Raw genomic sequence first — 72,089 nt, forward strand, 5'->3', positions numbered from 1 at the left:
TCTAGCATACGGCTGCGAGGCAATGTTGCCCATCGAAGTTGAAATCCCAACGATCCGAACTCAGACCTACGACCAAAGTTCAAACCATACTCAGCTCGAGGAAACCCTAGACTTGATCGAAGAAAAAAGAGAAGAGGCTCAGCTGAGAAATGCTGCTTACCAGCAACGCACTATCAGATATTTCAACAAGAGGGTTCGAGATCGAAAGTTCGGAATGGGAGATCTGGTGTTGAGACGCGTATTCTTAGCAACCCGAGATCCAGCAGCTGGAGTGCTCGGGCCGAACTGGGAAGGACCATACCAGATAGAGTCATTCATCCGACCTGGTGTATACAAACTCGCGAGATTGGACGGGAGCCTAGTACCGCGAGCATGGAATGGCGAACACCTTAGACCTTACTATCAGTAGTGTAGGAAAAGTGTTGCCTATAACCATGAGTTTCTATTTGTATTAGCTTATTTGTTTTTGAATGTTATCAAATAAAAGATCCATTTCGTTCAAATATGTTATTTCTTTTCATTTTTGCAATCTCTCTTAATTTAATAACCTATGGTCACACTCATAGGATATTAAGGGGGCATCATTGGTACATACACCATCAGCTTAAAAAATAAAATAACATACAAAAAAAATATATATAAAGTATTTGGATGTAACCAAATACGCGAGCCTAGATAGTTCGGATATAACCGAATCATCAAAAACATATAAAGTATTTGGATGTAACCCGATACGCGAGCTTAGATAGTTCGGACATAACCGAACTATCAAGAACCGAAAACGTTTGGAGTTAACCAGATGTGCAAACTTAGCAGGTTTGGAACAAACCAGCCAAAAAAACTAATCGATGATAAGTAGGAACCTAAACCTATTTCGAAACAAGTCGAGATCGAGGCTGGAATATCTTAAAAGAAAAATAGTTTCAAACTCTTAACCTCTGAGCAAAAATTGAGGATGAGGAAAAGTGACTAAACAAAAAAGATATAACCAAATCATATACGTTACATACCATATAAGTACTTCCGGGTTCATGGTTAAAGTAATATCCGACCTTGATAAATAACGAGGTCGAAAGCGGATAATTCGAACAAACTATGCATGAATGCATCGAGTTTCGAGCCTAAAATCCAAACTATGTTTGTATGAATAAATAAACATAACTGATTCATCAACATAAAATGTGCAAAATATTTCGAGCCAAGAAATGTAAAGCATGTAAAAGAATAGTTAAAGAAATTGTATCAGCCCCGTGGGCATAAATTAAAAATAATTACAAAATAGGGGGACGCAGCCCCAATAAATGATTTCCCCGAGATCAAATTTAAGGAAGAGGACTATCCTTGGCCTTCTCAGCATCAGTATCACCAGACCCTCCAGGAAGAATAGCATGGCTATCCTTCTGAGCCGCCTCTCGAGCAGCTTCACTTGCCTCAAGACGGGCATTCCACCGCTCAACATGTGTGGCCTCGAGAGGGCCCAGGAAGCTGGTATCGAGGTCGGCATTATCAGCCCAAAGTTTGTACATGGCTTGGTCGACCGCTTTCTCCTTCTGCTCCTTATACTCGTCCAGGAGGCGGGCCTTCTCGCTCTCCATGAAGTCAAAGGTGACAGATTTCTCCTCTTCGAGCTTGGCATTGGCCTTCTCGAGACAAGTCTTAGCCTGCTCCAGCTCGGCATTCGATTTCTCCAGCTCCTCGAGACGGGTCTTCATTTTTTCAAGTTCAGACTTCGAATCTTTGAGCTCGTTAGCCATCTTAAGCTCGAGATCCTTCGACTTCTGGGCCAGGGACATGCTCGTTTGCACCTCGTTGGTCAGTTTATAGTTGAGCTGTGCTGAAACGACAAGGGCCTGAAACACAAAGAACGAATCAGAATTGCGAACTGAGGCATAAATACTTAAAATAGAGTTGCGAAGGCTACCGCGGCGGTGAGTTCGATACTCTTATCATAAAGAGTATTGCAGTCTGAGGCCTTGTGCATGAGATCCCAGTGGTCGGCACCGAAGCCAGAAAAGCTCTGACCCACTCGAGAAAGGACATCTGAGCTGAGCACAGCCCCTTCTGTCCCAGCGGCGCCATCAAGCACGTACTCCTCAATATGAGTTCGGGCCGTTGGCAGCTGAACCTTGGAGGTAGAAGGTTTCTTCGGAGGCCGAACAACTGCTATTTGGGTTTCGGTGGGAGGCAGCGAGATGGGCGCGGTCGAGCCAGACGCATCAACCTGGACAGTCGGTTCCTTGGCTGTGCTCGCATTAGTCTGGGCCGTGGGGGTCGTCTCGTGGCGTCTGGGTACCTTGGATGGTCGGTCGGACCTCCGTGGTATTCTCGGACGTTTGCTCTTCTGGGCGCCAGCTCCCCCATCGCTAAAGAGCACAGCGTCGAGGTCGGGATTCATGGCACCTACACAGTTCCAATAAGTTAGACAATGATAACAAGTTTGCAAAGAGAGGGAAACCAGGTAAAGAAAAAACCTAGCTGGAACTCTCCCCCGAGCTCGAACTTGGGGACCAGGAAATTCCCCCGTCTTCGAAGGAGGCGGGGGGAGTGCCTTCTCTATATGTGGGCGATAACCTCGAAAGGTCCCTATAATCGTTGGTCCCATACTGAACGGCTATCCCGTTCCACATCTCGTTCGAGGTATACACGGTGTCGTATTTCCCGAGTCCACTATCAAACCTATGGACGCAATCATCTACCCAACTCCATATGTAGAAGTGGTATCTATCCTATGGACACGAGACTAACCTATTGGGCCTGTGTTTTAGTAAGGTCGGGGACCACATTCTCGAGGTAGGAAGGACTTTACCTTCATTCGAATCCGAGCTCGAGGCTTCATCATTAGCCTCATTCTCAGACAGCGGGCTCCTTGGGCGAACTGGAAGAGGTGGCCTCGTTTCTCTCCTCTGAGGAAGGGCGCCTGTGGGCAGGGGCACCTGCTCCCATTGTTCATATTTTACATTGGACCAGTCAAAGGTGGACTGGCCCTCCTCCAAAAGTTCGCACTTTCGGAGTTTGTCCTCGTGTAAAAGGTATAGGAGAAACCTCCTGCCACGGGGGAGTTGGAGCAGGGACTCTCTGTGCTCCTTCATTGTATCGTTAGGAGTGGGACGTTGAAAATTGGCTGAAAGACAACATATTTCTATTAAGTATGGATCTAAGAGCTAAGGTCACGAGCACAGAAATAAAGATAACAAGAATACTTACGAATCCGCCTGAACGAATAGCGTCGAGACGGGGACAGACCATCTGTCCAGAAGAAGGCCCTTTTGAAATCGGGCGGATGATTGGGAAGATCTTCAAAGACCTTCTTCTCCTTGGGATAGCTCGAGAGGTAATAAAAGCCATCCCCTCCCCGAGCTCGGGAGGGGTTACTTTTCAGACAAAAGAGATACAAGATCTCTTGAGGCGAAGGTCCTATCCACCCCATCTCGTGGTACAAGGACCTCAGGGCAGACAGTACCCTGTAAGAGTTGGTGTTGAGTTGGAACGGAGCCAACCCAACGAAATCCGTGAAGTCCTTGAAAAAAGACTTCAAGGGCAACAGAGCTCCTGCCCTCATATGTTCCTGGCTCCAGGCCGCGTATTTCACACTGGCGTCACGGCCCCCAGGGGCGAAGCAGCTTCGTTCATGGTTGGCCGGAGGTCGACACTTTAGCGAGCCTGACAGGCTAAGGCCATGGAAAGCCAGGATGTTACTTATCTGGTTAGTTGTGGTGACCGAGCTCCAGTAGTGCTCGGCCTCAAACATTTCTCTCCCCGGCTGCGAGGAGGAAGGTTCCCCCATTAGTGAAAATTTGAGCTCTCCGGGGTGGTATGCGACAGTAACCTTTAAAGCAGGATCGAGAGGAATCGGCCTAGGACCTTAATTGAATTCCGGATAGATGGCCTCCCAAAGAACTCTCCTCTTCCCCTCTATGACTTCGTCTATCTGACAGCGGTAGTGAGCTCGAATGTCCTCTTGCTCGCGTGCAAGCTCGTATTCTCTTATCCGACGTTGATTCCGGGCAAACAGTGATTCTGGGCTCGGAGATTTTGGCTCGTAAGGGATTGCCAGCAATGACCCCCACCGTCTTTCCAGATTCTGTGACATCTAGCGAGAAAGAAAAAATGGTGAGGGCCATGCATGCAAGAGTTCCGAGCTCGAAGTTGCGAGCTCGGGGGTTTAGGAGCGAAATAAGCCAAGTATTAAGACCCTTATTAAAGAGTCAGGGTGTGCGTTCCACGAAAAAGTAAGGAGCGCGGATAATTTTGAAAATCCCAAAAATCAAGGGAAAGGAGAATGGCGGTTAACCAGGAAAGGCAGGCTTGGGTTTCGTGCATTTATCAAGGACAAGGGTTTTTACCCGAAAACTTAGTGTACAAGAAACGTCGCCTAAATTTTTTTTCAAAACCCAGAAAATAAGAACCTCATTCAAACATCAAAACTGGGTATGAACCAGAGATGTAAATCCAGGATGGAAGTCTAAAAAAGTATAAGAGCTTATTTGATCAAAACCTCCTATCGTATTATGCTAAGGACGTAAACCAGTATATACACGTACACAGCAAGAACAGCGTGAATAAAAACTGACAAAATGGAAAACAAAAATTGCGTACTTACACAGTAACGGCGATTGCAGAGAGATTGTCGATTGAAGAAGAGGTTGCAAATAAGAACTCACTGACTCGAACAGACCAGGATTTCTTTGTTTCTTTGGCCGAGAAAACATGCGCGAGACATAAGCTTTTTAGGGAGGTCTCTGGTTTTCTTTTTTCTTCTTTTCTTGCTTATGGTGAACAAAGGTAAAAGTGAAGGTGAAGAGTGGAGTCTTGTATATATAGGTGGGAAAAAGGAGTTAATCTGGAACGTTGAACAAAATCCTTGCAAAATCCAATGGTCAGGGATCAATGACAAGATAGCGCCGAAAAGGTGTCAGGCGGACGATCGTGGGCGCGTTTCCAAGGTACTCAAGTACCAAAAAATGAGCAATACCCAGCTGACGCGTGTCCATTTTCAAAAGTGTGACGGTACAGTTCTCAAAGAAAGTAGTTCAAAAGTTTCCTTCTCTTAGGATTCGAACAAATACTTTTTGAGGGGGCAAGATGTTACACCCAGATTTCGAGCTGTGTTAAATATGACCTCGAAAGTTGGATTCATAAATGAGTGGACTCATAAGGTTGGAAACATGCTCCCGGATCGAATGTCGAGCCTGCAGGACATGAACGACCTCGAGTATGGTGACCTTGAAGTATTCATGATCTCGAAAGATAGCTCCGGGGAAGCATTCATCTCCAGGGATGACCTCGGGTCAGGGGTCCCGAGCTCAACGCACATACGATCTCGAAAGTCATGTGACCTCGGAAGATGTCTCCAGCTCGAAAGGTGACGGGAAACCTGGGAGGCTAAAGCCTTAGAGATACGTGATAACCACCTTGAATATCTACAAGTGTTACAAATACGAGATGTAATCCTCATTTGTTATTGTAAATCTCCTAGAATCGTGGGATATTATTTGGTCAGTTATACGTCTCCTGGTCTTCAGGGGACGTTTCCTTTTATATCTGATTATAGGCATTTAAAGCCATTTATTTTATTTATACAAAAAGGGTAACTACCCAAAATATGTGGGATAGTATTCTGCAGCCTTCTCTATAAGTAGAGAAGGCATGCACCATTGTAAAGGACCGAAATTTTGATCCTTAAGAGAAAACTCTGGAGAATTCATTCTTGAAGAATTCCTAGAGATAATCTTGAGTTTAATAACAAAGACTCGTGGACTAGGCAGATTTAACTGCTGAATCACGTAAAAATCGTGTGTTTATATTGTTTTATTTCAATTGGCCATTTTCAGTTATTGTTTACGTGCTCTTCTTTCACTGTTTGACGAAAAACGACGTCAACAAAGGGCTTTTATGAAAATATCTGCAATTTGTTTGTCAATCTCAATATATTCTAAGACCAAAGTTTTATTTTCAACAAGTTCCCTGATAAAATGATGACGAATGTCAATGTGTTTAGTGCGAGAGTGCTAAACATGATTTTTTGAGATATTAATTGCACTAGTATTATCACAAAAAATAGTCAAAGTGTCAAGATCAAACCCATAACCTGTCATCATTTGTTTCATCCACAACAATTGAGTACAATAGCTTCTTGCAGCTATGTACTCAGCCTCGGCAACTGACAAGGAGATTGAATTTTTTTTCTTGCTATGCCAGAAAACCAGATTGTTCCCTAGATAGAAGTATCCACCACTTGTACTTTTTTGTCGTCTACATTGATTGCCCAATCAGCATCACTAAAACAAACAAGGTTAAAATTAGTTTCTTTAGAATACCACATTCCACATTCAAGAGTACCATTAACATAGCGAATGATTCTCTTCACAACTGTCACATGGGATTCCATAAGATTCCCTTGATACCGAGCACACACCCCAACATTGTACCTAATGTCTATTCGACTAGTCGTGAGATACAAAAGACTTCCAATCATGCTTCTGTATAGTGTTGGATCTACCTTTACACTATTTTCATCCTTAGTCAGTTTGGCTGTGGTCTCCATTGGTGTTTTGGAATGTTTAGTAGACTCCATACCAAATTTATCGACCAAATTTTTGGCATACTTACTTTGAGAGATGAAGGTTCCATCTTTTGATTGTTTGACCTGCAATCCTAGGAAGTAGTTTAACTCCCCTACCGTGCTCATCTCAAACTCAGCTTTCATTTTCTTGACAAATTCATGCACTTGAAAGTTAGAAATGGAACCAAAAACAATATCATCGACATAAATTTGAGCAATAACAATGTCATAATCAACATTTTTAATGAGAAATGTTTTATCAACTCCACCTCTTCTACAACCAATTAAAACAAGAAATGGAGTTAACCTTTCATACCAAGCTCTGGGAGCTTGTTTCAAACCATAGAGAACCTTTTTTAGTTGAAAAATATGATTAGGAAAATGGGGATCTTTGAATCCCTTAGGTTGTTCAACAAATGCCTCTTCATTCAAGATACCATTCAAAACGCAGATTTGACATCCATTTGGTACAATTGAAACCCAACAATGCAAGCCACAATTAGCAATAGCCTAATAGATTCAGGCCTAGCAACAGGGGCAATAGTTGTTAGGATAAAGGCCCTAAAAGTATGTAAAGACATTTTATTGAATTAAATAAAAGAACAATTTTATTATATTTTAATATTATAATTATTGTTTGAATTAATTATATGATAATATCAAGAAAATTCCATTTTCATTCATGAGATTATGATCTTGTATTAGTACGAGAGAATTAAGATCATATATAATGAATAAAATAGTCAATAACATATTAAAGTATGGAATCTTTAATGAATGGTTACTATTGTGGTTTACTAAGCATACTGTATGCAAGTGATCTAGAATTGGATTACTAATGTGGATAGACATCTTAGTAAAGGTGTTGTATATAATAGAGATTATATATGACAGGAGCGATAAGAATTAATTATTTTTATAAACTTTTCGTTTGACATAGATTTGATTCTTATCATAATAGATGATCATTAGTAGATCAGTCTAAATCCTAAGTATTCATGAACTCCTGTTTGTGTTTATTGGATCTTTTGATCCCTTAAGAGTTAATTCTGGAACTGAATACTTATCAAGCTCAAATCTATAATTTAATTATAGATTAATTATTCTCTAGAGAATTAATGGTACTTAAGGATCAAGAAGTAAATAGAAGGGTAAAACGGTAATCTTGACTAGTACTAATTAACGAACCAATAAATGGAGGACAGAACTACAATTATTGATTATATCAATAAACTATAAGAGAAAACTCTATAATTATAATTCTTTAAATACTTAGAGTGCAATTCCATATTTATAGTGGAGTAATCATGGAATTAATAAAAAAGATTATTGGATTAAAAAGTTTAATTAATAATCCAGTTTATTGGAGCTTCGTATTATAGGTCCATGGTCCCCATATCATCTCTGTCCTACACCATCAAGGGTGAGAATGTCAAAAGAAAGATTTGTAGAGAGGATGACTTAATTGCAAAGGTTATTAATTTTTCAGGCCAATGAAATAATTATGTGATAATTATAGGCAATTTATTAATTATGAATTAATTAATTATTTAACTATATAGTTTTTATTTTGAAAAATTATAGGTTAAAATAAATATAAATCTTATTTGGATTAATATATAAGGAGATATTAATAATTATCTTATTTACAATAAAATATATATTTATTTATTTAAAACTTATATTTTAAGATAAAGATAATTTTGAATTTACTGATATCTATATTGGGATAAATATGTTGTCTTAAAAGTCGATTAAAAAAATAAATTATAAAATTAGGAAAAATCCTAATATGTGGGGTGACACACTCACTGTGCAATGAGTGTGGTGCCACACACAGGGATTCCCCAATCCCAAGGATTTAAATTTTGAATTTCAAATTATTTGTTTAATCAATTATTTAATTATTCATTTTAAATATGATTTAAATTAAACAATTAAATAGTAATAACAGATTAGTTTTAATTTGAATACTATTTTTATTAAAATAAGGATTAATATCTTTATAAAAAGTGATAGAGCGATATTTTTTCATGTGATTAAAAAATACTCTCTCTCTGAGACAGAAGTGACAGTTTTCTTAAACCTAAAAACTGTTCAATTCTTCTTCTCTCAATCGAAACATCTCTAAATCTCATGTGTTGAGTACATCTAGAGAGTCATAAATCAACCTTTTGAATCCTACGTACCCACACACGTCCTTGTGTGTTTGAAGATAGGTATGGAAGATCAAGGTGTGAGCTTCAGCTTGGATAGAAAGATTGTTGATTTTATACAAAAAGATCTGTGGACACTTGATAGGCTACAAGACGTAATCTCTAATGTGATTGGATGTGATTTAATATATGTGTGTGTGTGTGTGTGATCTTGGCTGGTATTAATAATTATTGAAAATGACTTATTCTCCGCTGCGTATCTTTGATTAGCTCTTTTAATACCAATAATTTGTACCAGAGCAGTCTACATATATGTATATATATACATATATTAAATGTTGTGTGGGTTTCTCACATTTGTTATATGTATGTTGATATGTATATTGAATGGATGGATATGTTTTTTGAATGTATGATTGAATGATGAATCGTTAATTATATGGTGCTATTGGGTTAGGAATTTTAATTGTTTAGATCTTGTGTAAGCCAGAAAGGGCATAGGTTTTTTGTAATTTTTATTTCTTGAAATTCAAATTTTAAAAATCTATACACAAAGAGAAGAGAAATGAGGTGGATCTGAGCCCTAGCCGCATGCACCTAGGCACATGGCCACCTGCGCATTAGGCCCCTGCCTGTGCCAAGCACACGACCACCAGCGCCCAGGCTCGCACGCATGCGCACCCACACCACACACCAGCCCCGCGGCCCCCTGCGCACCTGAGTCCTCTCGACTGTCGCTCCATGCGGCCTGACCTACCCTCCCTGTGCACCTACGTCCTACGTGCCAGCCATCACCCCAGCCGTCGGCCCTAGTGTTTCTACGACACCACTCTTGGTGCCCAAACACTATATCATATTTTTGTGCATTATTATCTTTTATTAAATTAATTTTAAATTGTTTAAATTTAAAAGATTAATTATCTTATTTTATTTTATTATAAAATAAAATATTTTAAAGTTAGTTAAGATTTTATCTTAATTTTAAATAATTATTTGAATTTGATTCTTTAATTATTTAAATTCAACTAAATTAAAAAGATGACAAAAATAGTTATTTAATTAAAAGATAGTTTTAATTAAATAAATTAGTTAGAAAGTTAGTTTCTAACTAATTGTTGGGCATAACTAAATTCCTAAAGATTAGCAAGAAAGCCTAAAAGAGAGGATATGCATTCTTGGAGTCTTGCAAACTACATCAAATGCTATTTGTAATTTTATTTCTATTTTTCCAAGGGTTGTAAATTTAGAAATACTCAATAGTACCCGGTTCATTATTTATTGTTTATTTATTGTATTTATTTAAATAAATATTAATTAATGTTTGATTGATAACATGATCATGCATCAGTCAATTACATGACATTCATGAAACCCCACACAGTTTTCATTAATCATGCATATTTTAAAAACATGATTATTTATGATTATCTTAACTGTTTATATGAATTGTTTTTGAGAAATCAATTACATGTTAACTACTTAGTATTAAATTAGTTAAAACTTGATAACTCACACCATAATAAAGGCAATAATTTTTATTGGCCTTTAAGATAACCAACTTTATTTTTTTTAAAAATGTGTTTTAGTAAAGTTAGATGAATGTAATGGGTAATTATTTAGATCACATTAATTATAGAAACAATCTCTTTTATAATTATAATTAATTACATTCATATGGTTGTTAATAAACTAGTAATTAATTGAGAATTTATTGATTAGTTTAATAAAACACATTTTTCTTAAAATAGTAAGTGGGAGAAGGTGAACATCTTAATGTGACCTATGATCTCCATTATTAGTACAACACTGTGAGATATGAATAGGGCTTCAAGGCGGCTTTGTTTCCGTCCCCCTAAGGAAGGTTTCTAGACATAGTAATACCAAGGTTGGCTTCTTACGAAGATAAGAAGGAGTGATGTATTTTAGGCTTGACCGACCCTAAGGCGGCACTCTCTAAGTTAAGTCATGAATTCTGAAAGAATGGGTTACACTTACAAAGATGCAATTAAGATTTTGTAGTGGATAATTGCATGTTGACCAAACCAACAGTATTTTATTTTTAAAAGAGAAAATAAAGAGTTATTTTGAGTTTTAAATTATAAAGATAAGATTATCTTATAGGTTATCTGAATTTAACTTGACCGACCCTAAGGCAACACTTTATTTGTTGGGTAGTTTTATCATGGAATAGTAAATGTTTATTTATGTGTTTTAATTGTTGCATTCATGCATCATATTTACTTTCAGAATAATTGATATTTTTCAAATAGTAATATTATTGTATTTTATTTCTTTCAGTAATGTCGAACGGTGGCAATCCTATAACTGATTTACTTTCACTTGAAAAACTTAATGGTGATAATTTTATAAGATGGAAATCAAACCTGAATCTTATGTTAATCTGTTAGAACCATAAATTTGTCCTAACTGGGGAATGTCCTGAAGAACACGCTGCCACTGCCCTTGAAGAATGTTCGGGACAAGTATGATGCCTGGATTCAATCCAACAACAAAGAAAAGTGTTACATGCTTGTGAGCATGAATGATCTTATGAGAACAAAGCATGAACCCATGGAAACTGCGTTTGAGATAATGGATTCTCTGCAAGCCATGTTTGGGCAGCAATCACATCAAAGTAGACATAAGGCTACTAGAACCTACATGACTTCTAATATGAAGAAAGGTGTTTCTTTACGCGAACTTGTCTTAAGCATGTACAACATGATGCATGAAGCAGAAGTACATGGGGCTATTGTTGATGAGCATACACAAGTAAGCGTCATACTTGAATTGCTCACTCCTGCCTTTTCTGCGTTCACCGCCAACTATATTATGAATAAGTTGGAATTCAACATGACCCAACTATTGAATGAACTGCAGGCATTTGAGCCTCTTAACAATTCATTACAAAATAGGCTAAGGAAAATGTGGTAGAGGAGAAACATTCAACCTCTGAGGATAATTCCAAGAAGAGGAAGAAGAATAATGATAAGGACAAAGGAAAAAGCAAGAAGTCCAAGAAAAGCAAGAAGGCACCAAAATCCAAGGAGAACAAGAATGATAATAACTCCAAGAAGAAAGAACCCAAAGGAAAATGTTTCCACTGTAGAGTTGAAGGTCACTGTAATGTCTCAAATTCCCTAATATGGCTTAGTGCCTGGATTAGGGGGTCAAGAGGGCCATAATTGATTTAATGCGTTATTATGTGATTATATGCATGATTATGTGGGTTGTATTATTATATGGATATATTCGTATATTTATGTGCATGTATGTGATATATGGGTAAGAACACATTATTATGTGGATATATTTGAGCTATTCGACATGAGACGATCCTAGGAAGCAAGTTAGCGGTTTAGTCATAATGGGGTTAATTACCAGGCTCGGGGTGAGCCTAGGGGTAATTTGGTGCTTAGTACATTACCGGGAATGAATGGTTGATGGGAAATGATTTGTTAAATATTTGAGGATATTGGGAATAACGGGAATTGAGAGATGTTAATTATGATTAACGAGGTAGGTGGTAATGACAAAATCGCCCTTGGGTGGCTTTGAGGGATTAGGTTGGCCCTAGGGGCATTTTAGTCATTTAAGGCTATTAGATAGATTTCACCAAGGAGGGAAAGGTGTGGATTAAACCAGGAAACAGGGCTTTCTCTCTCTCCCTCAGTTTGATTTTTGAAGCTACGCTAAAGGATTCAAGCTTGGAGTTCTAGAGCTTGAGGTTTAGGGTTTAATTGCTATAGCTAGGAGGTGTTGATCATAGCTGAGGTGAGGCTTTCAATTCTATTTTTGACTGGTTTTTCGTATGGTTTTAGTTGTTTTTGAGTTTGGAAGTTTGATCTTGGAATTGGGTATTTGGTAGTGTTTTAAGTGTTATGGGTTTTACTGCTGGATTGGTGGTTATGTTTTGTTGAGGTTTGGTATTGATTTCAGGATTATTTGGTAGATTTTTTGGTTGAGTTTGGATTGAAGAAAAAGCAGGGGTGCTGGGTTCACAGGGGGGCGTCGCGGCCGTGTTCTCGGGCTTCGCGGCTCGTGCGAACCCCAGGGGCTTTGTAATGCCCTGGTTACCTCAGAACAGTTACGGTGAACCGAAAATTTGACCCGATACCCGAGTCCTTTGGTTAAAAACGTGCATCTAAGTGTTATTAACAGGCTAAGGTGAAAAACCAATAAAAAGGAAATGATATATTTTATTAAATACATAAAACTTTTCATGGGCCCACAAAATCTTTTACAAGTTATTTACAATTCAAAAAGGTCATTACTGTTTCAAAATTACAAACCCGCCGACCTAAGCGGCAAAAATAGGGTAAACCCCCTAGTTCCTCTGAGAACTCCTTGGCCGTGGTGGTCAAGCGGCCGCATATGTACACATCACCACCTAAGCTCTCCACTCAAAGCTGGGTGAGCTTTTCTTTCCCTATACCTGCACCACATAGCACCCATGAGCCAAGGCCCAGCAAGAAAACACAGTATTGCATATAAACATTATCAATTGATTATCATTATAATCACACAGAGCTTATAGCTCTTAAACAGAAGGATGAATATCACTTGAGGTTTTGGTAAACCATAATGAGTGACTGCTGGGTAAGTCACTAGCTTAAACAGATGAGTGACTGCTAGGTAAGTTACTAGCTTAAACAGATGAGAGAATGATGGGTAAGTCTCTAACTTAATAGATGAGTGACTGATGGGTAAGTCACACAAGCGCTTTTAGTTTTCATCGAACTTGAGGTCGGTTCTGCATTAACGCTCTTCTGAGTCATTTAATGCAGATGTCGATTAGATCTAATCTTTATTGGTTTGCGTTAAACATGCTAAGTCCGTTCTGACTTATAAGTCAGAACCGTGTGACCAGTGCCCAGTACCACTGCCGAACTTGACTAATAAGTCTCAGCTTCACAGTTGATATTGACACATTTGCCAAATCTGACTAATTAGTCAGTACCATGCACAAATGAGCAAGATTTGCTAAGCATTCTATAATCAATTCATGTCCACATTTACACAATCAACATGCCTCAAGAATAACCATGCATGTCACATATGGGGTGCAGTTTTCTTACCTCTGATTCGAGCGAGAATGAATAAAAGAACGACCCTTGAGATCGATCTGACTTTTAGCCCTTTAGCGGTCACCTAGTCATAACCAAATATGGGACACCATCAATAAAAATGATCAACATAGGTTTCCAAACCAATATCTAGCCTCCGGGACATCAATCCAAACTAATCTAAGTAGTAGGAACAATCCCGAGGCCTAAAACTATGTTCCCAGGGTCAAAACACACAAATGGGCTCAAACCTGCCCAAGGGTTGCGGCCCTGGCACCTTGTGCCGCGGCCCCCAGCCATTCCTGAAGCAAGGGTCGCGGCACCCTATACATAGGGTTGTGGTACCCAGCAGGCATAGACTCAGCCACCTGCTTCTTCGAGCTAGGGTCGCGGCACTCCAAGAACAAGGTCGCGGCCCCCAACCCAAAGCCATCCCCAAACACATTTTTCATCATTCCAAACCCTCCAAAAACATGCCTAAACATTCTCAAATCATTAAATCAAAGTTCCCAAGCTTCCCAATGGTCCAAAACAATCAAAACCCAAGGTTCAAACAAACCAAAAACTCAACAATTCACAAAATCCAATTCAAAGCTTAGAAACTCTAAAAGCTCAAAACTTAAAACTTAGATTACCTTTTATTGGGTTGTTTCTCGTCAAATTCCTTCAGTCAAGAAGCTTCTAATCTTTCCTAGGATCGATATGCCTCGATCCTCTCTTGATTCCGACTCCTAGAACTCGAGATATCTTCGAAAACGCTTCGAACGGTAAAAATGAACTAACGGGAAAGAACGAGAGGTTTTCTAACATACGATCTATTTGACAAGCTACTTAAAGCTTAAGTAACCTCAAATAAAACCTACTGCTCGGGTTCCCAGAAACACCCCCGGGGACATTATTGTCAAAACTCCCAGAATTTCCTCCTGATCTCAATAACTCCCAATTTATCATCAAACAACATTCTCATAACTCAATATCCCAATAAGAGACCCCCGTTATGACAAAACCGCTAATCCATAATATAAGACCGTCTCATGCCGAATAGCTCGAATATATCTCCATAATAATGGAATCTCATTCACAAATCACAATATGCACCCAAATTCACAAATATGCCCTTAATGGGCCAAATTATCAAAACATCATAATATTTAAATGTGGACCCACATGCATGCATATAACATCATATTATAATATAATTCACATAAACATGCCCATAATCATTTAATGGAATAATTAAACAGTTATGGCCCTCCCGGCCTACTAATCCAGCCATTAAACCGCATTAGGGATTTCGGGGCATTACAAGCTTGATGGGGCTCTGTCTGCTTAGCGTGTCGCAGCCCACCCCTGGCACCCAAACAGGGGGCTTGCTATCTGGGAGGTGTGTCACAGCCCTTGGGGTAGGTCGCGACCCGCCTGGTTCTTTTGAGCCAGTGATTGGTTTTAAGAGCGGGTTTTCAAACCTTAAGGCTCTGAATGGAATCTATTACCCAGTTTGGTAGAATTCGAGGTCCTGGGGGCTAGGACTTGGTCCGAGAACCTTTTATTACTCATTTTATTGATGAGATTTCATATTTGGTTGTGATTAGGTCACCGCAAAGGGCCCAAGGTCAGGATTGTGCTCAAGCGTCGTTCTTAACTTATTTTACACTCGTGCCTGAGGTAAGAAAACTGCACCCATTATGTGACATACATGATTATTGATGAAGAATGTTGAGTGATCTATATATTGATATATGTTGCATCATGAATGCTTGGTTGTTTGTTTACTTGAGAAACGTGTTGACTTATCAGTCAGAAACGACAATAGTGCTCAGTGTTGGTCGTGAAGCTCTGACTTATCAATTAGGAACGACAATAGTACTGAGCAATGGTCGTATGGCATTGATTTATGAGTCAAGAGCGGAAATAGTGCAGTGAGCGCTGGTCGATATGATTAGATCTAATCAACAGAGCATTTTACACTCGTCCGACCCTATGGTCGAAGAAAAACTAAAGCGCTTGGCTAGTCTATGGCTAGTAACTCAGAGCCAAGGCTAAAAGGCCCAGAGTGACTTGATAGTCACATGGCTAGGGCACAGGACCCCAAGATGATTTAATAGTCATCTATTCAGGGCGCAGGACCCCAGAATGACTTCACAGTCATCTACTCAGGGCACAGGACCCCAGGATGACTCACAGTCATCTGATTAGGGTTGTGAGCCCCAAAATGATTCCACAATCATTTATTAATACTTGTACACATGCAGTAATAAGTTTTCTTGATGAGTCTTGGCTCAAAAGTGCTATGTGGTGCAGGTAAAGGGAAAGAAAAGCTTGCCCAGCCTTGAGTGGAGAGCTTAGGTGGCGACGTGTACATATGGGGCCATTTGACCACCACGACGAAGGTGTTTCAGGGGAACAAGGGTTTAACCCTATTTTTGCCGCTTAGGTCGGCGGATTGTAACTTTTGAATTATAATGACCATTTTGGATTGTAAAAAACTTTGTAAACACTTGTATGGGATCCCATGTATAGCTTAACATTTTTAATAAAATTTTTATTCTTTTTTACCGAAATTTTAACCCTGACCATTAATAACACTTAGATGCACGTTTATGGCCTAATGACTCATTTAGCGTGTTAAGCACTATTTAAAATACACAGTGTGACGGTCTTGGTTATCCAGGGCGTTACAGTCACTGGAAGAGAAATTATAAAATTATCTCTCAGAGTTGAAAAAGAAAGGTAAATCTGATTCATTTGTACTTGAAGCTTGTGTAGTAGAAGACGATATGTCATCCTGGCTTTTAGATTCAGGAGCTACTAATAATGTTTGTTCTTCTATGCAGATACTTGAGTCATCAAGGGAGCTGGCTGATGGCGAGGTGACCATGAGAGTTGGAAGTGGAGCGCTCATTTCAGTTAGAGCAAAGGGAACAGTTTGTTTACATTTTGAGAAAATTTATCTTGTTTTGAACAATGTTTATATTATTCCAGGATTTTCTAGAAATTTAGTTTCTTTATTTGTACCGCCCTGGTTACTCCAAGACTGTAACTGTGAGCTTTGAACCGTGCTTAACTTGCTAATCGAGTCATTTGGTTATAAACGTGCATCTAGGTGTTATTAATAGGCTAAGGTGAAAAACTCGATCAAAAGGAAAGAATGGATTTTATTTAAAACGTAAAACTGCTCATAGGCCCATAAAAGCGTTTTCAAGTTATTTACAATCCAAAATGGTCATTACAGTGTAAAATTTCAACCCGCTGACCTAAGCGGCAAAATAGGGTTAACCCCTAGTTCCTCTGAGAAACTCTTTGGCCATGGCGGTCAAGCGACCGCATATGTACATATCGCCACCTAAGTTCTCCACTCAAGGCTGGGTGAACTTTTCTTTCCCTTTACCTGCACCACATAGCACCCGTGAGCCAAGGCTCAGCAAGAGAACTCATTACTACATGTATATAATATCAGATGATGATTATGATAATCATCCAGAGCTTATAGCCCTAAACAAATGAGTGACTGATGTGTAAGTCACTAATGTGGGTTCTGCACCCTTAGCAAATGAGTGACCATGGAGTCACTATTGTGGGTTCTGTACCCTTAGCAAATGAGTGACCATGGAGTCACTAATGTAAACCAAATGAGTGACCATGGAGTCACTAGCTTAAACCACATGAGTGACTAATGAGTGAGTCACTAATGTGGGTTCCACACCCTTAGCCATGTGACGATGCAGTCACCTGGGCCTTCTGGCCCTGGCTCTAGTAACTAGCCATTAGACTAGACAAGCGCTTTTGTTTTTCATCGAACATGGGGTCGGCCAGGCATTAATGCTCATGATGAGTTATTCAATGCTTATGTCGATTAGATATAATCTTTTCTGGCTTGCATTAAACACGCTAAAACCATTCTTGACTCTTAAGTCAATACCATACAACCAGTGCTCAGTACTATTACCGAACTTGACTAGTAAGTCGCAGCTTCATAGTTAATACTGATACCATTGCTGATTCTGACTAATAAGTCAGTGCCATTCACAAGTAAGAAATATTTTCTAAGCATTTGATATGCAATCAATGTCCACATTTAACACTCAACATGCCTCATGAATAACCATGCATGTCACATATGGGGTGCAGTTTTCTTACCTTTGGTTCGAGCGAGAATTAGTAAAAGAACGACCCTTGAGAAAAATCAGCCTTTGATCCCTTAGCAATTACCTAGTCATAACCAAGTATGGAATTCCATCAATAAATTGAGTAATAAAGGTTCCTGAACCAAGTCCTAGCCTCTGGGACATCGAATCCTACTAAACCGGGTAGTAGGAACGATTCTGAGGCCTAAGGTATGAGTTCCCATGATCAAAACACCACTTTTCCCACAAATTCCCTCAAGCGCCGCGGCCCCCAGCCTAGACAGAGCCGCCAGCCTCAAGCACCTGCACCAAGCGCCGCGGCCCAAGGCCCTTCAGCACCATCCCTCACCTGCACTAAGCACGGGTCGCGGCGCCCAAGAACAGGGTCGCGACCCCACCTGGAAACCCAGCCGAAACATCGTTTTTCCTCTTTTAAATCCTTCCAAAAACCTACTCAAACATCTCCAAATCCAAAAATCAAAGTTCCCAAACATCCCAATAATCCAAATGTTGGGGTTCTATGCCCTAATTAAAACCCAAATTCTTTGTAATCTCATTTTATTATCAATAAAAGAATAAGAAATCATTTTTTGACTTGGTCGATCACTTTGCTCACATATTTTATTTTCATGATTATTTTTTTAATATAAACTTCTATTAAATCCCGAGCATATAGCCAATCGTATTTATAGTGACGTAATCACAGTGGAATATAAATATGATTATATGTTCAAAATAAGTTAGTCCTAAGATTAGTCAGTGCACAGGATTTACACTGACTTGCCAATCTACAATATGATCTACTTACACATTGTAGTGTTATGTTCTTTCTAGAACATTAGCAAAGTAGATAAGATCGGATATATTTGTTACATCGGACAGGACTGATATTGACAGTTGATAAGATAAGTAAACATACCGTTATTATCTATTCTAGTCATATCATATAGTTGACCATAGGTCAATTCAATCTTAATTCTGAGTGGTTAGTATTCTAACTGATTGTATTATTTGAGTTCTTTGACTTGTTCGTTACCAGCTTACCCTACGAACTAGCCCATACTTACATCTTGGGAACTCGGTAGTATAATTGAGTGGGAGTGTTAATCATAGATATGAACATCTATAGCTTCTGATGAAGAAGTGAAACGATGCTTTCCTTTTAGTTTGGTTCAAGGTGTTAAATGATAGAGATCTCATTTCAGTAATTAAATTAGTTTACTGAAATATCATTTACAAGGAACTAAGTGTTTTAAGGATAAAATACAATGAAGGGTAAAACGGTATTTTAGCCCTACCTTATTGTAGACCGTCTATAGAGGATTGAGTGAAAATTATGATTGTAACAATGGATAATTAATAGTGTATCTATATTTGTTATAGATCGTTCTATGAATTCAAGAGTGTAATTCCGAGTCTATAGTGGAGTCACGAGGAATAACTTATTGGAGCTTGATTTCATAGGCCCATGGTCCCCATTGTACCTTGTATAAAATCATCTAGATAGTCTCAATTAATTGATTTAAATATCAATTAGAATTATCAAAGTTGACCAGGTCAATTTTGGATAGTTTCACAGAGTTATGTAATTTTGAGAAGAAAAGATAAATTAGGACAAATTTATTAATTAATATAAATTGGTATCTAAATTTATAAATAAATTTAAATCAAGGTTAAAATTATAAATAATTAATTTGATAAAGTATTTAAATAATTATTTAATTAATTAAATCAATAGAAAATAATACAGGCCTTGATTTTAAGTCAAATGGGCTTATAATCAAATGGGAAATTTCACGGGCCTAAAGCCCATGATAATTTCGTCCTAGGGCTTCAAATTGGATATTATTTTATTAATTTTTTAATTAAATTAAATGGCCTAATTGAGTCTATAAAAGAAGCACAAGTTCAGAAGTCAGATTTTCTGATAGTTTTTAGATTCTCTCTAAACACACAAGTCATTTTCTAAGCCTCTTTGTTATTTTCTCTTCTTCTCTCTGTATCTATCTCATGTGTTGAGAATTTCCCACACTAGTCTAGGTGATTCTAAGGATACATTGGAAGACTGAAGAAATTAGAAGAACGGTTCAGTTTCTTGATAATACTCTGCAATAGAAAGGATACAAGAGTTAGAGAAACTGAATGAATGACTCTTTCATTCCGCTGCGTATACTGTAAGTATTCTTATCTTTGTTTCTCTTTGAATTCAATTTTAGAAACATGTTCTAAGTTATCTCATATTAATTTGTTTAATATTAGATCTATATGAAAATAAATAAAGATCCTGTATAAGTTTCCCAACACCAAAATCATCAAATCTCGAGGCTCAAACAAATCAAAAACTCATCAACACATAAAATCTAAATCAGAGCTTAGAAACTCAAAAACTCAAAACTTAAAGCTTGGATTACCTCTGATTAATTTTTTTCTCGCTAAATCCTTCGGTTGAAAAGCTTCTAATCTTTCCTAGAATCGTTATGCATCGATCCTCGCTTGATTCCGAGACCTAAAACTCAAGTTCCCTTCAAAAATGCGACGAACAGTCCAAGGAATAACGGGAGAAAGAGAAAAAGTGTTTGAATGTAGTTTTCCTTCTGACAGGTTACTTCAACCTTAAGTAATCTCAAGTAAATCCTAATGCTCGAGGTCCCAAAAATGCCCTCGGGGGAGAAATAGTCAAAACTCCCAGAATTTCCTCCTGATCTCACTAACTCCTAATATATCATCAAATAATCATTCTCATTATCCAATATCTCAATAATTGACTCCGTTATGACAAAATCGCTAACTTGCATCCTAAGATCGTCTCATGCCGAATAGCTCGAACATATCCACATAATAATGGGATCTCATCCATAAATCACAAACATGAACCAAATTATACAAATATGCCCTCAACGGGCCAAATTACCAAAATTCTCTTATGATGAAATGTGGACCCACATGCATGCATTTAACATCAAATAATAATATAACTCACATAATCATACACATAATCATTTAATAACATAATAAATCAATTATGGTCCTCCCGGCCTACTAATCCTACCATTAAACCTCATTAGGGATTTTGGGGCATTACATTATCTATGTTGCATGAAATATCTTTTGATATTTATTTTAATAATACTGTGATTATTATTTCAACGAATGGTTTCAAAATTTGTCAAGCAGAGCATACAAATGGATTGTATATGCTCAAACCTAATGAACAAACTCTTAATAACTCATAATTATTCAAACTAGCAAAACTGAAAGGAAACGAAAGACAAAAAGTTTCAAATGAGGATGACACATATCTTCGGCATCTTGGACTTTCTCAAATAGGTTTAGATAGGATAAACTGATTAACAGAGGCTAGACTTCTGAGAGAACTAAGGGTTGGAATTCTTCCGATTTGTGAATCTTGTCTATAAGGCAAAATGATCAAACGTCATTTCTCAGCAAAACGCAATAGTGCTAAAGAACCTTTGGAGCTTGTACACAGCGATGTTTGTGTTCTAATTGTTGACGGTGAGAACTCGTCAACGAAGTTAAGTTGGAAAAATTATCAAATCAAAATCGCTAATTGGAAAGCTGTGAAAACTTGAACAAGAACTCAAGAACAATGATATAACAACAATGGAGAATTCAGTCTTTCATTCACACTTGTACCTCTGCTACAGTAAAATTTCCAACCCCCTTTCCTGGTGGTCTTAGAATCCCTTTTATAGTTGGCTCTAATGGCCTTAGGTACATAGTGGTCCAGGGGACCAAGAGGTACATACATACTGTATTAGGGGAGTGGCTCCAGAGGTGGTGAACGTACATCCCGTACAGGAGCAGGTGTCAGTACGATATCTCCACTACTTGTCTGTACCCATTTCTGATGCGTGGTGGCAGGCGTAGTGGCGCAGGAGGTCGTGGTGTCGGCTCTGTCCTATGGCCGTAGACGTACGGACCATGGCTCTTACCCCAGCAATCTTACTGGTACTGATATCCGTACTCAATACTAGGTCGTACAAATATGTCCCCATTCGACCCGTACGGGACCTCCTAAGCATAGGGGTCTCAAGGTGTAAGGAATGGGACCCTCGGTGTGAGGCGGAGATCTTGGGTCCTTGGCGCGAGATGCCTGAAGCCTCCCAAGGTCACTCACAAATCTGGGCGATAGGTATGTGGCCCTGACAGACGTCGAAGGACGCGTGACGAGACGCCCTGTTTGTGGCTCCCTTGACGGCGCGGCTCCCTAGTTGTTCAGGAGGCCCCTATCCCCTCGTGAGGCCAAACAAGGCCATGCTTGGGCGAGGCCATTCCGGCCTATGAGGCGGAGCCATTCGGCTTATGAGGCGAGGCCACTTGGTCACCTCGGCCTATGGCGAGGCCCTTAGACGCGAGGCGGCTAATGCGAGATGGTGGCATGGGCTTAGCAACCGAGCGAAGCCAGGGGGTGCTGCGCGCGCGGGGGCCGAGCGAGGCCATGGGGCTCCATGCGCGGGGGTCGAGCGAGGCCAGGAGTCTCCATGCGCGGGGGCCGAGCGAGGCCAGGAGGCTCCGTGCGCGGGGGCCGAGCGAAGCCATGGGGCTTCGTGCTTGGGGGCCGAGCGAGGCCAGGAGGCTCCATGCGCGGGGGCCAAGCGAGGCCAGGAGGCTCCGTGCGCAGGGGCCGAGCGAGGCCAGGAGGCTCCGTGCGCGGGGGCCGAACGAGGCCAGGTGGCTCCGTGCGCGGGGGCCGAGAGAGGCCATGGGGCTCCATGCGCGGGGGCCGACCGAGGCCAGGAGGCGCTGCGCGCGCGGGGGCCGAGCGAGGCCATGGGGCTTCGTGCGCGGGGGCCGAACGAGGCCAGGAGGCTCTGCGCGCGGGGGCCGAGCGAGGCCAGGAGGCTCTGCGCACGGCAGCCGAGGACCTCTCATGACTCTCATATTTTTCCTTGGTGGAATTTGGGCGTCCACACTTGCCCCCCAGTCTAGAAGAGGACCTTCAGGTGCTCTTGTAGACTATTCACCTTGATTCTTATAAATAGGTCTTCATGCATGGCCTAATATTTTCACTTTACTTCCTTGGCTTAGTGGTTTGGAGAACTCTTCCTTTTTCAAGAGGTAAGAGGTTCAATCCTCCACAACCCCATTTTTTCCATAGTTTCATTTCATTTCATTCAGTTTTTTTTTTTTTTTGCTAGTTTTATGGTGTGTCTATTTTGTGACTAACACATCCTTTTTGCTTACTTTTGTAGACGTCCATTTTCACCCCCGTGGTGCTTTTCGCTCCCGGACTTTCTTTGGACTCCAACTTCGCCCTCTCATTCGCTTGAGGTATATTTTCTTTCCTTCTCCCTTTTATATATATATATTTTTTTTTTCTGTCGTGTTCAAACTAGCAGTACTTGGGATGGGGTACCTTAGCCTGAGCTTGTAACGAGTTTGATCATATGCACGCCCTTCTTTTTTTTTTTTTTATATCCTGTAGTGGGTCATTTAGGGCGTTTGCATCTAGAGATATTAAGCCTATTCCTTTGTGTTTTGTAGCCTTTCTCTCGTTTATACATGAACCCTTTTTGCTGTTGGGACGTGGTTTCATGGCCAGTGACGGCCCGTCCGACATGCCTCCCGAGCCTGAGTTTATTGACCTGTCCTCGGACTCAGAGTCCCCTGAGGGGAACCCTCACCAGGACTATGACTCCTTAAGGCAAGCCCGCATTCGCCACCTTGAGTACATGGCCGAACTTAGGCGTAAAATTTGGGTAGTGGAGAGTGAAATTGACTCGGTGTCAAGAGGAGACGGAGGACCTTCCCCCCCAGACCTTAGTGATCACGTAGCGAGCCTTAGGATGACCCTCTTTGAATTGTAGTGGGAGTTAGAGTTTATGGAGGGACACCTTCCGCCTGAACCTTCCAGCCCATCCTCGCTTGATGGCTGTCAGGGGGCTGTTTCTGTTTCTCCTCAGCCCTTAGTCTCAGTTTGTCCCAGCTTAGCGCTTCCGCAGTCGCTTCCTCGATGGAAGACTCTTGCTAGGAAGAAAAAATGGAGGGTCAAGTGTTCTGTCTCTTCCTCACCTTTTTCTTTTGATTTTGCAGATATGCCGAAGGCGCGCTGACAGATATCTACCCAAGAGGATGTCGACGCCCCTTTACTAGCGTCTGAGCTGGTGTCGCGCATGTCCGACAACAAACTGATGGACATCGTGAATGACTATCGCGTCCCTCCAGATTATGCTCTGTACGCCCCTTTGGAGGCATGCCGGGCCGACCGCCCTAGACTCGATTTCGTGGCCCTTAGCGAGCAAATCCTAAAGGCGGGTGGTACCATTCCGCTGCACCCGTTCTTCGTCGCAGTCCTCAACTACTTCGACATTGCCCCGCTTCAGTTGGCACCCAATGGCTGGCTGACTTTGAGCTATCTTTTCCTTGCGTATATGAAATTGTTGAAACGCGCCCCTACGGCCGCCGAGGTACATTTCCTCTACAACCTCATGCCCCTCCACAATTCAAAAGGCTTTTACTATTTACAAAAAGCCAACAACGGGGCCTCTTTGATAGAAGGTTCGGTGTCTAACCCGGGGGCTTGGAAGCGGGACTTTTTCTTCGTGGAAGGTCCACTCTCTGTTCGCGAGGTTTTCCGGAGCACTCCCAGTAAGTATTCTGAGCATTGTTTCCCTTCCCCTTTTTCTTTTGTGTAACTTATGGTTTTGTGCCTTACGCTCACACCGACTATGGCCCGTATTGCGCAGAGCGATTCGCCGAACCCTTCGTCGTCGGGTTTGAAGCAAAAGACATGAGACGGTTCCTCAAAGCTGATCCTGCCAAGAAAGAGGCGGCGCGCCTTTTCACTGTAAAGAATTTGAACCGCTACAAGCTAACTCCCATCTCTGACCCCAAGTTGCTGTGGACCATCTCTGGGTCTACGAATATGAAGGAGACCTTGGGTGAGCCTTGCCCAGATGACGATGAAGATAAGGAAGGGCCGGATGAAGCCCCCCTTGACCGCGGGGGATTCCACCAGCTGCCTCCATCTCCTGGGGGGTGTCCTCCATGTGCTCCTTATGGTCCGGACATAGCCCCTCCCTCACAAGACCAGCAGGACATTCCGGGGTGCAGTATTTACCCTGACCCTGAGGGCCGTGACGCCTCCCCTCAGGCTCATCTCGACCTCGGATCGCCGGGGGTTGATTACGTCGGTCTTTCGGACCCCCCTTTCGATGCATCAGAGCCTCTGCCGTCCACTTTCACCGCGCCCCCTCCCACTTCGGCAAGTGGGTCGTCTATCCCCACCCAGCCAGGTGCCCCTGGTACGGATGGGACGCCCTGGGTGACGCGGATGGCGGCGTCATTCGGACGGCGATACATCGAGCTTGCCTCGGGCCTTCCCGTGTCCGACTGGAGTGGCCTTGGGAATTTGGCTCAGGCAGACCTTGGGGAGGACTTAAGGCGCTCCATGGCTTGGGTGAGTCTTTGCTCCTCGTGCTGGTCATATTATGTATAGGCGTTTACTCATATACTCTCTCTCTTTCTTTTTTTTTTGTGCAGACCTATACGTTGGCTATGCGGTTTGTCGACTCGTCTAACAACCTCTCTTTGTCTGCTGCTGAGAGGAACTGCCTTACAGCTCGAGTGCGGGAGCTTGAGGGAGAGCTTAACGAAACCAATGCTAAATTGTCAGAGGTCCAGACAAAACTTTCCAACTTGTCATCGAAGAGGAAGGAAATAAGGGCTAAGACCAAGAGACTAGAAGGCAAGGTTACTCGCTTGGAGCGTGAACTCCGAGAGGCCAAGGACACTGCGGCCGCCTCGCAGCAGAGAGTTACCCTGTTGGAGGCCGAAGTCGAGGCCCTCAGGGCTGATCTCCAGTCAGCGCAGGAGAGGTGTGCTTCCTTGGAGGCGGAGAAGGTTAGCACCGAGCGCAGGTCCATAGACCGCGCCCTCTATAATGTGTGGAAGCAGGATCCCAGCTTCAACTTCTCCTCCTTTGGTGAACAAGCCGTTGCTCGAGCGGCCCTATGGAGTGCCCACATTAAGAAGCCTTGAAGTAGTCTTGCTTTGCCTCTGTTTTCTTTTTACTATGTAACATCATTATCAGTATTACTTCTCTTTTGGTAACTCTTGTACTGTTTTAAGAACTCCTTTTTTTCTTTTAATGTATAAATACATATGTTGCTTATTTATTTCTTGTTCTATTGCATTGGAGGCCCTTTTAAGCCTGTGTGAAGGGGTTTAGTTGGTTCCCCTCTTTTATCTATCAGGCTGGAAGTCCTTTGGAGCCCATGTGTAAGGGTTCACTGGGACCTCTTTTGGTGCCTCTTGGTTGCTTTCATAAGGATATTTTGACCCCTTGGGTCTTAGTTATCCTTTCATGTTTTTCTTGCGCGCGCTTATTATTTCTTTGCGAGAAGCGTCCCTCTCGTCATTATGCATAGTACTATTTCTGCAAGGGTCGCTTTTAGGACCCTTTTTGGCTAGACGGCTTGGCGGCCACTCTAGACTTATTAGTGTTGTCACTATATATATATTTTTCTTTCGTAAGGCCTTTTGGCCTCCTTGATGCTCACAAGGGTAGCTAATCCTTGTAAACTCGGGGAAGGCCTTGCAAGGTCTTTTTACTGTTTTCTGTGTTTAGGGACTTCGCCTAGGGCCCTGATATAAGGGGTCCTTCTAGGATCTCCCATTAAACGGTCCTTTTCAGGGTCATGATCCCTCTCGAGTCCTCCTGACGCATAGGGGGTCGTTTTTAGGCTACTCCTAATTGAGGGCCTTTTTTAAGATCCCTTATTAGAGGGTCTTTTTTAGGAGCCTCTTTTTTAGGAGGGCAATGGGTCCTTTCTAAGATCCTCCGTTAAAGGGCCATTTTTAGGTTCCCCTTGCTGGCTGTGTTATTGCCCCTTGTCCTGCCCCCCAAGTGTTTGGTGAAATTTATTTCGGCGGACACTTTGGCTGATGCCCGAGTATCGAAGAAAAATAACACACGAAGTTGCTAACAGTTTTTCTCATAACATGCCGTTCCATTCATCATATTCATAATAAATAGTCTCGTACACATAGTTGCAACGGTGCATAGGGGGTTTTCATATGAAACGAAAATAAAAAGACTCACACCTACTTAGGAGGTTATCTAGGTAACCTCTTTGATTTCTTCCTACCATATCAAGGCAGCGTGCCACACTTGTTCTTTTACCATCAGGCGTGGGCGCTTTACTGGTAATACTTCCTCAAGTGCTCTGCGTTCCATGCCCGGGGTATGATGGTGTCGTCCATGCGAGCCAGCTTGTAAGTGTTCGGGGGGATGCACTGAGCAACCTGGTAGGGCCCCTCCCAATTTGCCCCCAGCACTCCTGCGCCTGGGTCTCGCGTGTTTGGGAGCACCTTCCTCAGCACCAGGTCGCCGACTCTGAAAGTTCTCTCTCGCACCCTCGAATTGTAGTACCTTGCGGCGCGTTGCTGGTATACCGCCACCCTCATTTGGGCTTTTTCTCTCTTTTCTTCCAGCATGTCTAAGCTTTCGGCCAGGGCTGCATAGTTGGCTTCGTCTCTATATGCCTGTATCCTGTGGGACACGACTCGCATCTCGATTGGGAGCACAGCCTCGCACCCATAGGCCAAGGAGAATGGTGACTCCCCTGTGGTCGTGCGTGGGGTGGTTCTATAAGCCCACAACACATTTGGTAGCTTATCTACCCAGGCTCCCTTCATTTTCTCCAGCTTTGTCTTCAGGTTCTTCTTAAGGACCCTGTTGATGGCCTCCACTTGCCCATTGGCCTGGGGGTGCACCACCGCGGGGAAGCTCCTCTTTATGCCTCTTTCCTTACAGTATTCATCGAAGGCTCCTCCTTCGAACTGGGTACCATTGTCGGAAATAATCTTGTAGGGTACTCCATATCGACACACAATGAATTTGTTGACAAAAGAGGTGATGTGCTTGGTGGTGATTTTCACAAGGGGTTCCGCTTCCACCCACTTAGTGAAATAATCTACTGCCACCACCGCGTACTTTGCTCCACCCCTGCCTGTAGGAAGAGCACCGATCAAGTCTATCCCCCAGATAGCGAAGGGCCAGGGGCTGGTCATGCTGGTCAGTTCACTTGGGGGTTTCCGAGGGTAGTTGGCGTGCCTCTGGCACTTGTCGCATTTCGTGGCAAAGTCATGCGCATCTTTCTCCATGGAAGGCCAGTAGTACCCTTGTCTCATGGCCTTCCTAGCCGTAGAGGGTCCGCTCTCGTGGTTGCCGCATTCTCCCTCGTGTATCTCCTGTAACACTGTCAACGCCTCCTCTTCTTCTACACACCGCAGGAGGGGCATTGAGAATCCTCTTTTGTAAAGGACCCCATCTACCAGGGTGTATCTTGCAGCCTTGTACACCAATCTCTGGGATTCGTTTCTATTCGCAGGCAAGGTTCCTTCTTCCAGGTACCTCTTGATTGGCTCGGTCCATGATTTCCTCGGGACACTAATCATGTGCACGTCCGCGCTTTCGATACTGGGTTTTGGTAAGTACTCTACGGGTATTGATTCCAAGACATCACTATCCTTGGTAGATGCCAGCTTCGCGAGTGCATCGGCATGGGTGTTCTTCTCTCTGGGGATTTTCTCTATAGTATATGCCGCCAACCGTCCCAGATGGCCCTTCACCTTCTCCAAGTAGGCTGCCATCTTTGGTCCCCTTGCCTGGGACTCCCCCTTTACCTGGCATACTACCAATTGCGAGTCGCTGAAGATATGAAGGCGCGTTACTCTCAGTTCCTGGGCTAGGCGCAGGCCAGCCAGGAGCGCCTCGTACTCTGCCTCATTATTGGAGGCCTCAAACCCAAATCGAATTGCGCAGTACATTCTGTGTCCCTCGGGCCCTGTCATCATGATGCCCGCTCCTGATCCTCCTTCATTCGACGCCCCATCAACGTGCAAACTCCACTCCTCTGAACCTCCTAGCTCCTCCTTCGTAACAGGCTGCTCTCCTTCTTCATTCCTTCCTTCATTCGGCTGATGGGTGAGTTCTACTATAAAATCTGCCAGCACCTGTCCATTGATGGAAGCCCTTGGAGTGTATACAATATCAAACTGACTTAGCTCAATTGACCATTTCATCAGTCTCCCTGAAGTTTCTGGCTTATGTAAGACTTGTCTCAAAGGACTATCTGTTAAGACATCGATTGTATGTGCATGGAAGTAAGGCTTCAACTTCCTTGACGCCACTACTAGCGCATAGGCCAGTTTTTCGATCTCTGGATACCGGTTCCCCGCGTCCACCAAACGCTTGCTGATATAGTATACGGGTTGTTGCTACTTCTTCTCTCCCTTAACCAGGGCTGCGCTGATGGCATGCTCAGACACTGCCAAGTACAGGTACAGCTTCTCGCCCTTCTCTGGCTTTGCTAACAGGGGCGGCTTCCCCAGGTGCTCTTTTAGCCTGACAAATGCTTCCTCACACCTTTCATCCCAAGCGAACTTCTTGCTCCCTTTGAGGATGTCAAAGAATGGGAGGCACTTGTCGGTGGACCTTGATATGAACCTATTAAGGGCCGCCACCCTTCCTGTCAGGCACTGCACCTCCTTCTTGTTCTTTGGCGGGCTCATTTCTATGAGTTCCTTTATCTTGTCAGGATTGGCCTCGATGCCTCTGGAATTGACCATGAAGCCCAAGAATTTTCCTGAGGATACCCCGAAGGTGCACTTGGCTGGGTTCAACTTCATCCGGTATTTCCTGAGCGTGTCAAACATCTCACCAAGGTCTTTGTTGAGCTCTGCTGCTACTTTGGTTTTCACAAGCATGTCATCCACATACACCTCCATATTTCTTCCTATCTGATTGGCGAACATTTTATTCACCAGCCTTTGATAGGTGGCTCCCGCGTTCTTGAGCCCGAAGGGCATCACCTTGTAACAGTATAGCCTTTGTCTGTAATGAATGACGTGTGCTCTTCATCTGCCGGGTTCATTGGGATTTGGTTGTATCCTGAGTAGGCGTCCATAAAACTTAGTAACTCATGTCCCGCTGTTGCATCTACTAACTGATCTATCCTGGGAAGTGGGAAGCTGTCCTTAGGACAAGCTTTATTCAAATTTGTGAAATCGACGCAAGTTCTCCACTTTCCATTTGGCTTGGGCACGAGTACTGGGTTCGATACCCACACAGGGTAGAAAGACTCACGGATGAAACTGTTAGCCTTCAACTTGTCAACCTCCTCTTTTAACGCCGCGTATCTTGTTGGGTCTAGCGCCCGCCTTTTTTGCCTGACGGGCCTTGCTTATGGGGAGATGTTCAGGTGGTGGCACATCACGCTGGGGTCTATGCCCACCATGTCCTCATGACTCCATGCAAATACGTCTAGATTATCCTTCAAAAATTTCATCAACTCCTCCTTCACGTCACCTTGTAGGCTTCTCCCTATCTTCAATTTCCTTAAGGGTTCCTCTGTCACCGTAACCTCCTCCACTTCTTCTTCTGGTTCTGCTCTTGCCTCATCCACAACTCGAGGGTCCAGCTCCTGCGGACCCCCCGTGGGCATACATAGCGCCTCATGTACCACCATGGCCATTGGCTCACGCGGCTTTGTAGGCGTGCGGAGTGAGGTGTTGTAACACTCCCTTGCCTCCTTCTGTTCTCCTTTCATACTTGCGACCCCTCCTGGAGTCGGGAACTTGACAACTAAGTGATATATTGAAGTTATGGCTTTCAATTCTCTTAGGGAGGGCCTCCCTAATACCGCGTTGAAAGCTGATGCACAATCTACTACAACAAAGTTAGACATGACTGTAGTTTGGCGGGGTTGCTCCCCCATGGTAAGTGTCAATTCGATCATCCCAAGGGGTTGCACCGAATCCCCTGTAAATCCGTATAGGGACGACTGGCAAGGCTTCAAGTGACGAATACCCAGTCCCATCTTTTCTAAAGCTGGGCGATATAAGATGTCCACCGAGCTCCCGTTGTCCACTAGGACTTGATGCACACGCATATTCGCTAATTGGACTGTTAACACCAGCGGATCATTATGGGGAAAGTGTACTCCCCGTGCGTCCTCCTCAGTGAATGTTATCGAGTCGTTTTCCCCCTTGAAACTCTTTGGGGGTCGCTGTTCTAAACTCATGACGCAGGGAGGTGGACTTCGCCGAGCCTCTCTTGCATACCTATCTCGCCCCTTCCTAGAGTCTCCCCCAAATCCTGGACCTCCAAAAATGGTTCGGACCTCCCCCTGTATTTCTGGGGCTCGCTCTTGCGCCTGGGGTGTTGTGGGCTCGTCTTCTGGCCTTTGCCTTTCTCTCCTGACATAGCGGCCCAAGTGCCCCCGGCGTATAAGCTCCTCAATTTCCTCCTTCAGGTGGATACACTCTGCCGTGGTGTGTCCGATGTCCTTGTGATATTGGCAGTATCTACTGGGGTCCCTTTTGGACCGATCCTTTCTCATTGGCGGGGGCTTTTTGAAGGGTACTTGATCCTCGTTGGTGATGTAAATATGCTCCCTGGTGTCCGTGAGGTTCATATAATAAGTATAGGCCGTTGGCCTATTATCACCCCCTCGTTTGGTCTTCCTCTGCTGGTCATCTCTCGACCCATCGTCCGTCCTTTTCTTCTTAGCTACATTCGGCCCGTCGTTAGTTGGGGGCTTCGCGTGGGGCTCCTCCTTCCCCGCCTTTAGGTTTGCGTGGCCATCCTCCACACGGATGTACTTCTGTGCTCTTTCATAGAAGTCATCCAGGTCGGTGACTTCCCTCTTTAACATGTTGTCCCACAACTTGCTTCCTGGGAGCACCCCAGCGGTAATGGCCATTTTTAACTCCCGGCGCGTTAGGCTCCCCACTTTTGCGGCCTCCATATTGAACCGGTGAATGTAGCTTTTCAGGATCTCCTTCTCCCCTTGCTTCACGTTGGCCAGACTGGTACCTGGCATTGTGTAGTCCCGCACGGCATGGTGCTGTTGGAGGAATTCGTCAGAGAACTGCTGCCAGGACCTGATGGACTCTGGCCTTAGTCTTTTGAACCATTTATAGGCGGGTCCTTTCAGAGTAACAGCAAAGCAATGGCACCTGGCACCACTTCCGATTCCCCTTAGTTTCATCAGATCATTAAACGCATCCAGGTGGTATTTTGGATCCGTGTTCACTTCGTAAGGGGTCATATTGGGCTCCTTAAAATTGGCAGGGAGTCGGATTGCCTGAATTTCTCTCACAAAGGGCGACTCATGGTTGAAGTCTTCCTCAAAGGCCTGGCCGCCCGACGCGGTGACGATCTTGCTCCACAAGCTCCGCATCTCCGTGTCTAGGTCCTGCCTCCTTTTGCTAAGAGTGTCTCTCAAGGTGGACGGGCTAAGGTCCGCCTTTCCCTTGCCTTCTCGAGGTGCTACAGGGGGCGTGGTCCCTTTGCTCGCCCTTTTCTTATTGAGCTCCTCCCGCAAGTCTGGGGGTGTTCTTTTGGAGGTGACCTCATCCTCACGGCGAGGGGCGGCGTTGGTCTTCGGCGCTGGTTTTTGGGTCTGCTTAGGCGGTTCGGGGTGATCATGTTGCTTTGCGCGGGGGGTGTTGCTAGTTGAATGTCGGGTTCTTCCATCATCTACCGGCACAATGGTCTCCACCCCATCCTTGCCCTTCTCCTTCCCCTTAGGCAAGGTTATGCTGGACTTACCCTGCAGCAGGCCGTTAAGAACCTCTTGCATGTGTTTCTAAGGTAGTTTCTAATCTTTGGTTTTTACGGTGGAGCTCACGTATCTCCTCTTCGTAAAACCGGGACTTCGAACTCGAGCTCACGGAGTGGACCCGGGGGTGTTTGTCATGCCTACGGGCAGAAGGGCCCGGGTCTTGCCGGCCGGAGTTCGGTGCCTGCGGTGGTTTTGGAGGAGGGAATTCATCAGCGTTTACCGGCGGTGCGCTTGGAGGACTCCCCCCAGGCGGAGCGGCCGGCGACGAGGCCACCCTATCACCTCCGTGAACCTCAGGGTCCATTGGGGGCTCCACGTCTCTGGGTGGAAGAGCGTCCTTCATGGAGGCCTTCAGCTGGACTCTGTTCAGGTGAACCTCTACCTCCCGCGTCTCCCTCAGTCGTTTCGAGCGTCTTGGCATCTTCTTCTCGTCGGAGACAATGGTGGAACAGTAGCTTGAAACTCACGTTCCCACAGACGGCGCCAAACTGTTGACGGTGAGAACTCGTCAACGAAGTTAAGTTGGAAAAATTATCAAATCAAAATCGCTAATTGGAAAGCTGTGAAAACTTGAACAAGAACTCAAGAACAATGATATAACAACAATGGAGAATTCAGTCTTTCATTCACACTTGTACCTCTGCTACAGTAAAATTTCCAACCCCCTTTCCTGGTGGTCTTAGAATCCCTTTTATAGTTGGCTCTAATGGCCTTAGGTACATAGTGGTCCAGGGGACCAAGAGGTACATACATACTGTATTAGGGGAGTGGCTCCAGAGGTGGTGAACGTACATCCCGTACAGGAGCAGGTGTCAGTACGATATCTCCACTACTTGTCTGTACCCATTTCTGATGCGTGGTGGCAGGCGTAGTGGCGCAGGAGGTCGTGGTGTCGGCTCTGTCCTATGGCCGTAGACGTACGGACCATGGCTCTTACCCCAGCAATCTTACTGGTACTGATATCCGTACTCAATACTAGGTCGTACAAATATGTCCCCATTCGACCCGTACGGGACCTCCTAAGCATAGGGGTCTCAAGGTGTAAGGAATGGGACCCTCGGTGTGAGGCGGAGATCTTGGGTCCTTGGCGCGAGATGCCTGAAGCCTCCCAAGGTCACTCACAAATCTGGGCGATAGGTATGTGGCCCTGACAGACGTCGAAGGACGCGTGACGAGACGCCCTGTTTGTGGCTCCCTTGACGGCGCGGCTCCCTAGTTGTTCAGGAGGCCCCTATCCCCTCGTGAGGCCAAACAAGGCCATGCTTGGGCGAGGCCATTCCGGCCTATGAGGCGGAGCCATTCGGCTTATGAGGCGAGGCCACTTGGTCACCTCGGCCTATGGCGAGGCCCTTAGACGCGAGGCGGCTAATGCGAGATGGTGGCATGGGCTTAGCAACCGAGCGAAGCCAGGGGGTGCTGCGCGCGCGGGGGCCGAGCGAGGCCATGGGGCTCCATGCGCGGGGGTCGAGCGAGGCCAGGAGTCTCCATGCGCGGGGGCCGAGCGAGGCCAGGAGGCTCCGTGCGCGGGGGCCGAGCGAAGCCATGGGGCTTCGTGCTTGGGGGCCGAGCGAGGCCAGGAGGCTCCGTGCGCGGGGGCCGAGCGAGGTCAGGAGGCTCCGTGCGCGGGGGCCGAGCAAAGCCATGGGGCTTCGTGCTCGGGGGCCGAGCGAGGCCAGGAGGCTCCGTGCGCGGGGGCCGAGCGAGGCCATGGGGCTCCATGCGCGGGGGCCGAGCGAGGCCAGGAGGCGCTGCGCGCGCGGGGGCCGAGCGAGGCCATGGGGCTTCGCGCGCGGGGGCCGAGCGAGGCCAGGAGGCTCTGCGCACGGCAGCCGAGGACCTCTCGTGACTCTCATATTTTTCCTTGGTGGAATTTGGGCGTCCACACTAATCAATGTACAAGCAAGAGGTGGTATGAGTACTTCAACACTTTTATTAACGATCACTCAAGATATGGTCATATTTACTTAATTCTTAGGAAATCTTAAACCTTTGGTAAGTTTTAAGAATTCAATGTTGAGTCTGAGAAGCAATTAGGTAAGACTCTTAAGACACTTCGATCTGATCAAGGTAGAAAATAGTTGGATTTATAATTCAAAGATTTCTTGTTGGTGCATGGGATTCTATCCCAACTTACAGCACCAAAACGCCACAGCAAGAAGAAACATGACTTTGTTAGACATGGTCAGGTCTATGTTAAGCTATTCTTCCCTTCCTTTGCAATTCTGGGGATATGCACTTCAAACGATGACTTACATTTTGAATGTAGTCTCATCTAAGACCATAAGCAAAATGCCACTGGAACTGTGGAATGGAAACAAACCTAGTTTGCACCATTTCTGCATTTGGGGCTGTCCTGCTCATGTTCTTAGACCTAAATCATGGAAAATTGATTCAAAGTCTAAAGTGTGCATTTTTGTGGGCTCCACTCCAGAGACAAGAGGCGGTTACTTCTATAGTCCCAAGGATCAAAAGGTATTTGTTTCCACAAATGCAACCTTCCTTGAACACGACTATATGAATAACTACCTCGAAGCAAGGTAGTATTGGAGGAACTCACAGCTGATAAGATTCCATCACCATCATCTTCATCATTAAATGATAAACGACAAATCGAGAAAACCACTATTCCTAAAGAAAAAAAACCCCTATGCAACATCGTAGTGGGAGGATTGTGAGAAAACTTGTTTGCTACGAACATAAAGCACATGTCCTTGTTTATGATACAGACAAGGGTGATCCATAAAACTTCAAAGAGGCAATGGATGATCCTAAAAAGGAGAAATGGCAAGAAGCCATGAACCAAGAAATGGAATCTGTGTATTCCATTCTGTCTGGGAACTTTTAGATTCACTTGAAGATGTCAGGCCCATTGGGTGCAAATGGATATACAAGAAGAAAAGAGGTGTAGATGGGAAAGTGGAGAATTTTAAAGAAAGGATGGTAGCCAAAGGCTACACTCAGAGAGAAGGTGTTGACTATGAAGAAACATTTTCTCTTGTAGCCATGCTGAAATCTATTCGCATCCTCTTATCCATAGTTGCCACCTACTATGAGATATGGAAAATGGATGTCAAGACAACCTTTCTAAATGGCTATCTTGATAAAAGTATCTATATGGTACAACCAGAAGGGTTCATCAAGAATGTGGAAGATCAAAATATGTGTAAGTTGCTAAAATTCATTTATGGATTAAAGAAAGCATCTAGATCTTGGAATATTACCTTTGATGAAATAATTAAAACATATGGCTTCGAACAGAATGTCGATGAAGCATGTGTGTACAAATACATCAAAGGAAAAGTAGTTGTTTTTCTAGTTCTTTACGTGGATGACATTCTTCTCATTTGCAACAATCTATAGACATTGTCAAATGTGAAGAATTGGTTAGCCGAAAAGTTCCAAATGAAAGATTTGGGCGAGGCGAGCTATGTTCTGGGAATTCAAATCCTAAGGGATAGGAAGAACAAGCTCTTGGCACTTTCTCTGACTAATTATATCAATAAGGTGCTTGAAATATTCTCTATGGAGAATTCCAAGAAATATTAGTTACCAACTAGACATGGAATTGCTCTCTCCAAGGAACAATGTCCTAAGACACCTCAGGAGGAAGAGGAAATGAGAAAGTATCCCTATGCTTCAGCAGTTGGGAGTCTAATGTGTGCCATTTTGTGTATAAGACATGACATATGCTATGTAGTAGGGATATTGAGTCGTTGTCAATCAAATCCTGGTTTGGAACACTAGATTGCGGCAAAGCACATTCTCAAGTATCTTAGGAGAACGAAAGATTATATGCTTGTATATTCAGGGGGATGAGGTTAACCATACTCGATACACTGATTCTGATTTCCAATCTGACAAAGACAGTCGTAAGTTGACGTCTGGGTCAGTGTTCACTCTTGGTGGAGGAGCTATGGTCTGAAGGAGTATTGAACAATCCAGCATAGCCAATTAAACTATGGAAACCAAATACATAGCAACATGTTAAGCGGCTAAGGAGGTAGTTTGCTTGAGAAAGTTCTACACTGATCTAGAAGTAGTTCCATATATGGATAAGCTATTAATCCTATATTGTGATAATAGTAGAGTAGTAGCTAACTCCAAGGAACCAATAAGCCACAAGAGAGGAAAGCATATAGAAAAGAAATATCATCTGGTTAGAGAGATTGTGCACCGAGGTGATGTGACTGTTATGAAGATGGCGTCGGAATAGAACCTGGCTGACCCGTTTACCAAGACACTTCTTGCAAAGTTGTTTGTGGGTCATGTATGCAACATGGGATTAAGGGAGATATCTCACTTGCCGAGAAATTGTTAGGATTAATGCCCTAAAAGCATGTAAATACATTTTTATTGAATTAAATAAAAGAATAATTTTATTAAATTTGAATATTATAATTATTGTTTGAATTAATTTTATGATAATATCAAGAAATTTCCTTATTTATTCATGAGAATATGATCTTGTATTAATACGAGAGAATTAAGATCATATTTAATGAATAAAATAGTCAGTAACATATTAAAGTAAGGAATCACTACTAAAAAATTGACGTGGTACTACAGTTTTAGACTGTGGTAAGAACGTTCGTACAACAGTTCTTATACTGTTGTACCATGCAGTATAGTGCCATATACTAGCAGGAAATGACAGTTCAAATAAAATTATCGTCTCATGCACCACAGGAAACGACAGCTGCTGTGCAAATGTCGTCACCTGTAGTACATGATACGACAATTTATGGGCAAGCGTCGTTACATGAGACAACATGTTTTAAGCAAATATTGTGTCATACGGTACATGAAACGACATAATGTTTTGAACTATCATCCTATGATGTCTTCTAAGTGGAAAAATAAAGCACTTAGACAACAGTTTTTTCGAGATTGATGTACCATACACAAAAAATGGGAATTTTTTTTCCCTTTTTTTAAACATCTATATTCATTCAAAATTTCATGTATGATTACATTATAATCTAGATAAAACTACCCAACATACAAAATCAACAGAATTCAATATATTATAAAACTAAATTTACAAGATCAAGATGTATAATTCTTGCATTAACTATGTAAATACACCATTGTCTTAACTATGTAAGTATCCTTGCCTTAACTATGTAAGTGCATGTACTAACTATAATTAGTATCTTGGATTCCTTCACAATAAACATAGAATAATTTAGATAAAAAAACCACATAAGAAATCAAATTCTCTTTTGCAGCTTTTGTTACCTGGTCATCATCACAAGTAATGATAAAAAGTGATAGCCATGCAACAAAACTGTTGAGTGCATGAACCACAAGGGTCATCTCATCCCCAACTTTTGAGCAAGGTAGTTTTTCACTCTGATCTAGACATTTATCGACAACAACGCGATAGTTACCACACTCTAATTTGACCCCATGCACTTCATCTGTCATAGCCATCACCCGTCCAAGAGCCACAACATCACCACCTTGTCCAACATATAATTTTCACTTAACATCTTTATGCAATGATGTAATAGTTAGTATAAGTTTAATTATCATTTCTTAAATAATAAAAGAGAATTTATCTTTGGTTGGTTATCATGAATAGTAGGTGTGGATCTCTCATACGAAGGGGTAATGTCAATTTGTGTCTCAACCTCTGAAGTAGAGTGAATCGGTGCCTCAACTTCTGGAGTAGAGTGAATCGGTGCCTTAATGTGTGGAGTTGAGTGAATCGGTACATCAATTTCTGGGGTTGAGTGGATCGGTGCTCAACTTCTAGTGTATTTACATGAGTGGCTACCAAAGCTACACTGACTACCAATGTTAGCTTGCATATGTGCCATCTTCGTTGATAACTCTTCAAACTTCAACATGAACGATTCTTTCAAACTCTCAATCTCCTCTTTATGTGGTATGTTGGATTGTTGTTAAAACTCAATTTGTTTTTTCTGCAAGCCACTTAGACCCCTCCCTCCCAACAGGCTTATGAAAATAGTCTCTATGTTACACCCCAACTTTGGCCTCGAACTCTACTTGGGTGCTCAGCAATTCCCAAAACTTGTGTCAAAATGTCATTCGTTCCAATCTCAATGAGTTTGCCCTCTTTTCTTTGCTCAAACATGTCTTTCTATAAAATAAAAAAAAAACATTAATCAATTATTTATTTGTTACCAAAATATTGAATAATTAACAATACTCATAAATGTTTCTCAACTTACAATGGCCTCTCCTATGATCTTGTCACGATCAATGGCATAGTTACTAGAAGAATCATTTCTAGCCTCCTTGCAGAGTATAGAGCAATCAATCTACTCAATTGTGCTCCATTTAGCTTGCTGCATATAATAGAATTATGTTAATATAAAGATTAAATGAAGAAAATATAAAATTAGACATAAATCATTCTATATGTTTACTTACTAAATCAACTTCCAATTCGGTATAGCTATGGCGTGAAGTCCTATGAGGGTACTGTAAATGATTACAATGGTCTTGTTGTAATTTTCTAACAGCTTGAAAATCTTTGGTTGTCATTTTCTTGACAAACTCTTTCTAATGTGTTTCTTCTATATGATAGCATGGTGGGGGTTTATCGAGAACATGAGGGTCTGCTTCTAATAGACTTGGGTTATCAACGTAAGGGACTACAAATTTCTTGTTCAAATTACTTTTGAATTATCTCCACTTAGTACCAACTGAGCTCATAATATATTTTTGCATCTTCTCATTGAGGTGGAAAGCTAGTTGGACATTGTTTAAGAATATTAGTAAGCAAAAGAAAATTATAAAATATTCATTAATTTATTTCAAAACATTGTGAAGTGTCTTACATTGACATCTTTCCATAAGCTATCCAATACTGATTGAGGAACATTGGCTGGCATTCCTAAATAACATTGAAGATCTCTGTTTGGGGTCCCGATCAATTGCCCTCAGTTGTTGAACCTCAAATGGCATTTGATTCCTTTTATTTTATTTGCTATAATCTTTGACAATCGCACTATGCCTCGTGTACGCTTATGTGTCTTGCTTTTACCTTCTGCGTTCTCTTCACCTATATCCCCTTCCTCGTGGTCGTGAACATCCACGGAATCAACACCGGTCGACTCATCCATGGAATCAATATCAACTTGCTCGTCGAGATCACCCTCTAAGTGTTCCTCAAGATGATTAGGAAACACAAAATATATTACAACATAGGAAAAGTTATAAGTGTGACAAAATTTTCAGAATAATACTGTAAATTTAAAGTAAAAGATAATATGTTATGTTATTCATAAAAATGAAATCTTACAATCCAGATTCCATCACCGTCTTTTCTTACATATGGCCCAATAGTTGCTTCAACTCCCTCAAACTTAGGGATATTACCACACTCTTTTTAAGAAGTTTGTAATTCACCGAAGTCACATTGATCGTCGTCATCCACTTTGTATCTTGGTTGTGAAGCAAGCACTATTGACCATCTTTATGAAGTAGGATCATCAACGTAGAACACTTGTTTAGCTTGAGTTGCCATTACAAATGAGTATTTTTTATGCCCTATTCTATTCAAATCAACTTTAATGAAGCCTAACTTCTCTTTCTCCACACCATGTTTCCTATCAACCTAATCACACTTGAACATCAGCATCCTAAATTCACGGTAATCAAGCTCCCATATTTCTTGGATGACACCATAAAACTTCATGTCACCATATTTGCTATCAACCCAGCTCTTTCTTTGATTCAGACATTAGAACGAGATCACGGCAAGTAGATATACTATCTTTAGTTTTTCCAGGAATATTTAGTAAAGTTCCTATCAAACTATCACATATGTTTTTCTCAATATGCATGACATCGAGATTGTGTCTCACTAATAAATGTCTCCAATACTCCAATTCGAAAAAAAATTGGCTTATTCTTCAAGCATGTAGTATTCATGGAATCATCATTCCTCACTTGATGTTTCTTACTACGTTTTCGTTTCTTACTAGTCTTACTTTTCCCTTTTGATTTGTCTCTACTATTAATGTCTTCACCTTCTTCGATATTTGGGACTAGTTTTCCGAATCTATTATTTATCAAACAAATCTCTTCACCAGTTTTTATTGGGGGAGGTCCTCGCCATTCTTTCTCACCGTTAAAGGCTTTCATTTGCTTTCGAAAATAATGCTCTTCATGTAGGAACCTTCTATGCCCCATGTAACAAAGTCTTTTTACAAACCTTCAATCTTGTTGCACTTGTTTCTTCCCCACATATTGGACATCCTTTATAACCCTTAACATAACACCCTAACAAGTTTACATAAGCAGAAAAATCATTCATTGTCCATAAGAGTAACCCTCTCAATATAAAATTTTCTTTACTAAAAGAATCATAGCAATCTACCCCATCTCACAATAACTTCAAATCATCTATCAACGGTACCAAATAGATGTCTATCATTTCCGGGTTGTTTACTTCCTGAAATTAACAAAGTCAGCATTGTGAATCTTCTTTTCATGCACAAGTGAGGGAGGAGATTGGAAATGCATAATATCACTGGCTAACAACTGTAAGACGAGCTCATATTGCTAAATGGATTGATGCCATCAGCTGAAAGACCAAGTCGAAGATTCCTTGGATCATCTTTAATTACAGGCCATTTGTAATACCCTGGATTGCCAAGACCATTACACTGTGTATTTTAAATAGTGTTGGAGTTGCTAATCAAGTTGTGTTGGATATAAACGTGTTACTAAGGATAATTAATGGATTGGGGTTAAAAGATATAGATCATAGGAATAGTTGTTTTTCATTAAAAAGTGAGTTTGTACATGGGATCCCAAAAAGAATAAGTGTTTACAAGGCAATTACAACCCTCAAAACAATTACAACTGAAGCCAGCCTAAGTGGCAAAATAAAATTTGGCTCTAGTCCCTTTCAATCCCTCGGCTGTAGCGATCGAGCAGCTGCTGATGTACACACCGCCCCTAAAGCTCTCCAACTCACGACTGGTCCAACTATCATTTTCCCTTACATGCATCACATAGCACCCGTGAGCCAAGGCTCAGCAAAAAAACTTAAATCAACAAATACAATGAGCAACAACATATAAGTAGTAAACTTGAATCGACAATGCAATAGATAACAATATATAAGCAACAAGCTTTGCAGTGATAATCTGCACAATCAAATTCACATACCAATCGATACAATTAGTTAAGTGCAATTGCCACTTCTATTTGTTTAAGTGACGTTCAGACTCGGCGCCCTTAGGCCGAGTCCACTGGTCTTATGGACGACCCCGGCCCACTTAGGCCAGCTGCGTTCCGCACTCTTAATGTCGGCCCCGGTTCCGTTAGGCCGAACTTTTAGCATAGATATATGTTAGGAATTGTTCCTAGTGCGCAGCGGAAATTGCAGTAATGGTAGTATTGTATACAACAACAAAATTTCATATAAACAACTTTATATGAGGATCGTTTAATATGCAATATTTTATTCAACAAAATATGTATATGTAAAAAATAATACGAAATTATTTACCTCTTGTAGCCTATCAAGAATCCTTGAATCTTTTCGTATATATTTCGATCTTCCTGTCCTCGCTAGAGTACTCACACCAAGATCTTCCAAGACGTTCTCTACACCTCAAGATGTGAGTGGGCACAAAGAAAAAAATAAAATTTGTGAATCAAAAGTATTCTCAACACATAAAACTCTTGATTATAGGCTAGAGAGAAAGATTTATCTTTTGTGAGAAAATGTGATCAGTTTTTCTTTGATTCTACTTTTAAAACTGTTATTCTCCTATTTTCTATCATATAAAATATATAGGTATTTATTATTATCATAATAATAACAATCAAATAAAATTAATCATCTTAATAATAAAAAAATAAATGATAATTAAAGACAAAGTCTTATATTCCATTTTAAAACATGTAGGAAAATCTTTTCTCTAATGCGTGTATAATTTGTGTATAGTTGTAGGATAGAAATTACAGTTATTGTTCCATGATTTTAGGATATAGTTATGAGATTTTATTTTGTATTTTTTATTCAATTTTTATTATATGATTTTTCCCTTAATAGGGTTCTTGTACATAATAAATACAGTTGTGTATATGGAATAGAATAACATAAATAGACCTTTTTTTTCGACTTGGTATTAGAGCAAGAAATCAAACCCAAAAAATCGCACCAACCCTAAATCGTTTTGTCGACTTTGACGACTATTTCCCTTATCGCACCTAAGCCCTAAATCGCACCAAAGAAATCGCATTCCACCATGACTGACAGTAGCGAATCAGTCACCACAAAGGCCATTCCCACCGATTCCACCATTGTTCCAATTCTAACCAAATCCACTACTGCCGAATCCCATTTTGTCCAAATCATCACCATTCGTTTGAATGGTGACAACTTTCTAAGATGGTATCAATCGGTTTAGATGTATATGAGAGGTCGAGGAAAAATGGGGTATTTGAATGGTGAGAAGAAGGCTCTAGCAGAGACAGATCCAAACTATGACACCTGGGATGCTGAAAATTCTATGGTCATGGCATGGCTTGTTAACTCCATGGAGGAAGATATCAGCTCAAATTATGTGTTATCCTACTGCAAAAGAACTATGGGACAATGTTATTGAGATGAACTCAGATCTCGAAACTCTCAAGTATTTGAGTTGAATCTCAGACTTGGAGAAATAAAGCAAGGGGAGGACAGCGTTACAAAGTATTTCAATTCATTGAAGCGAATATGGCAAGACTTGGATCTCTTCGATACTTATGAATGGAAATCTGCTGAAGATGGGAAACATCATAAGAAAACAATTGAGAAAACCCAGATTTACAAATTCTTGGCTGGTCTCAATGTTGAGTTTGATGAGGTGAGGGGGAGAATCATTGGAAGGCAGCCCTTACCTCCAATAGATGAAGTTTTTCAGAGGTTCGAAGAGAGGAGAGTAAGGGGAGCGTGATGTTGGGAAAAAAGGTTCTTGGCACTACTGTTGAAGGTTCAACTCTTGCTGTTGGAGGAGGCTACAGTAGGAACACCTCGTATCCACCCAAAGCTAATGAAAAACCTCGTGTTTGGTGCGATTTCTGTAATAAACCTCGCCACACTCGTGAGACTTGCTGGAAACTCCATGGAATACCAGCAAATTGGAAGAGTAAGGCTGAAAGCTCTACTCCTACTGCCAATGAAGTCAAGGCTATTCCTTTCACTAAGGAGCAGATGACTCATCTTCATGCACTGCTGAAATCTACCTCGTCTTCATCTGGTATTCCTAATGCTTTTGTTGCACAATCAGGTAAAATGTATTCCTTTCACTGTTCTTCATGTTTCCAAACTAACATGCAACCTTCTATCTGTAAGTAAATTATCAAGAGATTCTAATTGTTGTGTAATTTTCCATGATTCTCGTTGTCTTTTTCAGGATCAGAATTTGGGGAAGACGATTGGCAGTGCCAAGATGATTAATGGTCTCTATTATTTTGAAGATAATATTTCTAAGAATAAAATTGTTTAAGGGCTAAGTAGCATTAGTTCTTTTTCTGTTCATGATTAAATAATGGTTTGGCATTATAGATTGGGTCATCCTAGTTTCTCTTATTTAAAACATTTGTTTCCATCTTTGTTTAAAAGGTTGAATCATTTATCTTTTCAACGTGAAAGTTGTTTATTGGCCAAAAGCCAACTTAAATCTTATACTAAAACTTGTTATCGTTCTTCAAAACCTTTTTATCTTTTTCATAGTGATCTTTGGGGACCCTCTAAGGTCACCACTAATTCTGGAAAAAAAAATGGTTTGTTACTTTTATAGACGACCATAGTCGTCTTTGTTGGGTATATTTGATGAAAGAAAAAAATGAAGTTGAGCAAATTTTTTCAGATTTCTACAAAATGATTGAAGCTCAATTTCAAACAAAAATCAGCATTTTAAGAACTGATAATGGAACTGAATATTTCAATAAAATCCTTGGGAATTTTTTGAAAGACAAAGGTATTTTGCATCAGTCTACTTGTCCAGATACACCTGAACAAAATGGTGTACCTGAACGAAAAAATAGACATTTGCTAGAAACAGCTTGTGCTATGATGTTTTATATGCAAATTCCAAAATATTTATGGGGTGATGCCAATCTTACTACATCTTATTTGATAAATAGGATGCCCACTAAAATTTTAAATTACATTACTCCATTACAAAGTTTAAAAAAATTCTTTCTCGATTCTAGGATTAATTCTGATTTACCTTTGAAAATTTTTAGTTGTACTGCCTATGTCCACATTCCTAAACGGTCTAGGTCTAAGTTAGATCCTAAAGCTGAAAAATGTGTTTTTTTGAGATACCCCCCTAATAAGAAAGGATATAAATGTTTTAATCCTATTACTAAACGTATCCACATAACTATGGATGTATCTTTTGTGGAAAATATCCTTTATTTTTCAAAAAATTTAATTCAGGGGATGAATTTAGTGGCATCAAATTTTTGGGAAACTGTTGAACATTTACCTAAGACTATACTTGATACTGTTGTTAAGGAAACTAATCCCACTGAAACTGAATCTGAAATTGGTTTGTCAGAAAAAGAAATGCTACGTTTGATTAAAAATCATAACAATCTTGAACCTGTGGTTTATTCAAGGAAGAATGTCACTGGAAAAAGTAGAGACCCCGTAATCATCTCTGCACCTAGTCAATTGCCAGCCCTGGACAATGGTTCTTCAAGTATTCCAAGTAATTCTCCTATTCCTATTTCCGATTCAATCCCACATATTATTCAACCATCTCAACATACTTCAAATTCTAATTCTGCTCTTGAGCCTACCCCAGACTTAGCTCTAGGAAATCTCGAATTAGATAATCTTCCCATTGCTCTTAGAAAAGGAACTTGTGCCTGTACCAAACATCCTATTGCCAAATATCTATCCTACAATCACCTTTCTGAATCCTATAAAGCATTTACTATTAAAATTTCAGAACTGGTTATGCCTAGGAATGTATAGGAAGCTCTAGATGAACCGAGTTGGAGTCTTGCAGTGTTTGAGGAAATGGATGCTCTAAAAAGGAATGGTACTTCGGAAATTGTAAAGTTACCGAGGGAAAAGAAAAATGTAGGGTGTAAATGGGTGTTTACAATAAAAAGCAAAGCTGGTGGAAGTGTTGAGAGGTACAAAGCTAGGCTAGTGGCAAAGGGATTTACTCAAACATGTAGAATAAATTATCAAGAAACATTTGCCCCAGTTGATAAAATTAATTCTATTCGTGAGTTATTGTCTCTAGCAGTTAACTCTAATTGGTCTTTATACCAGTTAGATGTAAGAAATGTCTTTCTTAATGGAGACCTAGAAGAAGAAGTGTTTACGAGTCTTCCACCTGGATTCGAAAATCACTTTGGAGCAAGAAAAGTTTGCAAACTGAGAAAGTCCTTATATGGACTCAAGTAATCTCCGAGAGCCTAGTTTGAATGCTTTGGGAAGGTGTTAAAGCGTTATGGATACACTCAAAGTAAAGCAAATCACACAATGTTTTACAAACATTCAAAAGAGGGTAAGGTGGCTACTCTAATTTTATATGTGGATGATATTGTGCTCACTGGAGATGATTCTAATGAACTTGTAAAGTTGAAAGGAAGACTTGGTGAGGAGTTTGAAATCAAGGACTTGGGTACTTTGAAATACTTTCTTGGAATGGAATTTGCTAGGTCTAAAGAAGGTATTTTTGTTAGTCAACGTAAGTATGTGCTAGATCTCCTTAATGAGACAGGTATGATGGGTTGCAAACTAGCTGAAACACTGAGTGAACCTAATGTTAAACTACAACCTGTAGATCTGAAGAGTGTGAAGGACCGAGAGTTGTATCAAAGATTGGTTGGGAGACTGGTTTATCTGTCACATACACGACCAAACATAGCCTTCTCTGTGAGTATGGTAAGTAAATTCATGCATTCACCTGGTTCAAAGCATTTCGATGTTGTCTACATAATCCTAGGGTATCTAAAGGGAACATCTGGAAAAGGTCTCCTGTTCAAACCACGAGGGCATCTAGAGATTGAAGCTTATACGGATGCAGATTGGGCTGGAAGCATAGTAGACAGAAGATCTACATCGGGCTATTGCTCATTTGTTGGTGGGAATCTAGTCACTTGGCGAAACAAGAAACAAAATGTGGTGGATAGGAGCAGCGCTGAAGCTAAATTTAGGGTTGTTGCTCATGGCATATGTGAAATTATTTGGATAAAAAGATTGCTTGAAGAGCTGAAGTCATCTCAGTCATCACCTATGAAGTTGTACTGTGACAACAAGGCAGCAATCGTGATTGCTCACAATCCAGTGCTTCATGATCGCACAAAACATGTTGAAGTAGACAAGCATTATTTTATCAAGGAGAAAATTGAGAGTGGTCAAGTATGCATGCCTTATATCTCTACTAAAGAGCAAGTGGCAGATATCTTTACAAAAGGGTTATGTAAAAAGCAATTTGATTTTCTAAATAGCAAGCTGGCTATGGAGAATATTTTTAGTCCAGCTTGATGGGGAGTGTAGGAAAATCTTTTCTCTAATGCGTGTATAATTGTAGGATAGAAATTACAGTTATTGTTCCATGATTTTAGGATATAGTTATGAGATTTTATTATGTATTTTTTATTCAGCTTTTATTATATGATTTTTTCCCTTAATAAGATTCTTGTACATGATAAATACACAGTTGTGTATATGGAATAGAATACCAGAAATAAACATTTTTTGTCGACTAAACAATTTTCAAAATGCTTTATTAATTAATTAAATAAATGAAAAAACAAACAACTGATCATTATCAGTAGTGGTACACGTATAGGGCAGTCCAGGAAGCCCTATGTGTGTAACACCTCCCTCAAATAAGGGGATTTAATTTTTTATACATAATTATTTTAATTAATTAATAATTAGAAATTCAAACAATGTATCGTTTTTTTAAAGAAAAGATAACAACTTAAATTTCAAATTTTAAAATTTGAATTTCCATTATCATCTTATTATTAATTAAATAAATGTAATAATCAAAACTAATTTTGACTATCTATATTTATATTTTATTACTTAAATAAAATAATTGATTAAAATCAATTTCTTTTATTTCCACACAATTTCAAAAATTGCATTAATGCAATAATAAATTGTACAACTTCAATTATCACATAGTTGTATATTTATTCTGAAGAATAAATATTCACAATTTGACTCTTGTGTCAACTCTTTATCTTGAATAGTGTTGACAGAGCCACCTCAAGGACCTATGGACCAATAATTCCAAACTCCAATAAATAAAATATTATTAACGAGAACTCTTTGATTCAATAATCATATTTATTAATCTCATAATTACTCCACTATAAATATGAGATTACACTCTTGAGAATTAAAGACGTACATTTACTGAGTACTTTATTGTAACCATAAAGTGTCCATTGATATAATCATTACATACAAATTAATCATCTATTGATGATTTATAATTAAGTAGGAATAAAATTACTGTTTTACCATTTTAGTTATATCTTGATTCCTAGTGTATCATTGACTTTACTAGTGAATGTTAATTCATAATCTGATAATGAATTTGACGTCAATAACTTTTTCAGTTCTAAAAGTCAACTCAACAGAGAATCATTATTCAATATATAACAAGGTATAGATTCTATATCTGATAAACTATGTCCCAACCATATACATCATTGAGTACCAAAACAATAGTTCTTAGCCTCATCATTCCAACAAACTATTACGCATGAATCAAATGATCAAATGGCATATATAAGAGTTCATAGTAACTTCAGGATTGAGATCAGTTTGTATACGATCATCAGTTGATGTATTTTATAATACTACGAAACGGTATTTAAACAAGTATTATCAAATCACATCTGGTCCAGTTCCAAATACTCTCAGTATGCAAAGTACATCCACTAAAGTGTCCTACACTAATATCCTGGATCTAGATCACATGTATTCATAATACTAGTGGACCGTACTAGCAGTAATTAATCTAAAGATTCCACAACTTTATTTTATTGCGAACTATTCAAGTCCATTATCTCAATCTTGATTCTCTCATACCAATATGAGATTGAGACCACATAGATAAACTTAAGAATTTTCTGATATTTACTTAATATTATTAATAATAATATAGTATATAAGCTACATATACACAATAATTCAATTCATTTATTCATTTTATTAAAATCATTGTCAACTACAATTGTTTTAATGACACAATTCCCAACAATATAACCACATACATATATTGCATAAGCACGCAACCAGATACAACATATGCAAGCATGTCTAATTGAGTAATCACAATTCTAATCATAGTCAAATCCATTTACAAGGGTCCAAGTCCCGATCACAACTAGAGTACAGTTTTCTTACCTCTAGTTCCATGCGATAGACTATACGACCTAAGTGCGATCCTGACCGCGAGCCTTGCGATAATCTAGTCACAACATAAACATATTCTTATTAGGGATTGACTTAAGTCTGTCATCGCAAATATATCCATATAATAATGTAGTTCCAATCACATAACACATATAATTACGATTATAACATTTAACGAGTCAAAATTACAAGAATACAATTTTTCACAAAAATGGGCCCACAATTACATTTTATACACAAGCATGCATAAATAGCTATATCTTAATATAACTCATATATTTTACATAATCACACATATATATATACAATTAAATCTATATATATTCATTTATGTCCTTCTGGCACGCTAATCGAGGCACTAAGCCCTATTAGCAAATTCGGGACATTACACCATTTCTCATCGATTATTTTCCAAGCTGGCGAATCTACCGAATGTCGTAGTTTATCATATTTGATCCTTCCATCCTCATGCCATCTTAAAAATTTAGCATGTTTTGGATTTCGAAAAAACTTTATAAATCTTGGTATCGGTGGCAAACATCATAATACTTGACTAGAATCTCTTTCTTACATTCTTTTCTATCTATACCTCTCTTCCATCTTGATGTCTTTCTTGTAGGACACTCAGATGCATTTTCTAAGTTGTTGTGATATAAAACACAATCATTAGGACATGCATGTATCTTTTTATAATCCATTCCTAATGTGCACAATGTTTTTTTCGCCACATGAAGGGAAGAAGGCATCCCATTGTCTTTCGGTAAAATCTCTTTCATCAAATTAAGCAACTTCATGAAACTTATGTCACTCCAACCATTACCAGCTTTTAAATGGTATAATTTTACCAAAAACTACCAACTTTGACATAGGTAACCCTGAAAATATTGGTTTCTCTGCATCTCCTAAGAACTTTAAAAATTCTTCTGCCCTATCCTCAAAACGATCATCTGCATCTCTCACAATCTCTATAGGGTCATTGAACTCAATTCAGTATTTTCAGTGTGTACTTTAGCAGTAGACTCAACTTGTTCCCCATGTCATATCCACTTAGCATAAGTTTTGTCTATTCCGTTAAAAAACAAATGATTTTTCGTTTCCTTTTTGATAACCTATCTTTCATCATCCAACACCTACCCATATTTTTAAAATTTAGGCAGAGTCTCCTATCAGTTTGACTAAAACCCCCTGCACGCAGAAAATTCCCCGAACACAATCTTTATCGATTGTCATTATTATGCCTAATAAAGTAGACAATAAAAACAAACAAAAATAATATAACAAAGACAAAAATCATGGCTAAATTTAGAACGGACAGCACTTCCCCTATGTTTGTAACCTAACTATCTTTCAATATCATTTCAAATAATTCAATCAATTCAAAAAAAAAAAACATGCAAGTTTTCTTTTTTATATCACCGCAACACACAAATATATATATATCACAGAACCTACTTCGCTAAGACATACAACTTCCCAACTTTCCATTATCACTACAGCACACAATAATAATCTCAGAACCTACTTCAATACAGATGAATATTTAAGATATTCAAACTCCTCTAACATTTGTATAATATTAAATAGAATAAAAAAAATGTACCTCTTCCAATTAATAGCAAGCTTTTCCAATGCTCCTTGTTAATTCCGCACACTAAAAGTAAAATTATTTTAAAAAATATTAAGATACCAAAGTATAGCAAACAAATTTATTTGGCACTTTCAAATTTTATAATTTTCATATAAAATAATATACATATTCCAGTATATAATTGCATATTATAATAATGTGGCATTTTGCTCGTATATGAATATTTATATTACATTGAGAGAGTTATAAAGATAGATGGTAACATACATGGTTAGTATTATAGTGAAGTCCCAGATGTGAGATATTCAAAGCTTGAAAAGATTAGTACTATTGTGATGATGATGATCATATATATGATGCTTTTGTGATCCATTATCTTTAAAGACATGACGTTATAACTTATTTGGTCCAAAAGTTTATATTATATTATTATTGGATATATAGCTAATGTCAAGTAACAAACCAATGAACCACATAATAGGCTAGAACTTAGATTGAAGGAAAAGCATAAAGGCACATGACTTGATACATAATTCAGCACCTACTCGAGGTGACCTTCACAAGGCAGTTTATATGGTTTGCATCTTTTCAAGTCTCTCGAAAATTAAACAAGCAATGACAAAGAAAAAAATGCAGAATTATAAAAGTAATGACAAAGAAAAACATGTCTTGAATGTGGAACAGAAATTATAGATATTGAATCTTTTTTTTTTTTTTGGTGAAAAAAAAGTAGATATTTATATATATGCTCTACTACATACAGCATGCACTGCACTTCAAGTAAGAACCACAAAAACAACGAATATTGAGGTCCCAATAGTAGAAACCTAATATGATTTCTAACATATTTATATATATATATGCACACCATATCAAATTTCCATGATTAAAGTTTAATTGTAAAGGTCCCAAATAACAACCTTTATATACAAGGAGATAACTATATATGAACGAAAATTATATACACTTTACTACATTTTTTTTACGATAATATCACATCAACCACTTTTCATTCAAACATCGAACCAAACACCGTGAGTGCATTGATTATATAGCTAAAATAAACCATCTTTATAAAGCCTAAGATAAGGTTAAATATAAAGCCTTATGAAGACTAATGATACACTTCAAGTTTGAAACATGGATCTGGCCATTTAGAAATAAAATCAAGCAGCAAGTATTGATGTCCTAGCTAATTGATGATTATTTTGAAACTAAGATACATGCAGGGCTAATTGATAATTATTTTCAATTCTTTGTATCATTCTTCACATTAACACAAAGAAGTTTGTTTTCCATAAGGAAAAAAAACAGCAAGTTATCTATCTTTATGATGTCATTTTGCACTCAAGTTGTGGTATAAGCTTTTACCTGAGATAAAGATTCAATAGAGCATCTTTGAGCACCGTTTAGATTTATTATCCATGGATATCTTAGATGGGAAAGCCATGTGTTTGTTATGGAGAGTAGCTGTGATGGCAGTATGGTAATCTAATTGGAATGAGAGGAACAACAAGATTTATGTACAAAAAACAGTTTATGTAAATAGTTAGTTGCAGTTTGGGTATATAATGTTAAAGAATTGAAAGAGTTGCTCTTTACTGATTTGCTCAGGGATTGGCGTTATATTTTATAGTTGTACTTTAAATTGAGTGTTTCTGAATGCTACCGTTAATGTACACTTTTATTTCTTGTATTATAAACCTTACTAATAATACAAGTAGTGTTGACGGTGTTCTTTTTTAAAAAAAAAACGTTACAAGCAGGGCACACAGATTCTTGGTTTCAACAAGCCACTTCCTCAATTGGTCACTTCCTAAATCATGAGTCAATATGAGAAATCATCATCCCCCACTAAAATGATCCAAAACAATGCAAAGATGGCATCTCATAGATTATTTATTATTTAAAAGTATACCTAATAAATGGTCTGAATATAAGCAGAGTTATAATCATAGATAATAAAATTTAAAGCATTAAAGAGATGCATTTAACCAAATACCTTAACTACAACCACTATATAGCAAGAATAAGCCTTGTTCACACAACCCAAATGAAACAAAACTAATTGGGTATCACAATCAAAGAAACAAAGATATTGAATACAACTTATCACGGTTCAAAAATTGGAGACAATCATGAAGCCCTCTGATTTCATTTAGTAAAAACATACAAACAATTCATGATAGTTATGTCATGGTGTATATGGTTTACATATAAATATATATATATATATATTTACAGGTATACTAAGAATCAAACTTGCAGGTTACCGTTTGTATACTAAGAAGCAAAGTTGCAGATATATCAGAGAGAGGTCGAGACGAGAGAAGGTTTATGCCTGTGATGTGGTGGTGTGGCCGATGGGGTGGAGAGCGACGCCGTAGGGATGGAACCGTCGGGAGAGCCGTCGTAATGGGGTGGAGACTGCAGACTGTAGGTGGAGGAGAGCTGCGATGTGAGGGAGAGGAGGCTGGAAAGAGAGTGATGGCAGTGGGAATGGCGAGAACGAAGTCTGAGAGAAGCCGAGATTGAGTCGTGAAAGAGGAGGGAGGCTAGGGTGGCAGTATAGTTTAGTGTAGGGTTATTCTTTTGTTAAGACTTAATTTCTTTTGGTGAGATAAGTGAAATAAAAAAAGGCAAAAAATTATTTTATTAAATATATAATAACTAATTGAATTAATAATTAATATTACAAATTATTAAAAAAAATTAGACAATTAATGAAAACTCATTTTTAACTAATAACTATTTTATGTTGCAAATTAATACTTTTTTATGAATATTTTTATATAATATATTAAATAATATTAAAATATACAAATTTAATCAATACCTGATTACAAAAATTGTATTGGATGAGACAACAGTTTTCATAGAAATGTCGTCTCGTGTTAAAAGTAGACATGTTACGACAATCACCTTAGAGTTGTTGTGGTATGTAAGTTTTAATTTGTATGGTATGACAGTTCTAAAGCATATGTTGTCTCGTGAATAATGTTAACATGAGGCAACAATTGTACTACAAATGACTTCTCATGTGTGTTGTCTAAATACAATTTTGTAGTGGTGAATCTTTAATGAATGATTACTAGTGCGGTTTATTAAGCATACATGATGCAAGTGATGTAGATTTGAATTACTGATGTGAATAGACATTTTAGCAAATGTGTTATATATAATAGAATTATATATAACATGATCGATAAGAATTAATTATATTTATAAACTTGTCGTTTGACATAAAGATTTGATTCTTGTCGTAATAAATGATTATTTGTAAACCAGTCTAAATCCTGAGTATTCATAAACTCCTATTTGTGTTTATTGGATATTTTGATTCACTCGTTAAGGTTTAAAAGTATAATAAGGATAATGACTTTTGTTTTGGAGATTCAATATCATGAATGGCTGGTAATATGAATTACAATAATGGAATCCATATTTTCCTAATGGATCGAATATTAGTTCCCATGAGGGTTAATTCTGGAAATGAATAGTTATTGAGCTCAAATCTATAATTTGGTTATAGATTAATCATTCTCTAGTGAATTAATAGTACTTAAGGATCAAGAGGTAATAAGAAGGGTAAAACGGTAATCTTGACCAACTCTAATTAACGAACCAATAAATGGAGGAGAGAACTACATTTATTGATTATATCAATGGACTACAAGAGAAAACTCTGTAAATATAATTCTATAAATACTTAGAGTGTAATTCCATATTTATAATGGAGTAATCATAGAATTAATGAATAAGATTATTGGATTGAAGAGTTTAATTAATAATCTGGTTTATAGGAGCCTCATATTATAGGCTTATGGTCCCCAGATCACCTCTGTCCTACATTGTCAATGATAAGAATGTCAAAATAAACATTTGTAGATAGAATAACTTAATTGCAAACGAATTAATTTTCCAAGACACAGAAATAATTATGTGATAATTATAGGCAATTGATTAATTATTTAACTATATAGATTTTATTTTGAAAAACTATAGGTTAAAATAAATATTAATTTTATTTGGATTAATAAATAAGGGGAGATTAAAAATTATCTTATTTAGAATAAGATATTTATTTATTTTATTTAAAACTAATATTTTAAGATAAAGTTAATTGTGAATTAGCTAATATTTATGTTGGGATAAATATGTTATCTTAAAAGTTGATTAAACAAACAAATGAGAAAATTTGGAAAACCTTAATATGTGGGGTGACACACTCAATGTGCAATGAGTGTGGCGCCACACACAAGGATTCCCCAATCCTTCGGATTTGAATTTTGAATTTCAAATTATTTGTTTAATCAGCTATTTAATTATTCCTTTAAAATATGATTTAAATTAAATAATTAAATAGTAATAACAGATTAATTTTCATTTGAACTCTATTTTTAATAAAATAAAGATTAATTATCTTTATAAAAATTGATAGAGCAATATTTTTCATATAATGATTTTTTCACGTGATTAAAAAATAGACTTTCTCTCAAGACAAAAGCGATAGTTTTCCTAAACCTGAAAATTATTCAATTCCCATTCTCTCAATCAAACCTCTCTAGATCTCATGTGTTGAGTACATCTAGAGAGTCATAAATCAACCTTTTGAATCCTACGTGCCCACACACATCCTTGTGTGTTTGAGGATAGGTCTGGAAGATCAAGGTGTGAGCTTTCAGAACTTGGATAGGAAGATCGTTGATTTTATACAAAAATGATTTGAGGACACTTTATAGGATACAAGAGGTAATCTCTAATCTGATTGTATATGATTTAATATATATATATATGGGTGTATGATCTTGACTGGTATTAATAACTATTAAAAAGGGTCCATTCCCCACTGCGTTTCTTTGATTTGCTCTTTTTATACCAACAAAGGTTTCATCAAAGTCTACCTCTTCTACTAGTGTGTAACCTTGTGCCACCAACCTAGCCTTATTTCTAATTATTGTACTAAATTTATCAGTTTTATTTTAAAAAATCCATTTGGTGCCAATAACGTTGGAGTGATTAGGCCTAGGTACAAGAGTCCAAACATCATTTCTAGAAAATTGTTCTAACTTCTTGCATTGCTTTGATCCAGGATTCATCACACGAAGCCTCTTTTACATTTTTAGGCTTAAGTGATGAACTAAAACACACAAATTAAAAAAGATTCGCATACCTTCTTCTTGTCACCATACTATCGTCAATGTTACTAAGAATGAGGTTAGTAGGGTGATTCTTTTTTACTCTTGTAGAAGGTTCTCTCTGAATTGAGTCTGTGATAATTTATGGACCTTCCTTCACTGTTTTTCCAGGGGTTATTGGAACAAATTTCGTTTTTATCACAATTGTTTCTGAAAATGTAGGCACAGAATCACTTCCAGTCACTTTACATGATTCTTTTTGAGTGCTTTCATCGATTAACCTGTCAATTTCTTCTTCACTGGAATATTCAGAAAAATCTTTCAAATCATCACCAACAACGTTAGCAGACTTCATAACAGTTTGATTTCTCCTGTTATAAACACGAAAAGCTCTATTATTAATGGAGTAACCAAGAAAAATACCCACATCATGTTTGGCATCAAATTTTTTGATATTTTCTCGATCCTTAATAATGTAACACACAACCAAACACATGAAAATAACTTACGTTAGGTTTTTTGCCTTTCAAAATCTCATATAGAGTTTTGGTAGTACCTGGTCCTAAGAACACACAGTTGATTATGTAACAGGCAGTGTTAATTGCCTTAGCCCACAATTTTTTTGAAAGTTTTTTACTATTCAACATTACCCTAGCCATTTCTTGTAGGGTCCGATTTTTTCTTTCAACTATTCAATTTTGTTCAGGTATTTTGAGCACTGAAAACTCATGAGAAATACCTAGAGATTTACAAAAATCATCATAAATAGTATTTCAAATTCCTTACCGTGATCACTTTTGATTCTCACAATCTTTCCTATGTTACAAAGAGTTTTAAAAGCATCAAAAGTATCTAATTTTTCTTTTAAGAAATCGACCCAAGTAAAATGAGATATTGTACAAGTTAACAATAACATTGATTAAATGAGGGAAGAGGCTCCAATGTCCAATTTCTAATGAATCAAAATCATCAACACATAGAAAAATGTATCTTTTGCCATTAATACTTTCAACCTGTATAGGACCCATGAGATCCATACGCAATAGTTCAAGAACTTTTGAAGTATTAATTCCTGTAACACCTTTGTGAGATTTTTTTAATTGTTTCCCCAACTAACAGGGTTCACACTAATCAATAGTTTCTTTACCCAATTTGGGTAGACCACGAACAAGACCTGCATTTGTAATTTTCTTCAAATTTTTGAAATTAATGTGACCAAGATTTTGCATGAGATGCTCAGAATGCAACCTCTTCAAGAAGCCTAGTTTGGACGAGCCGTGGACATCTCCGAGGCATGTCACGCCCCGAGGTCTGTCTTCGAGGCGAGGGTTCCTCCTGGTGAGACCACCTTCTGGGCTAGCTGGTAAGTCGTGAATGTCTCCGAGTGAGGTCCCCTTCTGAGGTCTGTCCTCAAGGTTGGGGCCTCTCTAGGTGAGGCCACGTTCGGAGGAGCTCTCTTCCCTCATTCATCCCCCAGGTCTATGATTCTAGTCCTCGGACCTGGGATAACCACCAGATGTCAGTCACTGCAATTGTGGGCCACCAGGTGATCGTCTAACAACTTTTGGCGATCCTCGATTATGGTGTCAAGTTTGTACATTCGACAATTGGCATTTCCCACAATGCCGCCTAACATGGGAAAACATGCATTGCACCCTGACAGTCACAGATATGTTCCCCATAGATTTGGTGTGTGACTTTCTGCAATGGGCCCCGTAGAATTCACGTGGGCCATAGTCTTTATTGTAACACAACCCTTTGTGTATTAACTTAACATTAATACCCTGATATTTATGAGAGATGATTAGAATTAATGACCTCAGCCTCTATAAATAGGGCTGGGGTATCTCCTTGTAAGAGGTTTAGTTTTTTAGAGAGAGAAACTCTATATTCAGTACAATATATACGCCGCCTGAGAATCACCATTGAAGCTTGCTACCTCAACCTTCAAGCTCACTAAATAATAGAGACTCGTGGACTATGGTTCTTTTATAACCTAAACCACATAAAACCTTGTGTCTTTTCTTATTTATCCTCTAATCACTCGGATTAAGTTGGCAACGAAAAAGGCAGTCAAATTTTTGGTGCTTTCATTGAGAGCTTGAAGGAAGCTTGGAAAATAGTCATGGTGACCACTCAAAGGAATGCACCAGACGATATCACGTCGCAGCTGAGGGATGAGAAATTGGTCACATGCCGCTGCAAGACCACCCTGACGCGGTGGAAGGCTACAACAAAGATGTCGAGTACGATGGAATGGATGACGGGGGATATGATGAATACTATGAGGAGGAATATCCTCATCCCATGGATGCAAAGGAGACACCAGAAGGGGTGGCGCTCTGTGACCAGGTGGCTACTCAACAGCAGAAGATCGACACCTATGAGGGTAATATCGTCGCCCTGCAGGAGATGGTTAACGCCATGAGGGCTACTCTGGTGGGCCAAGGGCTGCGAGTGGACCCCCATGGTGAAGTACCATCTGGGCAGCTAGCTTGTGTGCCTCCTGTGCCCCCAGCTGGAATGCCACTTGTCTCTCCAGGCGATGTGCCTCTTGAGCACCCGGCTGGGTTGGCCCGAGATCCGCCAGCTGGCATGCCTCCCATGCACCCATCTGAAGATGGACCCCCACCTACACCATAGGACCGTGGCAAAGGTAAGGTTGACGATAACCCTACTCCAAAATCAAAGAATGCACGTCAAAACCCCAAAGACCACTAGGTCTCGAGGCCAACTAGAATAGGTGAAGGCCCAGGAGTTCGAGGACGCCGCCAAGCCACCTGCGCCCGTGGAGCCCAAGGCATTTTGCCTAGGCGCTCTAATACAAATCGCGTGAGGCTCGGAGGTGGTGTCCCCTAGGCACCTCACCATTCCCACAGGAACAATGGCCGAGGGGGCAGCAAGCAAAATTTCCATGTCGGCAGAAAGCGCTTCCTCAGCGTCTCAATAAACGATGAGAATGTTGAGTCCAACGAGGACAATGACGTGTTCCGAGGCCAAGCTGACCTGCGGGACAACCTTAATGCTCGTCGGTGCAATAAGACCCACGCGTGCGAGCTCGCCAAGAAAGGTCCATCAGACCTCAGGGACAATCTCAACGCCCGAAGGAGAGATAACCCGGCGCAAAGCGTCAACCAAGACCGCGACTCGCTTCCTGCGGAATTAGAGAGCCTAAAGAAGATCATGCTCAGAATTGCCCGACGAAAAGGCCACGACTCCGACTCAAAGGAGGAATATGGGGAGTCGTGCGCTCCTCACATAGTGGAAGCCCCTTTGCCGCAGGGCTTCAAGATGTCGACTGTAACGTCCCAAATTACCTAATAAGGCTTAGGGCCTTGATTAGGGGGCCAAGATGGAAAATTATAGAAATTATGTGATTATTTTTTGGAATTGTGCCCTAAAAGCATATGTAGTAGACATTGTTTTAAGAAATAAATAAATAAATTGAATTTGTTATGCATATATTTTATGGACTATATTATTCTGTGATAATATTATGTAAATATCAGAAAAATTCATAAGTTCATATATGTAATCTCAAACACGTATTGGTACGGGAGGATTATGTTTGAAATAAATGAACTTAAATAGTTCGCAGTAAAATAAAGTTATGGAATCTTTAGATTAATTACTGCAAGTACGGTCCACTAGTATTATGAATACATGTGATCTAGATCCGGATCACTAGTGTAGTAGGACACTTTAGTGGAGGTACTTTATATATTAGATAATATATAGAACTGGACCAGATATGTTTATTAATACTTAGTTAAATACCATTTCGAAGTATTAATTAAATATATCAACTGATGATCATATACAAATAGATCTTAATCTTGAAGTTGCTATGAACACCTGTTTATGTTATATGAGTTCTTTGATTCACTCGTTAGGGTCTGTCAGAATGATCAGGCTAGAAACTTTTGTTTTGAGAACTCATTAATGTAAATGGCTAGGGACATAATATACAGATATGGAATCTAAACCTTCTCGTAAGAGATTGAATAATGGTTTGCTTAAGGGTTGACTTTTGGGACTGAAAAGGTTATTGAGCTCAAATTTATAATTTAGTTATGAATTAACCTTCACTAGTAAAGTCAATGGTACTTAAGGAAACAAGATATAATTAAAAGGGTAAAACGACAAGTTTATTCACGATTAATTATGAACCATTATTAGAGAGTTAATTTGTATGCAATGATTATATCAATGGACGCTTTATCATTATAAAGTACTCAGTAAATGAAATGTCTATAATTACAAGAGTGCATTCTCATATTTATAGTGGAGTAATCATGAGAATAATAAATTAAGATTATTTAATTAAAGAGTTTAATTAATAATCTCAAATTTATTAGAGCTTAGAATTATAGGTCCATAGGTCCCCACAACGGCTCTATCAACACTATTCAAGGCAAGAGTTGATATAAAGGGAAAAATGGTTGAAAGACATATTTAAGAAGAAATTTGTTCTTCAGAGCAAATATGCAATTATGTGATAATAGCGATTAATTAATTAATTACAAATTAGTTGTAATTAACAAAATTAATTAATATAAAATTAATATGTAATTTTCAAAATTATATTAAATAATTAAATTAATTTCAAAATTATATTAAATAATTAATTAATTATAATTTTTGAAATTATAATAAATTAAATATTTAATTTCAAATTTTATATTGGTTTTAATTAGTTAGTAGAATTAATTGAATATCTTTATTTGAGTGGGAGATAATAATTTGATAAGTTCAAATTGGATATGAATTTAAAATATTGATATTTATTCAAATAATTAATTATATTTGATAATTAGTTAAAAAGATATTTAAGTTAAATTTGAATTCAAATTTGAATTAATTATCAGGTTGTTAGATTTTTATCTGACAAGGTAGTTTGAATAAATAATTAAATAAAAATAGAAAAATCAAATATCCCTAAAATATAGGGTGATACACGACCACACACAGTCCATGGACTGTGTGTGGTGTGTACTGCATAATTTTCAAGGATAAATTTTTCAATTTTATTTTTTTAATTAATTAAAGGATAATTCAAAAATTAGTTTTTGGATATTTTCATTAATAAGATAATTAATAATTAAAAGATAAATTGTAAATTAGTTACAAATTTATTTTTTAAATTTCAATATTTCCTTTTTAAGTAAGACTTATCAGAAAATATACAGATAATTGAAGACACTCAAGTCATTCGCTCTGTGAAAAAGAATGATACTTTTTTATCTCTCTCTGAAAAGATACAGAACCAATTTCAAGCCTTATTTTCTTGATCTCATGTGTTGAGTACATCAATTAGAATCAGAAACTAACCATCCTTTATTCTCTAAGTGCCCACACACTTCTTGAGGTGTAGAGAAAGTTGTGGAAGATCTTGGTGTGAGTACCTGGGAGCAGCTTGGATAGGAAGTTCGTTTAAATTACGAAAAGATAGCAATGACACTTGATAGGTATCAAGAGGTATGTTTTCTATTTACTTGCTCATGATTAATGTATGTATATTAATGGATTCGCATATTTAAAGATAGTTTAAATATGTTACAAAATTTTAGTTGTACACTAGGCTAACCCACCACCATTCTGCTGCGTATTAGGAAACTCGTTCCTAACAATTGGTACCAGAGCAGTCATTAATCTCTGCATACATAAATTACTATGTGGGCGTAATATGCATTCCTATGTTATTGTAATATATGTAATGGATGGATGTATGTATGATTATTGTTTATTCTTAAGGTCGTTAATTATATGGTGTTTTGGGTTTAGGAATTGTTCTTAAAATTCTAGATGAAAAATGTGAGCCATTATGGGGCATAGGAATATTTTGTAATTTAAGTTTCTACATTAACTTATTTGAAAAAAATTATGTAAGGCCCGAGCCCCGAGTTTCGTGCCCTGAAGCCCGAGCCTATAACCAGCCATACCCATCCCCTGCTGCTGCCATCCCAGTGCGCCCTTGCGCTTGCTGCTGCCATGCGCCTCTGCACACCTTGCCAGCGCGCCCTTGCACACCTCGCCAGTGCACCCAGCACACCCTTGCGCACCTCGCTCTCGCGCCTCGCGCCCATTGTGTGCCCCAGCCGCACCACCCAGCAGTTGTCGTGCCTCTGTCGAGCCACCACTTGCAACCGCCCCTAGGGTTTCTAAACCCTAGGGCTTGCATCAATATTATTCATTTAAATTATGGGCCTAATTAATTTCAGCCCATAATTAAAATTGTATTATTTTGAATTAATTGTATGAGCCCGAATTCAAACTGGGCTTAATAACTTATTGGACATTAAAACCCAAGTTAATTATTCTTAAAATTTGTTTAAGATAATTAAAAGTTATTTTAATTCAAAATTAAATGGATAAGTGGCTTAATGGATCAAGACTACTTGTGAAGGCCCAAAGTTGAAGATAGAGATCTCTTCAGGTTTTATTTAGTCTCTTACATTTTTGTGTATATTTTTGCAAGTGTTGTAAATTTTCTAGAAATACCCAAGACACCCGGCCCACATTTATTTATTTAAATGATTGAATGTGATTAAATTGTTTAATAATTTATCAAGCATTTTTGACATACCATACATATAACCCACAAAGTATTTAAAATTATGCATGCATCTCATATGAGTAGAAACATACCTTAGGATTGTCCTTTGTGATTATATGCTTTATGTGATGGACCATATAATAATAAATCTAGTTTTAACTAGTTCAAGAGCGGAAATAGATTTTAAAAGTTATTTAATTTCTAGTATTTAATACAATTATTTTATTAAATAATGAATGATATTCTTAGTAATTATAGCAATTTAAAATTGAATTAATTAGGGCATAGTTCTATAATTTTAATTTTGCTTAGTTTGATTAGTAATTATTAGAATATCATTTGGTAAAAATAGATCACTTTATTGTTACAAACCAATTAAAAAGCATAGGATGTTTTGAGAAAACACATATTTTAAAATAGTGAGTGGGAGAGGGAGTTATAACAATAAGTCTCGTGGTCTCCATTATTAGTTGGCACCGAGGTAGCATGGAGAGGGCCTCGCGGCACCATTGCTTGTGTCCCCCTAAGGAAGGCTTCCGACTGTGTTATTCTCAAGGCAAACTTCTTTTTCAAGAATAGGACTTAATGATGTAGTTCAAGTTTGACTGACCCTAAGGCACACTCTTTGTAGCGTCCCAAATTTACTAATAAGGCTTAGGGCCTTGATTAGCGTGCCCGAAGGACAATAATTGATTTAATTATGTTAATAAATGAATTTGATGATCATATGATTAGAAATGCATGTTTAGGTGAATTAAATATGCATGTGGGCCCCATTTGGCTATTAGGGGCATATTTGTAATTTTAGCCCGTTGAGGGCATAAGTGCAATATTGTGATTGATACCACGTGTGGGTGGTGATATATTTGTGATGCACGATCCGAGGCGGTCCTAGGGAGCAGTTTAGCTAGAAAGTCACAACGGGGTAAAATACCCGACTCGGGAGAAGCCTAGGGGTATTTTGGGAACGTAGTATGTGTTCGAGATTTATTGAATAACAGGTAGTAATTTGGTAGTTATTTGGACATGTCAGGATTTAATGGAGATTTGTAGGAGTACTCGAGAACTTAGCAGGATGTGGCTTATGACAAAATTGCCCTTTGTGGCACTTGAGGATTTAGATTAACCTAAGGGGCAATTTAGACCTTTATGCAAGAAGATACACATGGTTTGGGAGCTGGGACTCTAGAAGGATTTAGATGAAACAGAAGGGAAGAAAGGAAAATAACCAAAAGAACTCTCAGCTCTCTATCTCTCATTCGGCTCACTCTCTCTCTCTCCATGGTGTTTGGGTTTTGAAGGACTTTAGGCCAGGAATTCAAGGGTTCAAGGCTGGAATTTGGGAGGCTAGCAGCTTGGAATTATGTGAATTAGTTTAGAGTCTCAGTTAAGTTCAAGGATAAGCTTCTAACTCAATTGCTCTGTTGAATTTTGCTGGGAAGTGATGTGGTTGTGAGCTGAATTTGTGTTCTACTTTGTTGGTTTTGGGATGAAGTTTTAAGAAGCCTAAGCTTAGGAACATGAGAATTTAAGCTTGGGGTGGGATTGGAAGCAACTCAGGGTCGAATTCCTCCTTAAGGTAAGGAATCTTTTGAATTCTAAAATGAGTTTCCGGTGTGGTTTAAGTTTTCATGAAATTTTAAACCACTAGGTGACTTGGAGCTAGGATGTATGTTTGAGTTTGATTCTGGTGTTTATGTGTTGCTATGTTGTTTGTTTGGAGTTTTGGGTCGAATTGGAACTTGGGTATACTTGGGGAATGATTTGGGTAAGTTTTGGCTCGAGGAAAATGGTGGGAAAAACCCAATTTTCTGGGTTTGCGTATGAGCGCTGCGGCCTTGTTCTTCTGAGCTGCAGCGCTGGGATGATTAAGGATAGGGAGCCCCTGCTGGGGGCCGCGGGGCCTGTAAGGCTGTGCTGCAGCACTAGGCCATTTTGCAAGGCCTTGAATTTTATGTTTTTAGGGTTTAGGCCGGGGGGGCTCGGGGGACGTTTTCACCACCCCGTTTGGAGAAACGGGAGGTCCCGAGAGCACGGGATTGGTTCTGGGGATTAATTATAAAATCGGGTGGTAACGAGAACGTTACTTGTGGTGTGTGACTAGGTTACCACTGGGACTCAGGAGAGGATCGTTCTTGGAGGTCGTGATTGCTTATTTGGCTGCTAGCACCCGGATTAAAGGTAAGAGAACTGTTTATACCTGTTGAGCTATGTGGTGTGTTGTACTGTATGTATTGTTTATGTTTGTTATGTCATACATGTGATTATGACTGATCGGCAAGAGTTGGGAGCGACAAGAGCCGGGAGCGGCAAAAGTCGGGAGAGGCAAGAGCCGAGAGCGGCAAGAGCCTGGAGTGGCAAAAGCTGGGAGAGGCAAGAGCCGGGAGCAGCAAGAGCTGGGAGCGGCAAAAGTCGGGCGAGGTAAAAGCCGGGAGCGGCAAGGGGCTGGGATCGGCGTTAAGCATGCTGAATGCTGGCTGCCAGGGCGAGACCCTCAAGGGTGTTGTACACACCTGTTCAGCTAGGACCGCGGACTTGGTGCCTAGTAATGCACCCCGATCAGCGAAGGCCACTGTTGTAGTATTGAGCTGCTGTGTTAATATAATGTTGTATTATTTTGTTAACATGATATCTTATTGTATTGAGTTATTATACTGCCGTGTTATGGTACTGATGTATTCTTGTACGACTGTACTATTAGGTTGTTATGCCATTGTGCTTTTGAGCTGTTCTACTACTGTGTCGTTGTGCATTTTAATAGGATCTGGTATTTGCTTGTTGCTCTGATTAAGTATGTTTCATGAAGATATATTGTTATTGTATGTTGTTATTTGAAGTTCTCTTGCTGGGCCTCAGCTCACGGGTGTTAAGAGCAAGGAAATTGGGTCGAACAACCATGAGTTGGAGGGTGTGGAGTGGTGTGTACATATTTAGCCTACCTAGCCATCATGGCTGGGGTTATTTTAAGGAACACATGGTAAATGTTCGGTTTGTCGCTTAGGTCGACTGTACTGTACTTTTGGATTGTAAATGTATTTCAAAACAGTGTTTTGGGATCCCAATGTAAGATTTTATGAATTTCAATGAAAGAGCAACTCTTTGCACTTAATGTTTATTAAATGAGTCATTATTTTTATACAAACACACTTTTTAACCTAAAACCTCGATTAGCGAGCTAACGACACATTTACAAATCACTTGGTAATGACTCTAAGGAAGTAGGGCATTACACTCTTGAGTTAAGTCATTGATCTAAAATAATGGGTTACACTCACAAGGTACATTAGACTTTCGAGCGGACTAGTGTATTCTTGACCAAACAAACGGTTGTTTATAAGTCAAAAGAGATATGTTGATTTAAGTTTTCACTTATAGATTTGAGAACTTGTCTCAAAATTAATTTGGAATTAGTTTGACCTACCCTAAGGCTGGTCCATTAATGTTCAATTAATTAATCATGGAATTAGTAATTATTTTTTATGTGTGTTCTTTAATTGTTGCATTCATGCATCACGTTTACTATTCCAAAAATAACTGATATTTATTATATGCATAAATTCATTTTTGTTTATTTATTTATTTTCAGCAATCATGTCTAGCTCAAATCATGTATCTTCTTTACTTCAAATGAAAAGTTGACTGGTGAAAACCACATGAAATAGAAATCAAACTTGAACATTGTATTAATATATGAGAACCACAAATTTGTCTTGACTAAGGAATGTCTTGAAGTCCCTCCCACTACTACTGCCAAAACTGCAAGGGAAAAGTTTGATAATTGGATCTTATCAAACAATAAAGCAAAGTGTTATATGCTTGCGAGTATGAGCGATGTGCTCAGAAAGAAGTTTGAGAACACTGAAAATGCTTATGAGATCTGGGATACCCTTCAAGATATGTTCGAGCAGCAGTTAGATCGGTGCAGGCATGAGGCCACCAGATCCTACATGACCAAGAAAATGAAGAAAGGAGTTTCTGTCAGAGAACATGTATTTGACATGATCAATATAATGCATGATGTTATTATCCATGGGGAAATCATTGATGAAAGGACTCATTATACTTGAATCATTTTCTCCAGCGTTTAAAGGTTTCACAACCAACTATGTCATGAACAAATTATCATATAACATGACACAGCTGTTGAATGAATTGCAAACTTATGAATCTCTTAACAATGGTTATGAGAAAGAAGGAGAAGCAAATGCTGCAGATTCTAACCCATCCTCTTTAAAGGCTAAAACCAAAAAGAGGAAAAATGGAAATGGAAATGACAAGGAGAAAGAAAAAGACAAGAATTCAAAGAAGCCTAAAAAGTCATCCAAAGGCAAAGAGAAAAAGAACACCAAAAGCTTCAAAAAGAAGACCCCTAAAGGTATTTGTTTTCACTGTGGAGTAGATGGTCACTGGAAGAGAAACTGTCCAAAGTATCTCGCTAACCTGAAAGAGAAAAAGAAATGTAAATTTGATTTACTTGTGTTAGAAGCTTGTTTAGTGGAAGACAATTCCTCATCCTGGATAGTAGATTCAGGAGACACTAACCATGTTTATTTTTCTCTACAGATTCTTAGTTCGACGAGGAAGCTTGCTGATGGAGAGGTGACTATGAGGGTAGGCAGTGGTCAGATTGTCTCTGTAACAACAGTTGGAATAGCCCGTTTGGAATTTGAGAAGAATAAATTTCTTGTTTTAGAGAACATTTATTATATTCCTGGATTTTCTAGAAACTTAATTTATGTTTCTATGTTGCATGAACAAGGTTTTAAAATTTCTTTTTAATAATAATTCGATTGTTATTTCAAGATATGGTTTTAAGATATGTTCTGCAAAATCTATTGATGGGCTTTATAAACTTCAAGCCAAAGAGAAATGTACTTATAATTCTGAATGATTTAAAACAGTTGATCCTAGATCTATTAAACGACAAACGACTGATTCCGATAGTGAAACATATCTGTGGCACTTGAGATTGGGCCATAATGGTCTAGACAGAATTAATAAGCTTGCAAAGGTCGGTCCTTTAAGAGAACTATCTATTGGATCTCTTCCTATTTGTGAATCCTGTCTAGAAGGCAAAATGACCAAGAGACATTTCTCTGCTAAAGGTTCAAGAGCTATAAAACCACTTGAGCTGGTACATACGGATGTTTGCGGTCCACTTAATGTACAAGCAAGAGGAGGTTATAAATACTTCATCACTTTCATTGATGATTATTCAAGATATGGTTACCTATACTTAATGCAAAGAAAATTTGAAACTTTTGGAAAGTTCAAAGAATTTCAAGCAGAGGCTGAAAAGCAATTAGGTAAATCACTGAAAGTTCTTCGATCTGATCGAGGAGGAGAGTAATTGGATTTTGAATTCAAGGACCATCTACGTGAGCATGGCATTCAATCCCAACTCACTGCACTTGGAATGCCACAACAAAATGGTGTTTCAGAAAGAAGGAACAGAACGTTACTAGATATGGTTAGATCAATGATGAGTTTCTCATCATTACCACTGTCATTCTGGGGCTATGCAATTCAATGTGCTCTATACATATTCAATGTTGTTCCACCCAATTCCATCCAAAAGACACCCATGGAATTATGGAATGGTTGTAAACCTAGTTGACACCATTTTTTAATTTGGGGGTGTCCTGTACATGTACTTAAAGGAAAGACCGGGAAGTTGGAATCACGCTCTGAAGTGTGCATGTTTGTGGGTATTCCAAAGAGACTAGAGGTGGAATTTTCTAAAGTCCAAAAGAAAATAAAACATTTGTATCGACAAATGCAACTTTTCTTGAACATGACTATGTTAATAACCACAAACCTCGTAGTAAGGTTGTACTGGAGGAGATAGTCTCGAATGAAGTTGCAAAGTCACCAGCAATAACCAATGAAAAACGGTAAGAGGAAACTACTAGTTCTAGTCAGAATAGTAGAAAGCCTCGTCGTAGTAGGAGGGTTAGTAAGCAACCCACATGCTATGAACACGAAGTTCAAATGCTTGTGTCTGACACAAACAAAGACGATCCATTGACATTTAAAGATGCAATGAATGATTCTGACAAGGACAAATGGCAAGAAGCCATGAACCAAGAAATGGAATCAATGTATTCCAATTCTATCTGGGTTCTTGAAGATCCACCTGAGAATATCAAACCCATTCGTTGCAAGTGGATATTCAAGAAGAAAAGAGGAGCGAATGGGAAAGTAGAGACTTTCAAAGCAAGGCTTGTAGCCAAAGGCTACACACAGAAAGAAGGGGTTGATTATGAAGAAACCTTTTCTCCTGTAGCCATGCTAAAATCCATTCGTATACTCTTGTCCATTGCCGCGTGCATGGATTATGAGATTTGGCAAATGGATGTCAAAACAACTTTTCTGAATGGCTACCTTGAAGAAACCATTTACATGTCTCAACCAGAAAGGTTCAAATTAAAAGGTCAAGAGCAAAACGTTTGCAAGCTTCTTAGGTCCATCTATGGACTCAGACAAGCTTCTAGATCTTGGAATCTTAGATTTGATGACACAATTAAAATGTTTGGTTTTGAACAAAACGTTGATGAACCTTGTGTTTATAAACAAATCAAAGTTGGTGTAGTAGTATTCCTCGTTCTTTATGTTGATGATATATTACTGATTGGAAATGACGTAACATCATTATCAAAGGTAAAGAACTGGTTAGCTGAACAATTCCAAATGAAAGATTTGGGAGAAGCAAAGTATGTTCTGGGCATTAAAATTCTTAGAGATAGACAAAACAAAACTTTGGCACTATCTCAAGCAACTTATATTGATAAGGTGCTAGAACACTTTAATATGCAAAACTCCCAAAAGGGTGATTTTCCAACCCGTTCTGGAGTATTCCTTTCTAAGGAGCAGTGTCCCAAAACACCTCAGGAAGAGGAAGATATGAGTCAGTATCCCTATGCCTCGGTGGTAGGTAGTCTAATGTACGCCATGTTGTGTACAAGACCTGACATTTGTTATGCAGTAGGGATAGTCAGCCATTATCAATCCAATCTTGGATTGAGTCATTGGATTGCAGTGAAGAATATTCTCAAGTATCTTAGAAATACTAGAGATTATATGCTTGTATATTCAGGTGGAGACCTGAACCCCACTAGTTACACTGATTCTTATTTTTAATCAGACAGAGATAGTCGGAAATTGACTTCTGGATCAGTATTTACTCTTGGAGGAGGAGCAGTAGTCTGGCGAAGTATTAAACAAACCAGCATTGCAGACTCCACCATGGAAGCCGAGTATATAGCAGCTTGTGAAGCAGCTAAGGAGGCTATGCGGCTCAAAAAGTTCTATTCCAATCTGGAAGTAGTGCCAGATGTGGATAAGCCACTAGTCCTATACTATGATAACAGTGGGGCAGTAGCTAACTCAAAGGAACCACGGAATCACAAGAGGGGAAAGCACATCAAGAGGAAGTATCACTTGCTTAGAGCGATAGTTCATCAAGGAGATGTTGCTGAAGATAGCTTCAGAGCATAATCTTGCAATCCTTTCACAAAGACTTTATCCATAAAATCTTTTAAGGAGCATTTAAGAAACATGGGAATGAGAGAGATGGCTCATTTTCTTTAGGGCAAGTGGGAGATTGTTGGGAATTGTGCCCTGAAAGCATATGTAGTAGACATTGATTTAAGAAATAAATAAATTAATTAAATTTGTTATGCATATATTTTATGGACTATATTATTCTGTGATAATATTATGTAAATATCAGAAAAATTCCTAAGTTCATATATGTAATCTCAAACACATATTGGTACGGGAGGATTGTGTTTGAGATAGATGAACTTAAATAGTTCGAAGTAAAATAAAGTTATGGAATCTTTAGATTAATTACTACAAGTACGGTCCACTAGTATTATGAATACATGTGATGTAGATCCGGATTACTAGTGTAGTAGGACACTTTAGTGGATATGATTTATATATTAGAGAATATATAGAACTGGACCAGATATGTTTATTAATACTTAGTTAAATACCGTTTCGAAGTATTAATTAAATATATCAAATGATGATCATATACAAATAGATCTTAATCCTAAAGTTACTATGAACTCCTGTTTATGTTATATGAGTTCTTTGACTCACTCATTAGGGTTTCTCAGAATGATCAAGCTAGATACTTTTGTTTTGGAAACTCATTAATGTAAAGGCTGAGGACATAGTATACAGATATGGAATCTATACCTTCTCGTAAGAGATCGAAGAATGGTTCTCTTAAGGGTTGAATTTTGGAACTGAAAAGCTTATTGAGCTCAAATTCATAATTTAGTTATGAATTAACCTTCATTAGTAAAGTCAATGGTACTTAAGGAAACAAGATATAATTAAAAGGGTAAAACGATAATTTTATTCGCGATTAATTATGAACCATTATTAGAGGGTTAATTTGTATGCAATGATTATATCAATGGACGTTTTATCATTATAAAGTACTCATTAAATGAAATGTCTATAATTACAAGAGTGCAGTCTTATATTTATAGTGGAGTAATCATGAGATTAATAAATTAAGATTATTTAATTAAAGAGTTTAATTAATAATCTCAAATTTATTAGAGCTTATAATTATAGGTCCATAGGTCCCCACAACAGCTCTATCAACACTACTCAAGGCAAGAGTAGATATAAAGGGAAAAATGGTTGAAAGACATATTTAAGAAGAAATTTGTTCTTCGGGTCAAATATGCAATTATGTGATAATAGTGATTAATTAATTTTTGTTGTAATTAACAAAATTAATTTATATTTAATTAATATGTAATTTTTGAAATTATATGAAATAATTAATTATAATTTTTGAAATTATAATAAATTAAATATTTAATTTTGAAATTTATATTGGTTTTAATTAGTTAGTAGAATTAATTAAATATCTTCTTTTGAGTGGGAGATAATAATCTGATAAGTTCAAATTGGATATGAATTTAAAAGATTGATATTTATTCAAATAATTAATTATATTTGATAATTAGTTAAAAAAATATTTAATTTAAATTTGAATTACTTATCAGGTTGTTAGATTTTTATCTGACAAGGTAGTTTGAATAAATAATTAAATAAAAATAGAAAAATCAAATATCCCTAAAATATAGGGTGGTACACGACCACACACAGTCCATGGACTGTGTGTGGCGTGTACTGCATAATTTTCAGGGATAGATTTTTCAATTTTATTTTTTAAATTAATTAATTAATGTATAATTCAAAAATTAGTTTTTGGATATTTTCATTAATAAGATAATTAATTAATTAAAAGATAAATTGTAAATTAGTTACATATTTATTTTTTAAATTTGAATATTTTCTTTTTAAGTAAGACTTATCAGAAAATATACAGATAATTGAAGACACTTAAGTCATTCGCTCTGTGAAAAAGAATGATACTTTTCTTTCTCTCTCTGAAAAGATACAAAACCAATTTTAGGTCTTATTCTCTTGATCTCATGTGTTGAGTATATCAAGTAGAATCAGAAATTAACCATCCTATATTCTCTAAGTGCCCACACACTTCTTGAGGTGTAGAGAACGTTGTGGAAGATCTTGGTGTGAGTACTTGGGAGCAGCTAGGATAGAAAGTTCGTTCAAATTATGAAAAGATAGCAAAGACACTTGATAGGCATCAATATGTATGTTTTCTATTTACTTGCTTATGATTAATGTATGTATATTAATGGATCCGAATATTTAAAGGTAGTTTAAATATGTTACAAAATTTTAGTTGTACACTAGGCCAACCCACCACCATTCCGCTGCGTATTAGGAAACTCGTCCCTAACAATTATGTGATATATATGTGTGTCATTATAGGATTATGTGAGTTATATTATAATATAACTTGATATACATGTTTAGGTGTATTAAATATCCATGTAAGCCCATTTCTGATTAAAAGGGAAATTT

At 39.0% G+C, this 72,089-nt stretch overlaps 1 protein-coding gene and 1 long non-coding RNA gene across 7 annotated transcripts; both read right to left on the reverse strand.

Annotated features, from left to right (window-relative positions):
* Window positions 1-6,214: 6,214 nt before the first annotated feature.
* LOC133806023 (uncharacterized mitochondrial protein AtMg00810-like) lies at window positions 6,215-7,143 on the reverse strand. Its single transcript, XM_062244158.1, has 2 exons — window positions 7,034-7,143; window positions 6,215-6,836 (listed from the first exon to the last, which is right to left on the reverse strand). The coding sequence occupies exons 1-2, from the start codon at window positions 7,141-7,143 to the stop codon at window positions 6,215-6,217; spliced, it is 732 nt and encodes a 243-aa protein (XP_062100142.1).
* A 30,364-nt stretch (window positions 7,144-37,507) lies between these two features.
* Window positions 37,508-53,052, reverse strand: LOC133803776 (uncharacterized). Of its 6 annotated transcripts, none has more exons than XR_009878144.1 (6): window positions 52,745-53,052; window positions 50,484-50,534; window positions 48,875-48,938; window positions 41,996-42,093; window positions 38,700-38,816; window positions 37,508-38,608 (listed from the first exon to the last, which is right to left on the reverse strand). It is a non-coding gene; the product is annotated as an uncharacterized LOC133803776 (long non-coding RNA). The 6 variants fall into 6 exon arrangements; XR_009878146.1 differs by having other exon boundaries at window positions 41,996-42,099; XR_009878145.1 differs by lacking the exons at window positions 37,508-38,608; window positions 38,700-38,816 and adding an exon at window positions 41,239-41,481 and having other exon boundaries at window positions 41,653-42,093.
* Window positions 53,053-72,089: the final 19,037 nt, after the last annotated feature.

This window comes from Humulus lupulus, chromosome X (genome assembly GCF_963169125.1).
Source record: "Humulus lupulus chromosome X, drHumLupu1.1, whole genome shotgun sequence".
NCBI lineage: Eukaryota > Viridiplantae > Streptophyta > Magnoliopsida > Rosales > Cannabaceae > Humulus > Humulus lupulus.

Bases quoted from the DNA above. Each gene is read 5' to 3' on its own strand.
- LOC133806023 (XM_062244158.1), bottom strand. From the start codon at position 7,143: ATGTCTTTACATACTTTTAGGGCCTTTATCCTAACAACTATTGCCCCT. The intron at 6,837-7,033 runs GTACCAAATGGA...AATTGGTTGTAG, and splicing joins TGCATTGTTGGGTTTCAATT to AAGAGGTGGAGTTGATAAAA.